Source organism: Salvelinus namaycush, chromosome 5 (genome assembly GCF_016432855.1).
Source record: "Salvelinus namaycush isolate Seneca chromosome 5, SaNama_1.0, whole genome shotgun sequence".
Classification (NCBI taxonomy): domain Eukaryota; kingdom Metazoa; phylum Chordata; class Actinopteri; order Salmoniformes; family Salmonidae; genus Salvelinus; species Salvelinus namaycush.
The window spans coordinates 263,171-326,161 of record NC_052311.1 but is presented as its reverse complement, the minus strand read 5'-3'; the positions used below and the strand labels follow the sequence as shown (position 1 = coordinate 326,161).

The 62,991-nt window shown below is 43.8% G+C and overlaps 2 protein-coding genes across 5 annotated transcripts; one reads left to right on the top strand and one right to left on the bottom strand.

The window, feature by feature from the left end:
* Nucleotides 1-4,720: 4,720 nt before the first annotated feature.
* LOC120047832 (transcription termination factor 1-like) lies at nucleotides 4,721-18,485 on the top strand. Of its 2 annotated transcripts, XM_038993375.1 has the most exons (12): nucleotides 4,721-4,854; nucleotides 6,521-6,703; nucleotides 6,833-7,169; nucleotides 7,449-7,576; nucleotides 9,724-9,909; nucleotides 10,042-10,123; nucleotides 10,302-10,432; nucleotides 12,427-12,622; nucleotides 16,314-16,406; nucleotides 16,556-16,621; nucleotides 16,947-17,032; nucleotides 17,587-18,485. In XM_038993375.1, the coding sequence occupies exons 2-12, from the start codon at nucleotides 6,553-6,555 to the stop codon at nucleotides 17,823-17,825; spliced, it is 1,695 nt and encodes a 564-aa protein (XP_038849303.1). In that variant the 5' UTR covers nucleotides 4,721-4,854; nucleotides 6,521-6,552; the 3' UTR covers nucleotides 17,826-18,485. The 2 variants fall into 2 exon arrangements, with proteins under 2 accessions (XP_038849303.1, XP_038849302.1); XM_038993374.1 differs by having other exon boundaries at nucleotides 6,521-7,169.
* Nucleotides 18,486-31,219: 12,734 nt separating this feature from the next.
* LOC120047830 (transcription termination factor 1-like) lies at nucleotides 31,220-57,275 on the bottom strand. Of its 3 annotated transcripts, XM_038993373.1 has the most exons (12): nucleotides 56,444-57,275; nucleotides 56,064-56,358; nucleotides 55,660-55,787; nucleotides 41,326-41,511; nucleotides 41,112-41,193; nucleotides 40,807-40,937; nucleotides 38,698-38,893; nucleotides 34,909-35,001; nucleotides 34,694-34,759; nucleotides 34,283-34,368; nucleotides 31,755-31,847; nucleotides 31,220-31,709 (listed from the first exon to the last, which is right to left on the bottom strand). In XM_038993373.1, the coding sequence occupies exons 1-12, from the start codon at nucleotides 56,940-56,942 to the stop codon at nucleotides 31,564-31,566; spliced, it is 2,001 nt and encodes a 666-aa protein (XP_038849301.1). In that variant the 5' UTR covers nucleotides 56,943-57,275; the 3' UTR covers nucleotides 31,220-31,563. The 3 variants fall into 3 exon arrangements, with proteins under 3 accessions (XP_038849301.1, XP_038849300.1, XP_038849299.1); XM_038993372.1 differs by having other exon boundaries at nucleotides 31,220-31,847; nucleotides 56,064-56,341; nucleotides 56,427-57,275; XM_038993371.1 differs by having other exon boundaries at nucleotides 31,220-31,847.
* Nucleotides 57,276-62,991: the final 5,716 nt, after the last annotated feature.

The window sequence follows — 62,991 nt, the reverse complement described above, 5'->3', positions numbered from 1 at the left end:
ACTATTCCTGAGGAAAAACAATACTGCGTAGATGTTTTGGAGTCTGATAACTCTGAGGACGTTGGGAACAAATATCTTGGGTATTGAGTAGACTGATACCCCATTTCATCGATCCCCAATCCTTAGGTAAAGCTGTACAGTGCAATATGAATGTCAATACACACAATAGGCTGACTGGGGAGGTGATTTCACACAGTCACAGTCCCGCGATAAGAGCTACAACGCTAATATTTGCGTAAACTCTTCACGGTTGTGTTCTGTGGGTGTCACTGAGTAGACTGGTACCCCATTTCATTGCCTCACATTCCAACCTTGTTTAACATTATCTAGTCTAAATATGGCATGATGCCACCAATTGTAACCTTCTGCATCACCTTCAAAGCGGTACTTTTATTTTAAAGGCAAAACGCAAATTCCACTATTGTGTCTAGCTTCACAACCCGGTCCGGTCGAGCATCATGAAGCTGCCTGGCTGCTTATAACGTTAGCTATAGACAACAGGGTTATGGAGCCGGATAGCTAGTTATTTTCATAAACTGAAGTTCAATGTCAATAGGTGAACAAAAAAGTGGCTACCTAGCTAATACTTACTCACAAGGATTCCTAAATCTTTGTTAAGAATAATGAAAATGTCTGCAGTTTCTACTGGTCATTGTTTTCAGTGTGGTTGTATTGGTGCTAGCTAGGTACCAAGCTAAAGCTAGCTAACTACCTCAGAAGTTGCGGTCCAACACAATTAAACTGTTATTTGACGTTATCATTTTTTGACACGCAAATACCTAAACGGCTTTTCCATTCTCTAGAAGGGTTGCAGAGTCGTCTCCCGTCTCTGAATATCAATGGTAATAACACGACATCCTCTGCTTTGTCTGAAAGCATTGAGAAGACTCAACACATCAAAAAACAACGTAGAGGTCCTCATGAGCATCATCAGTTGTTCTCCTTTGACAGAACTTGACGTGAGAGATAAAGGTCTAACGTCTATGAATGAATCTTTGGTTGATCGTTTGTCTCTATATCTACTGTGACACCAAATGGCTCCAAGCCCTAAACAGAGAGAAAGTTAAGATTCCGGACCTTCACCATGCTGTTGACTGGCTTGCTGCGTAACCATTCACTGCGCTGTTCATTAGAACTTAGCCCAAAGATACTAACACTGGACCTTGGGCAAATAATAATCATTTAGTTTGTGTCGACAGTATTGATGACATTAGTTGTATTTGTGAAGAAGGTTTGTTGCAACACAGGGTCATTCATTGTGTAATGACTATGCATGTAAAACCAAGGTGTGGGTCATCAGCTGTTTTGTTGTTGGAGGCTACCTGCAGCTATTCGACTTACTATCAGGCTTACTATCAGGCTTACTATCAGACTTACTATCAGGCTTACTATCAGGCTTACTATTAGGCTTACTATTAGGCTTACTATTAGACTTACTATCAGGCTTACTATTAGACTTACTATTAGACTTACTATCAGGCTTACTATCAGGCTTACTATCGGACTTACTATCAGGCTTACTATTAGGCTTACTATTAGACTTACTATCAGGCTTACTATTAGGCTTACTATCAGACTTACTATCAGGCTTACTATCAGGCTTACTATTAGGCTTACTATTAGGCTTACTATTATACTTACTATCAGGCTTACTATCAGACTTACTATCAGGCTTACTATCAGGCTTACTATTAGGCTTACTATTAGGCTTACTATCAGGCTTACTATTATACTTACTATCAGGCTTACTATCAGGCTTACTATTAGGCTTACTATTAGATTTACTATCAGGCTTACTATTAGACTTACTTTCAGGCTTACTATTAGATTTACTATCAGGCTTACTATTAGACTTACTATTATACTTACTATCAGGCTTACTATCAGGCTTACTATCAGGCTTACTATCAGGCTTACTATCAGACTTACTATCAGGCTTACTATTAGATTTACTATCAGACTTACTATCAGGCTTACTATCAGACTTACTATCAGGCTTACTATCAGGCTTACTCCATGTTATTACATCAATATATTCAACTAATGCCCACATTTCAGAGGTTGTTGTGACTAAATATGCTACGCCAACATGTGTCCACTGATAGCCTCGGCCTACATTCTGATCCATAGTCACCATACTTCCTGAATGTCAGGGGAAAGTCGCTGCTTCGACTAAGGTGAAAAATCTGTCTGTGCCTTGAGCAAGGCCCTGGTTCCTCCTGGAAGTCTCTGGATAAGAGCGTCTTCAGCCTATGGGCCTCCAGGTGAGAGAGACGGCTGGTAGACCAGGTCACTAACAGTCTTCAGCCTATGGGCCTCCAGGTGAGAGAGACGGCTGGTAGACCAGGTCACTAACAGTCTTTAGCCTATGGGCCTCCAGGTGAGAGAGACGTCTGGTAGACCAGGTCACTAACAGTCTTCAGCCTATGGGCCTCCAGGTGAGAGAGACGGCTGGTAGACCAGGTCACTAACAGTCTTTAGCCCATGGGCCTCCAGGTGAGAGAGACGGCTGGTAGACCAGGTCACTAACAGTCTTCAGCCCATGGGCCTCCAGGTGAGAGAGACGGCTGGTAGACCAGGTCACTAACAGTCTTTAGCCCATGGGCCTCCAGGTGAGAGAGACGGCTGGTAGACCAGGTCACTAACAGTCTTCAGCCCATGGGCCTCCAGGTGAGAGAGACGGCTGGTAGACCAGGTCACTAACAGTCTTCAGCCCATGGGCCTCCAGGTGAGAGAGACGGCTGGTAGACCAGGTCACTAACAGTCTTTAGCCTATGGGCCTCCAGGTGAGGGAGACGGCTGGTAGACCAGGTCACTAACAGTCTTCAGCCCATGAGCCTCCAGGTGAGAGGGGAGATCCATGATGTGTCTCAGTTCCATTCTTCACAAAATGTGGATAAATCCAGGAACTCAGTTGTTTGTCTCTCTCCACATGTGAATAAAATGAACGCTTCATGAAAATGTTTTTGTTTGTGTGAGTTATTGATTATATTAGCCTATTGATACAATCGAATATTTCCCCGTCAGCTGATCCTGCTGCTGGAGAGAGTAGAGAGCTTCGTGTTTGCTGGGAAAGTCAGCATCTTGCAACAGGATTTTCCCTTTCACCGTTTAATTACGCACTTGTCTTGTATAAATGTGGACTGTGTTGCTGAGTGAGCAGAAAGTTGAAGATGAGAAGCTGAAGTTCCACATGTTGGGAAGACCTTTTCGATGTGCATTTCTCCTGTCTGTTGGTTTTTAGTGATGAGGCCACAAAATGTCACACAAAAACATCCATTGATTTGCTCAAGGACTGGTGGATTCTGAAAAAGGTGGATGTTTTCGAGGTAAAAACATCCATTGATTTGCTCAAGGACTGGTGGATTCTGAAAAAGGTGGATGTTTGAGGTAAAAACATCCATTGATTTACTCAAGGACTGGTGGATTCTGAAAAAGGTGGATGTTTGAGGTAAAAACATCCATTGATTTACTCAAGGACTGGTGGATTCTGAAAAAGGTGGATGTTTTCGAGGTAAGAACATCCGTGCTCGTGGGGCCACCATCATAAAATGTCACATAGAAGCTGAAGAAGGAGCAAAAACACCATTTTGAAAAATAGTGACTGCACCACTAAATACACAATATTTTATTATTTTATTTAGCAAAAAGCATTCTCTGAATTTGAGGCACGCCAACATTAACAACATGTATTGGAAACGCGCAGATATGCATCTGTTGGTCACAAAAATGGGTCTCGTCATGTTATTTCTGTGCATTCAAATTGCCATCGATAAAATGCAATTGTGTTCGTTGTCCTTTGCTTATGCCTGCCCATACCATAACCCCACCATGGGGCACTCTGTTCACAACGTTGACATCAGCAAACCGCTAGCCCACACAACTCCATACACGTGGTCTGCGGTTGTGAGGCCGGTTGGACGTACTATTAAATTCCCTAAAAACAACGTTGGATGCAGCTTATGGTAGAGAAATTAACATTAAATTCTCTGGTAACAGTTCTGGTGGACATTCCTGCAGTCAGCATGCCAATTGCACTCTCCCTCAACTTGAGACATCTGTGGCATTGTGTTGTGTGACCAAACGGCACATTTTAGAGTGGCCTTTTATTGCCCCCAGCACAAGGTGCACCTGTGTAATGATCATGCTGTTTAATCAGCTTCTTGATATGCCACACCTGTCAGTGGATGGATTATCTTGGTAAAGGAGAAACGCTCACTAACAGAAATGTAAACACATTTGTGCACACACTTTACATTTCAATATTTTTTTAATCTAACCAGGCAAGTCAGTTAAGAACAAATTCTTATTTACAATGACGGCCTACCCCGACCAAACCCGGACGACGCTGGGCCAATTGTGCACCGCCCTATGGGACTCCCAATCACGGCCGGATGAGGGACTGCAGTGACTGCATTCTCTGGTTTCAGTGCATGCTGTCACATCAGTCCCAAGCCGCTGCAGTTGTCAGGAGTCGCCTGTGTTATAATTTGTTGTCTATCAATTCAGTTCATTTAATACATGATCATACTGGATCACACTGTTTCTTTCCTCACATTGTAGTCATGTATTTATATTATTACTGGTGGGTCTGACTGTGTCCGTTATAGTAACACTCCGTCCACCTGGGGGCGCTGTGGCCTGTTGATGGGCTCGCCAGCCGCTGACGCGTCAAACAGAAGAAGGAAGCTATGGAGCGGAACTGAGGTCAGTTTTCCGTGTGTTCGGTCAGGTCAGTGCTTGTTTGTTTTTCTTTACGAGTTTTATCTCGGATTTGCTTATTTAGCTACCAAGCTACAGTCTTCGGATGAACGAGCACGTGTAGTTAACCAGGCCAGCTAACTAGCTAACTAGGTAGTTATGCTGATCAAACGTGGATGTGTGTTTGTGCATGTGTGAACAAATGTTTTTTAACGTGTGTACCTGGGCGACAGAATTTGTCTGAAAATCGGGGTGCAAGAAAATACATTTATAATTCTTAAATATACATGTTTATCATAACCATTACAGATAACAAGTCCTAATTGCTAATATATATTATTCCGTCAAAAAGTACCATTTAATATTGATTTATTGAAACCTTATCGGTCTGGAAAAAGGCAGTAACCTCAGCAACGTGGGGCTTGTTTGTAGAAGTTTATGGCTGTGCAATGATATAACCTTGTTTTGTTCCTTTAGCAGACAACACGCTCTTATTTCCAGAGTCCATATCTCAGTCAAGACACCTGTTTTATAGTAAAACCCATGATGTAATATAACAGAATAGAAAGAAGCCATTGTGAAGTGATCCGCGTCTTGTGTGTGGAAGTTATTCTCAGCGATCACTTGAAACGGGACTCAATTTGGCGAGTTGAAAGACCAATTTTTTCAGTGTTGCAATCAAAAATCTATCTTTACAATATACAGATGTTAGATTTAGTTTATTCTACCTGTTATTTGGACTTTTCTAAATGAACAATTCCACATTGAACACAGCATGGTGATGAATTACAGACACAACATCTGTTTGGTGTGTAGGACTAGGCTTAATGATTCTGATTAAAATATGCTCCTTGTCTTTATCTAATCTGTTTTTGCATATTTCCAGAACCTGTCTATGTTTAGGCAGGTTACAGCCAAGCCCTGGGCTAACCAATTCTAAATGGCGCCAGCAGTTCGCAAAGTAGCCAAAGCGCAAAAATAGTCGACATGCAATTATTCCGAAACTGCAGCTCGTTGTTGGAATACACCAGTCCATTTTGTTATGTTGGTGTTGAAAACCGTTGTCATTTGGCAAGGAATGTAGCTTGTGTCTCCCATCAGTTAGATACAGAGCCTTCTGAAAGTATTCAGACCCCTTGAATTTTTCCACATTTTGTTACATTACAGCCTTATTCTAAAATGGATGGGGAAAAATCCATCAATCTACACACACTACCCCATAATGACATCACACTACCCCATAATGACATCACACTACCCCATAATGACATCACAATACCCCATAACGACAAAGCTAAAAAAATATAAAATGTTTATGTTCTAAATAGTATATTGTAAGATGTTCAAAACAGTGGTGGGCGGGAGGGTAGCAAAACTTTCCAGTGGGCATAACCATTCATCTTGAGGGGAGGGGGTGCAAAATGTAATCTGTTAATTATTATATCATATATAAAATGGACAGTATCTATTTTAATAGACTTGCTCAAAACATGACTAATTATTTGAAAATGACAAATTACCAAATGGATTATGATAATTTTCTCCTAGAAAAGTGGGGGTACAAAAACATTTGTATGCACCCCTATTTAGAAAGTGAGGATGCAGCTGCTCCATTGCTCAGGCGCCTGTGTGTGTGTTTTCAAATACAATATTGTGTGTAATCACGGGCTATTCTTTGGGTGCTGAAATCAATCGTTTTTGGTTACTTCATTTTATTTGACATCGAAGCTCCAGTCTGCCTGCACTAGTCGCCTATCAACTCCATGGTAAATCGTAGAGTTCAGTTTAATCGGTTTAATATTGTCTTTGTGTTTTATAGATGGTGCAAATCGGTTAAAAACAGCTGCCACCATGCTGGGGACGACAACAGGAAGGAAACGAAAGAAGGAAATAGTTGGAGAGATTCAACTGAACATTTGTCCAGATGAAACAGAGCTCCCAGGTATTCTAGAACAAACTGGGAGAAAATGGAAAACAACATTGAGGCTGAGAACACAACCGGATGGAGGGGCTGTAGAGGGCAGCAGGAGAAGAAAGAGACAACCAGATGGAGGGGCTGTAGAGGGCAGCAGGAGAAAGAGACAACCAGATGGAGGGGCTGTAGAGGGCAGCAGGAGAAAGAGACAACCAGATGGAGGGGCTGTAGAGGGCAGCAGGAGAAGAAAGAGACAACCAGATGGAGGGGCTGTAGAGGGCAGCAGGAGAAAGAGACAACCAGATGGAGGGGCTGTAGAGGGCAGCAGGAGAAAGAGACAACCAGATGGAGGGGCTGTAGAGGGCAGCAGGAGAAGGAAGAGACAACGCTGCAGAGAGTCCGACACGGGAATGGACAGTGTCCCCTCTAAGTCTGATAACAGGACTCTTGATGCTGCACCAGAATCTGAGACAGGGGAAGATGGCCCCCATGCAACCACGGTTGAGACAAGCACCCAACACCGCAGACGCATCCAAAACGATAAAGCTCTCAGGTCAGTAGAAAGGAACCTCGTACACTTGTTTTAAGAGTGAATCTAGCATCTACTGAAGAGTGATTTCCCTTATTGGTGGTAGTGAACATAACCATTGACAGTAGGATTTGCTGGTGAAAACCAGACCTCTGTGAATCATTGTGCTGTGTACCAGAGTTTCATCTGAAACCTCTTCCTGTGCAGAGAGGAGGCATTTCTGTCCTGCCCTGTCAACTCAGAGGTTTCAAAAACAGATGTTTTAGATGTTATTTAGATATTTCTCCCCTCTCTATGTTACAGTGAAAACGAATGGAGGGCTATGATTGAGCTCACAGAGTTTGTTCCCAATATTGCATCTCGTCCTGTTAATAAGATCAGAGCGATGATCAAGTATGATCTTTATCGATTCAAGGAATTCCGAAGACAAGGTAGGTTTATTCTTTAAACCCTCGTGGTGTTTATCGTAGGATGATGTAGCTAACTTGTCCACATGTAAGCTATGTTATGTAACATGTTACTGTGTTGAGAGATGTTTGAGACATTTATTGACTTCTGGGGAAAAAAAAAAAAAATCTCCCTTAACACATGAATCCACATTCAGTGTTTGGCCCGCTGACTAAATGTGTCATCATTTAGACCCAGTAGGTTAAACCAGGGCTCCAGACTGACATCATTTAGACCCAGTAGGTTAAACCAGGGCTCCAGACTGACATCATTTAGACCCAGTAGGTTAAACCAGGGCTCCAGACTGACATCATTTAGACCCAGTAGGTTAAACCAGGGCTCCAGACTGACATCATTTAGACCCAGTAGGTTAAACCAGGGCTCCAGACTGACATCATTTAGACCCAGTAGGTTAAACCAGGGCTCCAGACTGACATAATTTAGACCCAGTAGGTTAAACCAGGGCTCCAGACTGACATCATTTAGACCCAGTAGGTTAAACCAGGGCTCCAGACTGACATCATTTAGACCCAGTGGGTTAAACCAGGGCTCCAGACTGACATCATTTAGACCCAGTAGGTTAATCCAGGGCTCCAGACTGACATCATTTAGACCCAGTAGGTTAAACCAGGGCTCCAGACTGACATCATTTAGACCCAGTAGGTTAAACCAGGGCTCCAGACTGACATCATTTAGACCCAGTAGGTTAAACCAGGGCTCCAGACTGACATCATTTAGACCCAGTGGGTTAAACCAGGGCTTCAGACTGACATCATTTAGACCCAGTAGGTTAAACCAGGGCTTCAGACTGACATCATTTAGACCCAGTAGGTTAAACCAGGGCTCCAGACTGACATCATTTAGACCCAGTGGGTTAAACCAGGGCTCCAGACTGACATCATTTAGACCCAGTAGGTTAAACCAGGGCTCCAGACTGACATCATTTAGACCCAGTGGGTTAAACCAGGGCTCCAGACTGACATCATTTAGACCCAGTGGGTTAAACCAGGGCTCCAGACTGACATCATTTAGACCCAGTGAGTTAAACCAGGGCTCCAGACTGACATCATTTAGACCCAGTAGGTTAAACCAGGGCTCCAGACTGACATCATTTAGACCCAGTAGGTTAAACCAGGGCTCCAGACTGACATCATTTAGACCCAGTAGGTTAAACCAGGGCTCCAGACTGACATCATTTAGACCCAGTAGGTTAAACCAGGGCTCCAGACTGACATCATTTAGACCCAGTGGGTTAAACCAGGGCTCCAGACTGACATCATTTAGACCCAGTGGGTTAAACCAGGGCTCCAGACTGACATCATTTAGACCCAGTGGGTTAAACCAGGGCTCCAGACTGACATCATTTAGACCCAGTAGGTTAAACCAGGGCTCCAGACTGACATCATTTAGACCCAGTAGGTTAAACCAGGGCTCCAGACTGACATCATTTAGACCCAGTAGGTTAAACCAGGGCTCCAGACTGACATCATTTAGACCCAGTAGGTTAAACCAGGGCTCCAGACTGACATCATCACGTTTTGACACCCTAAAGCCGTCGGTATACGGTAAGATTTAGACTTTGATGTGACAGTTACATCTTTTTATTTATTTGTCTCATTGGTGTGAGCTGCACAATCTACATCACCTGACTCAAACTGTCCTATTTGTGTGTGAGCCCTAGGTTACCGCGCTAGTCTGGCGCCCTAGGTTACCGCGCTAGTCTGGCGCCCTAGGTTACAGCGCTAGCCTGGAGCCCTAGGTTACCGCGCTAGTCTGGAGCCCTAGGTTACCGCGCTAGTCTGGCGCCCTAGGTTACAGCGCTAGCCTGGAGCCCTAGGTTACCGCGCTAGCCTGGAGCCCTAGGTTACCGCGCTAGCCTGGAGTCCTAGGTTACCGCGCTAGCCTGGAGTCCTAGGTTACCGCGCTAGCCTGGAGCCCTAGGTTACCGCGCTAGCCTGGAGCCCTAGGTTACCGCGCTAGCCTGGAGCCCTAGGTTACCGCTCTAGCCTGGAGCCCTAGGTTACCGCTCTAGCCTGGAGCCCTAGGTTACCGCGCTAGTCTGGAGCCCTAGGTTACCGCGCTAGCCTGGCGCCCTAGGTTAAGCCTCTGTGGAATCTTCTGTCTTTTCCAGGCATTTCCCTGCGAACTGGACGATACAGCGCACAGGAGAACAAACAACTCATGAGTAACATAAACGAATTCCTGGCTCTCACAGGGATTGAGAATGCTGCTAAACTCTTCCATACAAAGCGCTTCAAAGACGAACTGACACAAATCCAGAGGTTGAAGAGTCATCACAGGTTCCCTGAAAGAATAGGTGCGGTGTATTCTAGCCAGCTTCATAACGATAACAGATAAAGTTTCATCCCCACATTTATATCCCTGTCTTTAGCATAAATAAGTATGCTAAGGGATCTTCCAGAAAACTGATCTCCTCTCCCTGTTGCAGCTGAAGGAATCCCAAGGCCTTGGCATAAGATCTATAGTCGTGGTGGGAGGAAAATGTTTGATGGTAGCAGCTACAAGGGCAGGTAAGACTGGGCTAGTTACTTTAAGGATCTGACAACGCTAATAATGGGCTTTGACTGTGTACAAAAGTATAGTGATATTGAATTGGAACTAACAACTGTGCTGTTTTTCCTGACACGAAGGTCGTTATACTGTGGCTTTTTACAGACTTATTACTTGAATGTTTCTATGAATTTTTAGACGAAGGTTCAGCGAAGATGAACTTTACTCTTTGAAAAAACTGCAGACGTTGCACGGCAACAATTGGGTGAAGATCTCGCAGTTGACTGGCCGGAGTGAAACGCCGCTCAGGAAGCGTTTTTCTCAGATGTGTAAGTTATTAGGAACTTGAATCAAATATAATGACTAGAGGTCGACCGATTATGATTTTTCAACTCCGATTCCGATACCGATTATTGGAGGACCAAAAAAGCCGATACCGATTAATCGGCTGATTTAAAAAAAAAAAAAAAAAAAAAAACGTTATTTATTTGTAATAATGACATCTACAACAATACTGAATGAACACTTATTTTAACTTAATACATCAATAAAATCAATTTAGCCTCAAATAAATAATGAAACATGTTCACTTTGGTTTAAATAATGGAAAAGCAAAGTGTTGGAGAAGAAAGTAAAAGTGCAATATGTGCCATGTAAGAAAGCTAACGTTTAAGTTCCTTGCTCAGAACATGAGAACATATGAAAGCTGGTGGTTCCTTTTAACATGAGTCTTCAATATTCCCAGGTAAGAAGTTTTAGGTTGTAGTTAATATAGGAATTATTGGACTATTTCTCTCTATACGATTTGTATTTCATATACCTTTGACTATTGGATGTTCTTATAGGCACTTTAGTATTGCCAGTGTAACAGTATAGCTTCCGTCCCTCTCCTCGCTCCTACCTGGGCTCGAACCAGGAACACAACGACAACAGCCACCCTCGAAGCAGCGTTGCCCATGCAGAGCACAGAGCGAGTGACGTTTGAAACGCTATTAGCGCGCACCCCGCTAACTAGCTAGCCATTTCACATTGGTTACACCAGCCTCATCTCGGGAGTTGATAGGCTTGAAGTCATAAACAGCGCAATGCTTGAAGCACAACGAAGAGCTGCTGGCAAAACGCACGAAAGTGCTGTTTGAATGAATGCTTACGAGCCTGCTGCTGCCCACCATCGCTCAGTCAGACTGCTCTATCAAATCATCGACTTAATTATAACATAATAACACACAGAAGTACGAGCCTTAGGTCATTAATATGGTCGAATCCGGAAACTATCATCTCGAAAACAAAAGGTTTATTCTTTCAGTGAAATATGGAACCGTTCCGTATTTTATCAAACGGGTGGCATCCATCAGTCGAAATATTCCTGTTACATTGCACAACCTTCAATGTTATGTCATAATTACGTATAATTCTGGCAAATTAGGCGGCCCAAACTGTTGCATATACACTGACTCTGTGTGCAATGAACGCAAGAGAAGTGACACAATTTCACCTGGTTAATATTGCCTGCTAACCTGGATTTCTTTTAGCTAAATATGCAGTTTTAAAAATATATACTTCTGTGTATTGATTTTAAGAAAGGCATTGATGTTTATGGTTAGGTACACGTTGGAGCTACGATACGCACTGCATCGATTATATGCAACGCAGGACACTCGAGATAAACTAGTAATATCATCAACCATGTGTAGTTATAACTAGTGATTATGATTGATTGATTGTTTTTTATAAGTTTAATGCTAGCTAGCAACTTAACTTGGCTTCTTACTGCATTCGTGTAACAGGCAGGCTCCTCGTGGAGTGCAATGTAATCAGGTGGTTAGAGCATTGGACTAGTTATACTATACCTCTAGTATAGACTCGTCCTATGTGTTTTAGTCAAGTACAGTATATCAATCAAATGTATTTATAAAGCCCTTCTTACATCAGCTGATATCTCAAAACTGTAAGGTTGCAAGATTGAATCCCCTGAGCTGACAAGGCGAAAATCTGTCGTTCTGCCCCTGAATGAGGCAGTTAACCCACCGTTCCTAGGCCATCATTGAAAATAAGAATGTGTTCTTGACTGACTTGCCTAGTTAAATAAAGATTAAATAAAGGTATTTAAAAAACGGCCAAATCGGTGTCCAAAAATACCGATTTCCGATTGTTATGAAAACTTGAAATCGGCCCTAATTAATCGCCCGTTCCGATTAATGGGTCGACCTCTAATAATGACTCTTGATCCTTACCTGACATCCTGCTTCACTTCTTTTTGGGACATTTTGTTACCAGCGTTGTCTGAACAACGGTCCCGCTTTGTTTGGTGTGTATTTTTCAGTCGCAAACTTAGGTTCTTGGAGCGAGGAAGAACTGAAGAGACTAATGGAAGCTGTGAGAGACCACCTGCTGGGACAGGTGGAGCCTGGCAGAGGACATGCCACCATCAGGAAAGACAAGCTGTACAACAACATCCCCTGGACAGATGTATGCCGGAGGGTTAAGACACGCCACCGGGACCAGTGTAGAATGAAATGGTCGGTACTACAGAGTTTCATGGTTAACTGCTGCAAAAAATAAAATAAAAATGGCTGACATTTTCACAGTGAAAAATAATTATGCATAGTGCAGAAATTACCGTAAAATACATTATGATCTTCCAGGGTGATTTAATTTGAAACTTTTCTTCAACAATGTGCTTTATAAAGAAATTGGTATTCATGTATCGCTCACTAATCTTTCATGGACAGACTGGAAACATAAATTGTACCGTAGAATCTGTCAAGAGACTATTGGATGTGTCAGACTAACAGTGAAATGCTGACTGAGGGGTTCTTATCCAACCATGCAGAGTTAAAGATAAAATAGACATTGTGACACAAGGAGTAAATACTCAGTGAATAACTATAATGAGTAAAAATAACATGGCTATATACAGGAAGTAGAAAATAACATGGCTATATACAGGAAGTAGAAAATAACATGGCTATATACAGGAAGTAGAAAATAACACGGATATATACAGGGAGTAGAAAATAACACGGCTATATATAGGAAGTAGAAAATAACATGGCTATATACAGGAAGTAGAAAATAACATGGCTATATATAGGAAGTAGAAAATAACACGGCTATATACAGGAAGTAGAAAATAACACGGCTATATACAGGAAGTAGAAAATAACACGGCTATATATTGGAAGTAGAAAATAACATGGCTATATACAGGAAGTAGAAAATAACACGGATATATACAGGAAGTAGAAAATAACACGGCTATATACAGGAAGTAGAAAATAACATGGCTATATACAGGAAGTAGAAAATAACATGGCTATATACAGGAAGTAGAAAATAACATGGCTATATACAGGAAGTAGAAAATAACACGGCTATATACAGGAAGTAGAAAATAACATGGCTATATATAGGAAGTAGAAAATAACATGGCTATATACAGGAAGTAGAAAATAACATGGCTATATACAGGAAGTAGAAAATAACACGGCTATATACAGGAAGTAGAAAATAACATGGCTATATACAGGAAGTAGAAAATAACACGGCTATATACAGGAAGTAGAAAATAACATGGCTATATACAGGAAGTAGAAAATAACACGGCTATACAGTCCACTGGGAAAATATTCAGACTTTTCCCACTTTCTTATTCTAAAATGGATTAAATAAATAAAAATATCAATCTATATACAATAAAATTCAGACATTTTTGCAAAAATAATGAAAACCTTTTTTACATAAGAATTCAGACCCTTTGCTATGAGACTCAAAATTGAGCTCAGGTGCATCCTGTTTCCATTGATCATCCTTGAGATGTTTCTATAACTTGATTGTGCAACAACACATCTGCCACGCTGATCCTCAACACGGGGGCCCCTCAGGGGTGTGTACTTAGTTCCCTCCTGTACTCCCTGTTCACCCACGACTGCGTGGCCAAACACGACTCCAACACCATCATTAAGTTTGCCGATGACAACAGTGGTAGGCCTGATCACCTACAATGACGAGACAGCCTATAGGGATGAGGTTAGAGACCTGGCAGTGTGGTGCCAGGACAACAACCTCTCCCTCAACGTGATCAAGACAAAGGAGATGATCGTGGACTACGGGAAAAGGAGGGCCGAACACGCCCCCATTCACATCGACGGTGCTGTAATGTAGCGGGTCGAGAGTTTCAAGTTCCTTGGTGTCCACATCACCAATGAACTATCATGGTCCAAACACACCAAGACAGTTGTGAAGAGGGCACGACAACGCCTATTCCCTCTCAGGAAACTGAAAGGATTTGGCATGGGTCCCCAGATCCTCAAAAGGTTCTACAGCTGCACCATCGAGAGCATCCTGACCGGTTGCATCACCGCCTAGTATGGCAACTGCTCGGCCTCCAATCGCAATTCGCTACAGAGGGTAGTGTGTACGGCCCAGTACATCACTGGGGCCAAGCTTCCTGCCATCCAGGACCTCTATACCAGGCGGTGTCAGAGGAAGGCCTAAAACATTGTCAAACTCCAGTCACCCAAGTCATAGACTGTTCTCTCTGCTACCGCACGGCAATTGGTACCAGAGCACCAAATCTAGGACCAAAAGGCTCCTTAACAGCTTCTGCCATGAGACTGCTGAACAATTAGTCAAATGGCCACCTGGACTATTTACATTGACCCCCCCCTTTCTTGAACTGCATTGTTGGTTAAGGGCTTGTAAGTAAGCAATTGTTGAATTCGGCGCATGTGACAAATAAAGTTTGATTATAAATGATTTGGAAAGGCATACACCTGTCTATATATAAGGTCCCACAGTTGACAGTGCATGTCAGAGCAAAAATCAAGCCATGAGGTCGAAGGAATTGTCCGTAGAGCTCCGAGACAGGATTGTTTTGAGGTACAAATCTGGGGAAGGGTACCAAAAAATGTATGCAGCATTGAAGGTCCCCAAGAACACAGTGGCCTCCATCATTCTTAAATGGAAGAAGTTTGGAACCACCAAGACTCTTCCTTGAGCTGACCGCCCAGCCAAACTGAGCAATCGGGGGAGAAGGGCCTTGGTCAGAGAGGTGACCAATAACCCGATGGTCCCTCTGTCAGAGCTCCAGAGTTCCTCTGTGGAGAAGGGAGAACCTTCCAGAAGGACAACCATCTCTGCAGCACTCCACCAATCAGGCCTTTATGGTAGAGTGGCCAGACAGAAGCCTCTCCTCAGTAAAAGGCACATGACAGCCTGCTTGGAGTTTGACAAAAGGCACCTAAAGGACACTCAGACCATGAGAAACAAGATTCTCTGGTCTGATGAAACCAAGATTGAACTCTTTGGCCTGAATGCCAAGTGTCACATCTGGAGGAGACCTGGCACCATCCCTACGGTGAAGCATGGTGTTGGCAGCATCATGCTGTGGGGATGTTTTTCAGCGGCAGGGACTGGAAAACTTGTCGGGATCGAGGGAAAGATGAACAGAGAGATCCTTGATGAAAACCTGCTCCAGAGCGCTCAGGACCTCAGACTCGGGCAAAGGTTCGCCTTCCAACAGGACAACGACCTTAAGCACACAGCCAAGACAACGAAGGAGTGGCTTCGGGACAAGTCTGAATGTCCTTGAGTGGCCCAGCCAGAGCCCGGATTTGATCCCAATCTAACATCTCTGGAGAGACCTGAAAATAGCTGTGCAGAGACGCTCCCCATCCAACCTGACAGAGCTTGAGAGGATCTGCAGAGAAGAATGGGATACATTTCTAAAAAAGCTATTTTTGCTTTGTCATTATGGGATATTATGTGTAGTCTGAGGGGGGGGGGGAGATTTTAAAGTAATTTTAGAATAAGGCTGTAAGGTAACAATGTGGAAAAAGTCAAGGGGTCTGAATACTTTCCGTATACCCTGTACGTCAAACTTCTGCCATAGCCAGTTGGCAAGTATGCCAATATTTCTCTTTTGCCAGTCAACCTTATGGAAATGGCACTGTTAAGAATCTATGTGACTTATGTTATACAGGGAAATTAGCAGAAATTATTAATATATCTTACACAATGTTAGTTGTTAGTTAACCCAGATGAATTGCTCGCTAAACTCTAGTTAAATAGTCGTCTCGTTAATAACTCAAATTGTTATTTTGCACGTTGCACAATTCTTGCACTATGACAATGTCCCCCTTGTTTTGTTTCCACAAGCGTTCAGATTCAGAACATTGTCTTTTGAGACGTCTCTTCTCCTGTTTCCAGGTTGGGTGTTATGGCACACAAAATGACATATGGACAACCAGTATTCAGCGGAGGTGTGAAAACCGTAAAGGCTAAAGTGGAATTGATCAAAGCGTGAGTCATGTGAAGATTTTTTATTCAATATATGCTATTGTACAATTGTTTAGTTTATTTTCTTTGGAAGATTTATTAGCCCAGTGTAGTGACTTACTAATGTGGTGTACTTTTGCCAATGTTGATTCAATGTCATTTTGACCTTTCAGGTTGAACGCAATGCAGGTGGAAGATGCAACAGATATTGACTGGGAAGAAATTGCTCACACAATTGGGTAAGTGGGTTTTATTATACACAGATTCTACTTTGTTTTAGACAATGTTGTATTTTTATTATCAATGACATTTTCAGTGACAGAGGTTTGTATTATGTTAGTATTTACGTTTCGATTCTCAAATCTCTTAACACAACGCAGATGTTTTAATTGTCTACGAACTCGGTCGATAACCGTCAAAGAAAGGGGGATCTGTACAGTACAAGCACAGCCTTTGTTTCCTATCTTCTAGAAGTGAGGAGTACAACCGCACATGGCAGGGTCATTGTGGTTTATGTGTGTGGGAATGCAGTGTTATGTGCTAACATTTCTTTCATGTCCAAAGGGGTGTGACTCCTTGCTACGTGCAGATGCACTACCACAAGCTGAAAGTATCCAAAGTGCCATTGAGACAGAGCATGTCTTTCTGTGGTAGGTACAAGCTGAAAGTAGCCAAAGTGCCATTGTGACAGAGCATGTCTTTCTGTGGTAGGTACAAGCTGAAAGTAGCCAAAGTGCCATTGTGACAGAGCATGTCTTTCTGTGGTAGGTACAAGCTGAAAGTAGCCAAAGTGCCATTGTGACAGAGCATGTCTTTCTGTGGTAGGTACAAGCTGCTGTCATAAACACAGTTTGTTTACAATCCCTATGTGTTTTAGGTTGGAGGTTTTTAGAATAGTTGAGTCCAAGTCACTATGATCAGTGTTCCGGTGACATCACTTCCAAGGGACAGGAAGTATAAGCTAGCTCCATTTTGACTGCATGTTTTTAAACCTCCTATTCATCTCCAGCACTATACAAGTCTACATATGTGTAAATGACGTGTTTCTACATTCGGAAAGAGATGAAAACCTACAAAGAAAATGCCACGTGTCGTCACATGTAAAAACACTGATTACCCCCCTTCAAATATAATGATGCTTTGAGGAAGAATCTTGTTTTCTGGACACGTTTACTGATTTAATGTATATGTGTTTTACTTTCAGAGATCATTGATTTCCTGTACAGTAGTGTTCTGCCCAAGTTTGAAGAGCTCCTCCGACACAGTCAGACTGAGCCAGGAGAGACCGAGTCCAGAGATCTCCACCAGGTTCAGACTGAGTCAGGGGAGACCGAGTCCAGAGATCTCCACCAGGTTCAGACTGAGTCAGGGGAGACTGAGTCCAGAGACGATCCACAAGAGCTCTTCCTGCTCTCAGAGATCTTTGAAAATGAGGACGACTGAGATTATTACAGCGAGGTTCAGAACAGTTGATTATCAATCATTTTTATCTCTGCAAGCTTTATTTTTTGAATGTTATTTCAAAGGCAGCTTTTGAAAAGAGTCGTTTGGATGTAGATGGTGAAAATCTATTGAATGATCCTGAACATGCTGGTTAGGAGTTTTCCTTTTCTGAAATTCCCTGATACAGAAGTCCTGGATGTTTTGTTAACATTAGACATGATTACACCCCCAGGGGCTGAGCATTTGGAGCCTGGTCTGCTTATGTGTGCAGCCACCCCTTATTCCTGCATCAGTAGCCCATATTTTTAATGTAACATTGTTATCAGGAAGTATTAAAAGAACATGGACATATGTGCCGACACTTCATAAGGACGGTAGTGACTTACTCACTTTTCAACACTTCCTTGTTTAGCTGAGATTCTTGAATCCTTGATCAATGTACAACTTTGTTCTTTTTTTAATCTGATAATTGTATTCTTATTATAAACCAATCAGGGTTTTAGCCCTGGGTATAATACTACCACAGCAACCACGCTAGTTGTTAATTATCTTGTCAATGCCTGGGATGCTAAAAAGATCTGTGCTGCCTTGTTCATTGACCTGTCAAAGACGTTCGATACTGTTGATCATTCTGTTTTACTGAAGAAATTATCAAGAATAGACCTGGGATATACAGCCTGTTCATGGTTTCAGAATTATCTGAGTGACAGAACTCAGGCCATCTGGATAGATGGGGTTAAATCAGAATTATTTTAGTGACAGAACTCAGGCCATCTTGATAGATGGGGTTAAATCAGAATTATCTGAGTGACAGAACTCATGCCATCTGGATAGATGGGGTTAAATCTGAATTTCTTGAGATTCAAAAAGGTGTTCCTCAAGGTTTGATTTTGGGTCCATTATTGTTCACCTTGTATATTAATGACATAGGAAACACTGTTAATACTTGTAACATTCATCTCTATGCAGATGACACAGTTATGTATTCCTGTGCCACCTCAGGGTTAGGGCTGACCCTCGGTGCCACCTCAGGGTTAGGGCTGACCCTCGGTGCCACCTCAGGGTTAGGGCTGACCCTCGGTGCCACCTCAGGGTTAGGGCTGACCCTCGGTGCCACCTCAGGGTTAGGGCTGACCCTCGGTGCCACCTCAGGGTTAGGGCTGACCCTCGGTGCCACCTCAGGGTTAGGGCTGACCCTCGGTGCCACCTCAGGGTTAGGGCTGACCCTCGGTGCCACCTCAGGGTTAGGGCTGACCCTCGGTGCCACCTCAGGGTTAGGGCTGACCCTCGGTGCAGCAGGCCATTCATGAACTTCAGTATGACTTTGATCCAATTCAGAAATCACTTACAGATCTTAAATTAGTGTTAAATACAAGTAAAACCAAGCTCATGCTGTTCTCTAGGTCACAAAATGTTGACCCTGAGGACCTGCATATCTGCGCTATAAATGGAGCCTAAACTGAGCTTGTTTCTCAATATAAGTACCTGGGTGTCTGGATTGATGACAAGTTGTCCTTCGTAACTCATATAGAAAATTTGATTTAGAAGCTAAGATCTAAGATAGTTTTTTTATATCTAAATAAATGAGGCCTCAGTATTAAAAACAGGAGAAAGATTGTTCAAACAACGCTTCTCCCAGTATTGGATTTTGGTGATATTTTTTACAGGCAACCTCTGTTTAAAACCCTTGGCCGCCGTCTACCAATCAGCAATACATTTTATCACGGGACAATTTTAGGACTCATCCTTGTAGTCTGTATAAAATGTGAGATGGACCTCTCTGTCAGAAGAGAGCTGCATTCTCATTTATTTACAAAGCAATCTGACAAACTCTCTATATGTAACTTTATTAATTAAGTTACCAAACCCGTTCACAGGAATGGGTAACACTGGAGATCCCTTCAGTCTCCACAGATTTGGGGAAAAGCGGCGTTGTTTTTTTGCCCCTAATTTGTGGAACAATCTGCAGAGTTCACTGCAGTTAGATGTGCTGGTGTCACTCAGGCAGTTCACATTACTGGTTGAGGACCTCTATGTAGTTGAATGGGATTGATTGAGGACCTCTATGTAGTTGACTGGGATTGATTTAGGACCTCTATGTAGTTGAATGGGATTGATTGAGGACCTCTATGTAGTTGACTGGGATTGATTTAGGACCTCTATGTAGTTGAATGGGATTGATTGAGGACCTCTATGTAGTTGAATGGGATTGCTTTTATACATGTTTATTTTGTGCTGAATTATATTTTATACACGTATGTTTTAATATTCTTTTTTTGATTGTAATGTGTACAGGGCTCTCTTGTAAATAGATTTTTTTTTTTATCTCAATCTGTTTTGAAGGTTAAATAAAAATACTGTGGATTTATTTTTAGAGGTCCTGTGTTAAATCTGTTGGTCGGACTGTGGTCAGTTCATAGAGCGACACAGATCCTATAATTTGGATAAGAGTTGTGTAATGATTAGATTAAATAATACGTGTGGTGTTTTATGCCTTTTTGATTTGTTTTGGCTAACTAAGCAAAGTGACGTTAATTAGACGATGGCGGTTATTGAGATCCGTTGTAGTTAATACCTACATATTTAGTATCTTCTGCTCTTGTGATAGTTTCTGGTAGGCTATGCTTTATTCACACAGCATTCTTGCGCATGCTTCCCATCCAAAACAGTTCGTAAAAGTTTTTTGCTTTTAGTAGTTTGATGAAATGTTGACTTTTTGGTTCAGCAAGGTTCGTGCACACCAGCAATTTTCTTGAGGCAAGTCGAAGTTCGGTATCGGAAGTCTATGCCCCTTCGTCTGTGATTGGTCAACTGTAGGGGTGATGTAAGTTTCTTCTCGGTTCAGCCCAAAACTGTGCATTCAACATGACGGACGACAACTCGGAGAATGGCTTGGACGAGGAGGTAACATGCCCTCTTCACCAGAGGATGATGTATTTTCTATTGTAGTCGAGGAAAAGACTAGCCATGTTTGCTAACAATAGCAAGCCAACCAACTAAACTCAAGATCTTTACAACTTTTGATCAAACATAATTTTGTCATAGAAAGAAAATCATAAGTTTCCCACATTGGTAACACCTACAGCGCCTTGCAAAAGTATTCATCCCCTTGGAGTTTTTCCTATTTTGTTGCTTTACAACCTGTAATTTAAATTGATTTTTATTTGGATTTCATGCAATTGACAAACACAAAATAGTCCAAATTGGTGAAGTGAAATTACATTTTTTTACTTGTTTCAAAAAATGTGAAGAAAAAAATTATGGAAAAGTGTTGGGTGTACAAATGTATTCACCCCCTTTGCTATGAAGCCCCTAAATAAGATCTGGTGCAACCAATTACTTTCAGAAGTTACATAATTAGTTAAATAAAGTCCACCTGTGTGCAATCTAAGTGTCACATGATCTCAGTATATATATATATATATATATATATATATATATATATTTCTGTTCTGAAAGGCTCCAGAGTCTGCAACACCACTAAGCAAGGGGCACCACCAAGCAAGCGGTACTGTGAAGATCAAAGAGCTCTCTAAACGGGTCAGGGACAAAGTTGTGGAGAAGTACAGATCAGGGTTGTGTTAGAAAAAAATATCTGAAACTTTGAACATCCCACGGAGCACCATTAAATCCATTATTAAAAAATGGAAGGAATATGGCACCACAACAAACCTGCCAAGAGAGGGCCACCCACCAAAATTCTCGCACCAGGCAAGGAGGGCATTCATCAGAGAGGCAACAAAGAGACCAAAGAGAACCCTGAAGGAGCTGCAAAGCTCCACAGCGGAGATTGGAGTATCTGTCCATAGGACCACTTTAAGCCGTACACTCCACAGTGCTGGGCTTTACGGAAGAGTGGCCAGAAAAAAAGCCATTGCTTAGTCGCTCTGGATAAGAGCGTCTGCTAAATGACTTAAATGTAAATGTTAAAGACAAAAATAAAGGCATCTGGGAGGCCAAAAGGCATGTGGGAGACTCCCTAAACATATGGAAGAAGCTACTTTGGTCAGATGAGACTAAAATGTAGCTTTTTGGCCATCAAGGAAAATGCTATGTCTGGTGCAAACCCAACATCTCTCATCACCCCGAGAACACCCTCCCCACAGTGAAGCATGGTGGTGGCAGCATCATGATGTTTTTAATCAGCAGGGACTCAGAAACAAGTCAAAATTGAAGGAATAATGGATGGCGCTAAATATAGGGAATTCTTGAGGGAAACCTGTTTGTCTTCCAGAGATTTGAGACTGGGACGGAGGTTCACCTTCCAGCAGGACAATGCCCCTGAGCATACTGCTAAAGCAATACTCAAGTGGTTTAAGGGGAAACATTTAACTGTCTTGGAATAGCCTGGTCAAAGCCCAGACCTCAATCCATGTGGTATGACTTAAAGATTGCTGTATACCAGCGGAACCCATCCAACTTGAAGGAGCTGGAGCAGTTTTGCCTTGAAGAATGGGCAATAATCCCAGATGTACCAAGCTTATAGAGACATACCCCAAGAGACTTGCAGCTGTAATTGCTGCAAAAGGTGGCTCTACAAACTATTGACTTTGGGGGGGGGTGAATAGTTATGCACGCTCAAGTTTTCTGTTTTTTTTGTCTTATTTCTTGTTTGTTTCACAATAAATAAAAAAATTGCATCTTCAAAGTGGTAGGCATGTTGTGTAAATCAAATGATACAAACCCCCCCAAAAATCACTTTATTTCAGGCTGTCAGGCAACAAAATAGGAAAAATGCCAAGGGTGGTGAATACTTTCGCAAGCCACTGTACACAGGGTACTAGTATTGAGTCAATGAGTAATGATAACATTGCTATATACACAGGGTACCAGTACTGAGTAATGATAACTAGGCTATATACACAGGGTACCAGTACTGAGTCAATGAGTAACTATAACTAAAAATCAAATCAAATTTTATTGGTCACATACACATGGTTTGCAGATGTTAATGTGAGTGTAGCGAAATGATTGTGCTTCTAGTTCCGGCCGTGCAGTAATATCTAACAATTCCATAACAACTACCTAATACACACAAGTGTAAAGGAATGAATAAAAATATGTACATTTAAATATATGGATGAGCGAGGGCAGTGCGGCATAGGCAAGATGCAGTAGATGGTATAGAGTACAGTATATAGTGGGGAGAACATTTGTATTTAAAAGTATTTGATACACTGCCGATTTTGCAGGTTTTCCTACTTACAAAGCATGTAAGTCTGTAATTTCTATCATAGGTACACTTCAACTGTGAGAGATGGAATCTAAAACAAAAATCCATAAAATCACATTGTATGATTTTTAAGTAATTAATTTGCATTTTATTGCATGACATAAGTATTTGATCACCTACCAACCAGTAAGAAATGCGGCTCTCACAGACCTGTTAGTTTTTCTTTAAAACCTGTTGGACAGAGGGCGCTGTTTTCACTTTGGGGGAAAATCGTGCCCAATTTAAACGGCCTCGTACTCAATTCTTGCTCGTACAATATGCATATTATTATTACTATTGGATAGAAAACACTCTCTAGTTTCTAAAACCGTTTGAATTATATCTGTGAGTAAAACAGAACTCCTTTTGCAGCAAACTTCCTGACAGGAAGTGGAAAATCTGAAATTGATGCACTCTTCTAGGGGCTGCCTATTAAAGTCCTTGTTATTTATTAGTTTAGATTCACTATATACGTCTTCCACTAGATGTCGACAAGGAGTGAGAGAAGAAATGGAGTGTGTAACTTGATCTGGACTCGAATTATAGCTCTTGGCATGACGTGTCACCAGTTTCCTGTTTTCTGGAGAGCGCGAGCAGGGACCTGGATTTGCCTTCTGATAAGCTGCCGTTATGGACGACTAATATCTCCGGCTTGGATTTTATTTGATACATGTGACAATATCATCGTAAAGTATGTTTTTTCAATATAGTTTAATCAGATTATTGAAATTTTTTCTGGAGTTTTGCCGTGTTCCGTTCTCTTCCGTTTGTTGACATGGAGAGATTCGCGCCACTTGGCAAGTGTGCTTGCTAAATCGAGAGGGAAAAAGGCCGTTCTAAATCCAAACAACGATTGTTCCCGACAAAGGACCCCTTGTACAACATTCTGATGAAAGATCAGCAAAAGTAGGACCCATTTTATGTTGCTATTTCATATATCTGTCGAACATGTTGTGCTAGTCGTTTGCGCCCAGCTTTTGGGTACTCTCTCGCTATAACTAAGCTGGATGTCGTAATGAAGTTATTTTTAGAATTCTAACACGGCGATTGCATTAAGAACTAGTGTATCTATCATTTCCTATACAACATGTATTTTTTAGTTATGTTTATGAATAGTCATTTGGTCAGAATATGTGTGTCAGAAAAAGTGTCAGAAAAATATCCGGACGTTGTGGGAAAAAGATGCTACCTTAGCACAATGTATAACCACTGATTTCAGCTCTAAATATGCACATTTTCGAACAAAACATAAGTGTATGTATAACCTGATGTTATAGGACTGTCATCTGATGAAGCTTATCAAGGTTAGTCAAAAATTATATATCTTTTGCTGGTTTGTCACGATCGCTAACTTTTACTACTGGGGAATGGCTTGTGTTTCTGGCTATTGTGGTAAGCTAATATAACGCTATATTGTGTTTTCGCTGTAAAACACTTAAGAAATCGGAAATATTGGCTGGAATCACAAGATGCCTGTCTTTCATTTGCTGTACACCATGTATTTTTCAGAAATGTTTTATGATGAGTATTTAGGTATTTGACGTTGGTGTCTGTAATTATTATGGCAGCTTTCGGTGCAATTTCTGATTGTAGCTGCAATGTAAACTATGATTTATACCTGAAATATGCAAATTTTTCGAACAAAACATAGATTTATTGAATAACATGTTATATGACTGTCATCTGATGAAGTTGTTTCTTGGTTAGTTTGGTTGGTTCTTGGTTAGTTAGGTTGGCTTTGTGCATGCTACCTGTGCTGTGAAAAATGTCTGTCCTTTTTTGTATTTGGTGGTGAGCTAACATAAATATACGTGCTGTTTTCGCTGTAAAACATTTAAAAAATCGGACATGTTGGCTGGATTCACAAGATGTGTACCTTTCATTTGCTGTATTGGACTTGTTAATGTGTGAAAGTTAAATATTTCAAAAAAATATATTTTGAATTTCGCGCTCTGCCTTTTCAGTGGAATGTGGGAGGAGTTCCGCTGGCGGAACGCCAGAGCAGTACAGGTTAAGAAGCCCTCCTGTTCTCCACTCATTACCTGTATTAACTGCACCTGTTTGAACTCGTTACCTGTATAAAAGACACCTGTCCACACACTCAATCAAACAGACTCCAACCTCTCCACAATGGCCAAGACCAGAGAGCTGTGTAAGGACATCAGGGATAAAATTGTAGACCTGCACAAGGCTGGGATGGGCTACAGGACAATTGGCAAGCAGCTTGGTAAGAAGGCTACAACTGTTGGCACAATTATTAGAAAATGGAAGAAGTTCAAGATGACGGTCAATCACCCTCGGTCTGGGGCTCCATGCAAGATCTCACCTCGTGGGGCATCAATGATCATGAGGAAGGTGAGGGATCAGCCCAGAACTACATGGCAGGACCTGGTCAATGACCTGAAGAGAGCTGGGACCACAGTCTCAAAGAAAACCATTAGTAACACACTACGCCGTCATGGATTAAAATCCTGCAGCGCATGCAAGGTCCCCCTGCTCAAGCCAGCGCATGTCCAGGCCCGTCTGAAGTTTGCCAATGACCATCTGGATGATCCAGAGGAGGAATGGGAGAAGGTCATGTGGTCTGATGAGACAAAAATAGAGCTTTTTGGTCTAAACTCCACTCACCTTGTTTGGAGGAAGAAGAAGGATGAGTACAACCCCAAGAACACCATCCCAACCGTGAAGCATGGAGGTGGAAACATCATTTTTGGGGATGCTTTTCTGCAAAGGGGACAGGACGACTGCACCGTATTGAGGGGAGGATGGATGGGGCCATGTATCACGAGATCTTGGCCAACAACCTCCTTCCCTCAGTAAGAGCATTGAAGATGGGTCGTGGCTGGGTCTTCCAGCATGACAACGACCCGAAACACAGAGCCAGGGCAACTAAGGAGTGGCTCCGTAAGAAGCATCTCAAGGTCCTGGAGTGGCCTAGCCAGTCTCCAGACCTGAACCCAATAGAACATCTTTGGAGGGAGCTGAAAGTCCGTATTGCCCAGCGACAGCCTCGAAACCTGAAGGATGCGGAGAAGGTCTGTATGGAGGAGTGGGCCAAAATCCCTGCTGCAGTGTGTGCAAACCTGGTCAAGAACTACAGGAAACGTATGATCTCTGTAATTGCAAACAAAGGTTTCTGTACCAAATATTAAGTTATGCTTTTCTGATGTATCAAATACTTATGTCATGCAATAAAATGCAAATTAATTACTTAAAAATCATACAATGTGATTTTCTGGATTTTTGTTTTAGATTCCGTCTCACAGTTGAAGTGTACCTATGATAAAAATTACAAATTACAAAAATTATGCTTTGTAAGTAGGAAAACCTGCCAAATCGGCAGTGTATCAAATACTTGTTCTCCCCACTGTACATATGAGATGAGTAATGTAGGGTATGTAAGCATTGTTTAAAGTGACTAGTGATACATTTATTACATCCCATTTTTTATTATTAAAGTGGCTAGAGATTTGAGTTAGTATGTTGGCAGCAGCCACTCAATGTTAGTGATGGCTGTTTAACAGTCTGATGGCCTTGAGATAGAAGCTGTTTTTCAGTCTCTCAGTCCCAGCTTTGATGCACCTGTACTGACCTCGCCTTCTGGATGATAGCAGGGTGAACAGGCAGTGGCTCGGGTGGTTGTTGTCCTTGATTATCTTTATGGCCTTCCTGTGACATCAGGTGCTGTAGGTGTCCTGGAGGGCAGGTAGTTAGCCCCCGGTGATGCGTTGTGCAGACCTCACTACCCTCTGGAGAGCCTTACGGTTGAGGACGGTGCAGTTGCCGTACCAGGCGGTGATACAGCCCGACAGGATGCTCTCGATTGTGCACCTGAGTGTTTTTGGTGACAAGCTGAATTTCTACAGTGTCCTGAGGTTGAAGAGGCGCTGCTGCACTTTTATTGTGAAACAAACAAGAAATAAGACAAAAAAACAGAAAACTTGAGCGTGCATAACTATTCACCCCCCCCCCCCCCCCCCCCCCAAAGTCAATAGTTTGTAGAGCCACCTTTTGCAGCAATTACAGCTGCAAGTCTCTTGGGGTATGTCTCTATAAGCTTGGCACATCTAGCCACTGGGATTTCTTCCCATTCTTCAAAGCAAAACTGCTCCAGCTCCTTCAAGTTGGATGGGTTCCGCTGGTATACAGCAATCTTTAAGTCATACCACATGGATTGAGGTCTGGGCTTTGACCAGGCTATTCCAAGACAGTTAAATGTTTCCCCTTAAACCACTTGAGTATTGCTTTAGCAGTATGCTCAGGGGCATTGTCCTGCTGGAAGGTGAACCTCCGTCCCAGTCTCAAATCTCTGGAAGACAAACAGGTTTCCCTCAAGAATTCCCTATATTTAGCGCCATCCATTATTCCCTCAATTTTGACTTGTTTCTGAGTCCCTGCTGATTAAAAACATCATGATGCTGCCACCACCATGCTTCACTGTGGGGAGGGTGTTCTCGGGATGATGAGAGATGTTGGGTTTGCGCCAGACATAGCATTTTCCTTGATGGCCAAAAAGCTACATTTTAGTCTCATCTGACCAAAGTAGCTTCTTCCATATGTTTAGGGAGTCTCCCACAAGCCTTTTGGCCTCCCAGATGCCTTTATTTTTTTCTTTAAGCAATGGCTTTTTTTCTGGCCACTCTTCCGTAAAGCCCAGCTCTGTGGAGTGTACAGCTTAAAGTGGTCCTATGGACAGATACTCCAATCTCCGCTGTGGAGCTTTGCAGCTCCTTCAGGGTTATCTTTGGTCTCTTTGTTGCCTCTCTGATGAATGCCCTCCTTGCCTGGTGCGAGAATTTTGGTGGGTGGCCCGCTCTTGGCAGGTTTGTTGTGGTGCCATATTCTTTCCATTTTTTAATAATGGATTCAATGGTGCTCCGTTCAAAGTTTCAGATATTTTTTTCTAACCCAACCCTGATCTGTACTTCTCCACAACTTTGTCCCTGACCCGGACCCGTTTAGAGAGCTCTTTGATCTTCATGGTGCCCCTTGCTTAGTGGTGTTGCAGACTCTGCGGCCTTTCAGAACAGAAATATATATATATATATATATATATACTGAGATCATGTGACACTTAGATTGCACACAGGTGGACTTTATTTAACTAATTATGTAACTTCTGAAGGTAATTGGTTGCACCAGATCTTATTTAGGGGCTTCATAGCAAAGGGGGTGAATACATTTGCACCCAACACTTTTCCATAATTTTTTGAAACAAGTAAAAAAAATGTCATTTCACTTCACCAATTTGGACTATTTTGTGTTTGTCAATTGCATGAAATCCAAATAAAAATCAATTTAAATTACAGGTTGTAAAGCAACAAAATAGGAAAAACTCCAAGGGGATGAATACTTTTGCAAGGCGCTGTAGGTGTTACCAATGTGGGAAACTTATGATTTTCTTTCTATGACAAAATTATGTTTGATCAAAAGTTGTAAAGATCTTGAGTTTAGTTGGTTGGCTTGCTATTGTTAGCAAACATGGCTAGTCTTTTCCTCGACTACAATAGAAAATACATCATCCTCTGGTGAAGAGGGCATGTTACCTCCTCGTCCAAGCCATTCTCCGAGTTGTCGTCCGTCATGTTGAATGCACAGTTTTGGGCTGAACCGAGAAGAAACTTACATCACCCCTACAGTTGACCAATCACAGACGAAGGGGCATAGACTTCCGATACCGAACTTCAAAACAAATCATAAACACCACACGTATTATTTAATCGTTACACAACTCTTATCCAAATTATAGGATCTGTGTCGCTCTATGAACTGACCACAGTCCGACCAACAGATTAACACAGGACCTCTAAAAATAAATCCACTGTATTTTTATTTAACCTTCAAAACAGATTGAGATAAAAAAAAAAGATATTTACAAGAGAGCCCTGTACACATTACAATAAAAAAAAGAATATTAAAACATACGTGTATAAAATATAATTCAGCACAAAATAAACATGAATAAAAGCAATCCCATTCAACTACATAGAGGTCCTAAATCAATCCCATTCAACTACATAGAGGTCCTCAATCAATCCCATTCAACTACATAGAGGTCCTACATCAATCCCATTCAACTACATAGAGGTCCTAAATCAAACCCAGTCAACTACATAGAGGTCCTACATCAATCCCAGTCAACTACATAGAGGTCCTAAATCAATCCCAGTCAACTACATAGAGGTCCTAAATCAATCCCAGTCAACTACATAGAGGTCCTACATCAATCCCAGTCAACTACATAGAGGTCCTAAATCAATCCCATTCAACTACATAGAGGTCCTACATCAATCCCAGTCAACTACATAGAGGTCCTACATCAATCCCAGTCAACTACATAGAGGTCCTAAATCAATCCCAGTCAACTACATAGAGGTCCTACATCAATCCCATCCAACTACATAGAGGTCCTAAATCAAACCCATTCAACTACATAGAGGTCCTCAACCAGTAATGTGAACTGCCTGAGTGACACCAGCACATCTAACTGCAGTGAACTCTGCAGATTGTTCCACAAATTAGGGGCAAAAAAACAACGCCGCTTTTCCCCAAATCTGTGGAGACTGAAGGGATCTCCAGTGTTACCCATTCCTGTGAACGGGTTTGGTAACTTGTGACACTTAATTAATAAAGTTACATATAGAGAGAGTTTGTCAGATTGCTTTGTAAATAAATGAGAATGCAGCTCTCTTCTGACAGAGAGGTCCATCTCACATTTTATACAGACTACAAGGATGAGTCCTAAAATTGTCCCGTGATAAAACGTATTGCTGATTGGTAGACGGCGGCCAAGGGTTTTAAACAGAGGTTGCCTGTAAAAAATATCACCAAAATCCAATACAGGGAGAAGTGGTGTTTGAACAATCTTTCTCCTGTTTAATACTGAGGCCTCATTTATTTAGATATAAAAAAACTATCTTAGATCTTAGCTTCTAAATCAAATTTTCTATATGAGTTACGAAGGACAACTTGTCATCAATCCAGACACCCAGGTACTTATATTGAGAAACAAGCTCAGTTTAGGCTCCATTTATAGCGCAGATATGCAGGTCCTCAGGGTCAACATTTTGTGACCTAGAGAACAGCATGAGCTTGGTTTTACTTGTATTTAACACTAATTTAAGATCTGTAAGTGATTTCTGAATTGGATCAAAGTCATACTGAAGTTCATGAATGGCCTGCTGCACCGAGGGTCAGCCCTAACCCTGAGGTGGCACCGAGGGTCAGCCCTAACCCTGAGGTGGCACCGAGGGTCAGCCCTAACCCTGAGGTGGCACCGAGGGTCAGCCCTAACCCTGAGGTGGCACCGAGGGTCAGCCCTAACCCTGAGGTGGCACAGGAATACAAAACTGTGTCATCTGCATAGAGATGAATGTTACAAGTATTAACAGTGTTTCCTATGTCATTAATATACAAGGTGAACAATAATGGACCCAAAATCAAACCTTGAGGAACACCTTTTTGAATCTCAAGAAATTCAGATTTAACCCCATCTATCAAGATGGCATGAGTTCTGTCACTCAGATAATTCTGATTTAACCCCATCTATCAAGATAGCCTGAGTTCTGTCACTAAGATAATTCTGATTTAACCCCATCTATCAAGATGGCATGAGTTCTGTCACTCAGATAATTCTGATTTAACCCCATCTATCAAGATGGCCTGAGTTCTGCCACTCAGATAATTCTGATTTAACCCCATCTATCAAGATAGCCTGAGTTCTGTCACTAAGATAATTCTGATTTAACCCCATCTATCAAGATGGCCTGAGTTCTGTCGCTTAGATAATTCTGATTTAACCCCATCTATCAAGATGGCCTGAGTTCTGTCACTCAGATAATTCTGAAACCATGAACAGGCTGTATATCCCAGGACGACTCGATCATTTCTTCAGTAAAACAAAATGTTTAACAGTATCGAACGTCTTTGACAGGTCAATGAACAAGGCAGCACAGATCTTTTTAGCATCCCAGGTATCGACAAGATCATTAACAACTAGCGGGGTTGCTGTGGTAGTATTATACCCAGGGCTAAAACCCTGATTGGTTTATAATAAGAATACAATTATCAGATTAAAAAAAGAACAAAGTTGTACATTGATCAAGGATTCAAGAATCTCAGCTAAACAAGGAAGTGTTGAAAAGTGAGTAAGTCACTACCGTCCTTATGAAGTGCCGGCACATATGTCCATGTTCTTTTAATACTTCCTGATAACAATGTTACATAAATATATGGGCTACTGATGCAGGAATAAGGGGTTGCTGCACACATAAGCAGACCAGGCTCCAGATGCTCAGCCCCTGGGGGTGTAATCATGTCTAATGTTAACAAAGCATCCAGGATATCAGGGAATTTCAGAAAAGGAAAACTCCTAACCAGCATGTTCAGGATCATTCAATAGATTTTCACCATCTACATCCAAACGACTCTTTTCAAAAGCTGCCTTTGAAATAACATTAAAAAAATAAAGCTTGCAGAGATAAAAATGATTGATAATCAACTGTTCTGAACCTCGCTGTAATAATCTCAGTCGTCCTCATTTTCAAAGATCTCTGAGAGCAGGAAGAGCTCTTGTGGATCGTCTCTGGACTCAGTCTCCCCTGACTCAGTCTGAACCTGGTGGAGATCTCTGGACTCGGTCTCCCCTGACTCAGTCTGAACCTGGTGGAGATCTCTGGACTCGGTCTCCCCTGACTCAGTCTGAACCTGGTGGAGATCTCTGGACTCGGTCTCTCCTGGCTCAGTCTGACTGTGTCGGAGGAGCTCTTCAAACTTGGGCAGAACACTACTGTACAGGAAATCAATGATCTCTGAAAGTAAAACACATATACATTAAATCAGTAAACGTGTCCAGAAAACAAGATTCTTCCTCAAAGCATCATTATATTTGAAGGGGGGTAATCAGTGTTGTTACATGTGATGACACGTGGCATTTTCTTTGTAGGTTTTCATCTCTTTCCGAATGTAGAAACACGTCATTTACACATATGTGGACTTGTATAGTGCTGGAGATGAACAGGAGGTTTAAAAACATGCAGTCAAAATGGAGCTAGCTTATCTTCTTGTGAATAGGGGGGCGCTGTTTTCACTTTGGAAAAAATCGTGCCCAATTTAAACGGCCTCGTACTCTATTCTAGATCATACAATATGCATATTATCATTACTATTGGATAGAAAACACTCTGAAGTTTCTAAAACTGTTTGAATTATATCTGTGAGTAAAACAGAACTCATTTGGCAGCAAACTTCCATATAGGAAGTGAAAAATCTGAAAACGAGGCTCTGTGTCAGGGCCTGCCTATTCAACTGGCTTATATTTATCGATCTATATGCACTTCATACGCCTTCCACTAGATGTCAACAGGCAGTAGAAGGTTGAATGGGGTGTCTAGCTTGATGTGAGGTCGAATGAGAGCTTTTGGAGTGACAAGTCTGCTCTTTTGTCAGTTTTCATCTGCGCGCCGGGGAACCTCACATTGTCTTCTGAAAAGCGTTCGGTATACACTACGAATTGCTCCGGCTCTCATTTTATTGGATACATATGAGAAGAACATCATAAAGTAGGATTTTCAACCGAGTTTGACCAGTTTATTTGGAATTTTTCGTTCCATGCGTCAAGAGATGATGGACACGTGAGCTCGACATGGCTAGCCAAAGTTGCTAATTCGACAGAAGAAATGGACATTCTAAAACCAAACAACGATTTATTCTGGACCTAGGACTCCTTGCACAACATTCTGATGGAAGATCAGCAAAAGTAAGACAACATTTATGATGTTATTTCGTATTTCTGTGTAATATGTTGACTCCAACACGGCGGAGAATAGGTGAGCGCTGTCTCACAATAATGCATTTTGTATGTTGTAGTAAAGTTACTTTTTAAAATCTAACACAGCGGTTGCATTAAGAACCAGTGTATCTTTCATTTGCTGTACAACAAGTATTTTTATGTAAAGTTTATGATGAGTTCTTTGGTTAGATTAGGTGACTGTCCAAAATATCTCCGGACATTTTGACGTATTGTGGCTACGTATTCACAATGTAAAACCAGGATTTGTACCTCTAAATATGCACATTTTCTAACAAAACATGAATGTATTGTATAACATGATGTTATAAGACTGTCATCTGATGAAGTTGTCCAAAGGTTAGTGATTAATTTTATATCTATTGCTGGTTTTTGCAAAAGCTATGTTGGCGGTGAATAAATGCCTTTGTGTGTTTGGCTATTGTGGTAAGCTAATATAATTCTATATTGTGTTTTCGGTGTAAAACACTTAAAAAAAATCGGAAATATTGGCTGGATTCACAAGATGTTTATCTTTCATTTGCTGTACACCATGTATTTTTCATAAATGTTTTATGATGAGTATTTATGTATTTCACGTTGCTCTCTGTAATTATTCTGGCTGCTTGGTGCTATTTGTGATGGTGGCTGCAATGTAAAACCAGGATTTGTACCTCTAAATATGCACATTTTCGAACAAAACATAAATGTATTGTATAACATGATGTTATAAGACTGTCATCTGATGAAGTTGTTCAAGGTTAGTGATTCATTTTATCTCTATTTGTGGGTTTTGTGAAAGCTACCTATGCGGTGGAAACATGGTGAAAATATGCAGTTGTGTGTTTGGCTATTGTGGTTAGCTAATATAAATACATAGTGTTTTCGCTGTAAAACATTTAAAAAATCGGAAATGATGGCTGGATTCACAAGATGTTTATCTTTCATTTGCTGTATTGGACTTGTGATTTCATGAAATTATATTATATGATATCCCTGTCCCGTTAGGCTATGCTATGCTAGTCAGCTTTTTTGATGAGGATGCTCCCGGATCCGGGATGGGTATCACTATGACTATCACTGAAAGGTTAAACTTCCTGTCCCTTGGAAGTGATGTCACCGGAACACTGATCATAGTGACTTGGACTCAACTATTCTAAAAACCTCCAACCTAAAACACATAGGGATTGTAAACAAACAACTGTGTGTATGACAGCAGCTTGTACCTACCACAGAAAGACATGCTCTGTCTCAATGGCACTTTGGCTACTTTCAGCTTGTACCTACCACAGAAAGACATGCTCTGTCTCAATGGCACTTTGGCTACTTTCAGCTTGTACCTACCACAGAAAGACATGCTCTGTCTCAATGGCACTTTGGCTACTTTCAGCTTGTACCTACCACAGAAAGACATGCTCTGTCTCAATGGCACTTTGGCTACTTTCAGCTTGTACCTACCACAGAAAGACATGCTCTGTCTCAATGGCACTTTGGCTACTTTCAGCTTGTGGTAGTGCATCTGCACGTAGCAAGGAGTCACACCCCTTTGGACATGAAAGAAATGTTAGCACATAACACTGCATTCCCACACACATAAACCACAATGACCCTGCCATGTGCGGTTGTACTCCTCACTTCTAGAAGATAGGAAACAAAGGCTGTGCTTGTACTGTACAGATCCCCCTTTCTTTGACGGTTATCGACCGAGTTCGTAGACAATTAAAACATCTGCGTTGTGTTAAGAGATTTGAGAATCGAAACGTAAATACTAACATAATACAAACCTCTGTCACTGAAAATGTCATTGATAATAAAAATACAACATTGTCTAAAACAAAGTAGAATCTGTGTATAATAAAACCCACTTACCCAATTGTGTGAGCAATTTCTTCCCAGTCAATATCTGTTGCATCTTCCACCTGCATTGCGTTCAACCTGAAAGGTCAAAATGACATTGAATCAACATTGGCAAAAGTACACCACATTAGTAAGTCACTACACTGGGCTAATAAATCTTCCAAAGAAAATAAACTAAACAATTGTACAATAGCATATATTGAATAAAAAATCTTCACATGACTCACGCTTTGATCAAATCCACTTTAGCCTTTACGGTTTTCACACCTCCGCTGAATACTGGTTGTCCATATGTCATTTTGTGTGCCATAACACCCAACCTGGAAACAGGAGAAGAGACGTCTCAAAAGACAATGTTCTGAATCTGAACGCTTGTGGAAACAAAACAAGGGGGACATTGTCATAGTGCAAGAATTGTGCAACGTGCAAAAGAACAATTTGAGTTATTAACGAGACGACTATTTAACTAGAGTTTAGCGAGCAATTCATCTGGGTTAACTAACAACTAACATTGTGTAAGATATATTAATAATTTCTGCTAATTTCCCTGTATAACATAAGTCACATAGAATCTTAACAGTGCCATTTCCATAAGGTTGACTGGCAAAAGAGAAATATTGGCATACTTGCCAACTGGCTATGGCAGAAGTTTGACGTACAGGGTATACGGAAAGTATTCAGACCCCTTGACTTTTTCCACATTGTTACCTTACAGCCTTATTCTAAAATTACTTTAAAATCTCCCCCCCCCCCCTCAGACTACACATAATATCCCATAATGACAAAGCAAAAATAGCTTTTTTAGAAATGTATCCCATTCTTCTCTGCAGATCCTCTCAAGCTCTGTCAGGTTGGATGGGGAGCGTCTCTGCACAGCTATTTTCAGGTCTCTCCAGAGATGTTAGATTGGGATCAAATCCGGGCTCTGGCTGGGCCACTCAAGGACATTCAGACTTGTCCCGAAGCCACTCCTTCGTTGTCTTGGCTGTGTGCTTAAGGTCGTTGTCCTGTTGGAAGGCGAACCTTCACCCCAGTCTGAGGTCCTGAGCGCTCTGGAGCAGGTTTTCATCAAGGATCTCTCTGTTCATCTTTCCCTCGATCCCGACAAGTTTTCCAGTCCCTGCCGCTGAAAAATATCCCCACAGCATGATGCTGCCACCACCATGCTTCACCGTAGGGATGGTGCCAGGTCTCCTCCAGATGTGACACTTGGCATTCAGGCCAAAGAGTTCAATCTTGGTTTCATCAGACCAGAGAATCTTGTTTCTCATGGTCTGAGTGTCCTTTAGGTGCCTTTTGTCAAACTCCAAGCAGGCTGTCATGTGCCTTTTACTGAGGAGAGGCTTCTGTCTGGCCACTCTACCATAAAGGCCTGATTGGTGGAGTGCTGCAGAGATGGTTGTCCTTCTGGAAGGTTCTCCCTTCTCCACAGAGGAACTCTGGAGCTCTGACAGAGGGACCATCGGGTTATTGGTCACCTCTCTGACCAAGGCCCTTCTCCCCAGATTGCTTAGTTTGGCCGGGCGGTCAGCTCTAGGAAGAGTCTTGGTGGTTCCAAACTTCTTCCATTTAAGAATGATGGAGGCCACTGTGTTCTTGGGGACCTTCAATGCTGCACACATTTTTTGGTACCCTTCCCCCAGATTTATGCCTCAAAACGATCCTGTCTCGGAGCTCTACGGACAATTCCTTCGACCTCATGGCTTGATTTTTGCTCTGACATGCATTGTCAACTGTGGGACCTTATATATAGACAGGTGTATGCCTTTCCAAATCATTTATAATCAAACTTTATTTGTCACATGCGCCGAATTCAACAATTGCTTACTTACAAGCCCTTAACCAACAATGCAGTTCAAGAAAGGGGGGAGTCAATGTAAATAGTCCATAGTCCAGGTGGCCATTTGACTAATTGTTCAGCAGTCTCATGGCAGTTAAGGAGCCTTTTGGTCCTAGATTTGGTGCTCTGGTACCAATTGCCGCGCGGTAGCAGAGAGAACAGTCTATGACTTGGGTGACTGGAGTCTGACAATGTTTTAGGCCTTCCTCTGACACCGCCTGGTATAGAGGTCCTGGATGGCAGGAAGCTTGGCCCCAGTGATGTACTGGGCCGTACACACTACCCTCTGTAGCGAATTGCGATTGGAAGCCGAGCAGTTGCCATACTAGGCAGTGATGCAACCGGTCAGGATGCTCTCGATGGTGCAGCTGTAGAACCTTTTGAGGATCTGGGGACCCATGCCAAATCCTTTCAGTCTCCTGAGGGGGAATAGGCATTGTCGTGCCCTCTTCACAACTGTCTTGGTGTGTTTGGACCATGATAGTTCATTGGTGATGTGGACACTAAGGAACTTGAAACTCTCGACCTGCTCCACTACAGCCCCCGTCAATGTGAATGGGGGCGTGTTCGGTCCTCCTTTTCCTGTAGTCCACGATCAGCTCCTTTGTCTTGCTCACGTTGAGGGAGAGGTTGTTGTCCTGGCACCACACTGCCAGGTCTCTAACCTCATCCCTATAGGCTGTCTCGTCATTGTAGGTGATCATTATTTTTGCAAAAATGTCTGAATTTTATTGTATATAGATTGATATTTTTATTTATTTAATCCATTTTAGAATAAGAAAGTGGAAAAAGTCTGAATATTTTCCCAGTGGACTGTATAGCCGTGTTATTTTCTACTTCCTGTATATAGCCATGTTATTTTCTACTTCCTGTATATAGCCGTGTTATTTTCTACTTCCTGTATATAGCCGTGTTATTTTCTACTTCCTGTATATAGCCATGTTATTTTCTACTTCCTATATATAGCCATGTTATTTTCTACTTCCTGTATATATGTAACAGTATAACTTTAAACCGTCCCCTCGCCCCGACACGGGCGCGAACCAGGGACCCTCTGCACACATCAACAACTGACACCCACGAAGCGTCGTTACCCATCGCTCCACAAAAGCCGCGGCCCTTGCAGAGCAAGGGGAAACCCTACTTAAGTCTCAGAGCAAGCGACGTAACTGATTGAAATGCTAGTAGCGCGTACCCGCTAACTAGCTAGCCATTTCACATCCGTTACATATAGCCATGTTATTTTCTACTTCCTGTATATAGCCATGTTATTTTCTACTTCCTGTATATAGCCATGTTATTTTCTACTTCCTATATATAGCCATGTTATTTTCTACTTCCTGTATATAGCCATGTTATTTTCTACTTCCTATATATAGCCGTGTTATTTTCTACTTCCTGTATATAGCCGTGTTATTTTCTACTTCCTGTATATAGCCATGTTATTTTCTACTTCCTGTATATAGCCATGTTATTTTCTACTTCCTGTATATAGCCATGTTATTTTCTACTTCCTATATACAGCCATGTTATTTTCTACTTCCTGTATATATCCATGTTATTTTCTACTTCCTGTATATAGCCATGTTATTTTCTACTTCCTGTATATAGCCATGTTATTTTCTACTTCCTATATATAGCCGTGTTATTTTCTACTTCCTATATACAGCCATGTTATTTTCTACTTCCTGTATATAGCCGTGTTATTTTCTACTTCCTGTATATAGCCATGTTATTTTCTACTTCCTGTATATAGCCATGTTATTTTCTACTTCCTGTATATAGCCATGTTATTTTTACTCATTATAGTTATTCACTGAGTATTTACTCCTTGTGTCACTATGTCTATTTTATCTTTAACTCTGCATGGTTGGATAAGAACCCCTCAGTCAGCATTTCACTGTTAGTCTGACACATCCAATAGTCTCTAGACAGATTCTACGGTACAATTTATGTTTCCAGTCTGTCCATGAAAGATTAGTGAGCGATACATGAATACCAATTTCTTTATAAAGCACATTGTTGAAGAAAAGTTTCAAATTAAATCACCCTGGAAGATCATAATGTATTTTACAGTAATTTCTGCACTATGCATAATTATTTTTCACTGTGAAAATGTCAGCCATTTTTATTTTATTTTTTGCAACAGTTAACCATGAAACTCTGTACTACCGACCATTTCATTCTACACTGGTCCCGGTGGCGTGTCTTAACCCTCCGGCATACATCTGTCCAGGGGATGTTGTTGTACAGCTTGTCTTTCCTGATGGTGGCATGTCCTCTGCCAGGCTCCACCTGTCCCAGCAGGTGGTCTCTCACAGCTTCCATTAGTCTCTTCAGTTCTTCCTCGCTCCAAGAACCTAAGTTTGCGACTGAAAAACACACACCAAACAAAGAGGGACCGTTGTTCAGACAACGCTGGTAACAAAATGTCCCAAAAAGAAGTGAAGCAGGATGTCAGGTAAGGATCAAGAGTCATTATTAGAGGTCGACCCATTAATCGGAACGGCCGATTAATTAGGGCCGACTTCAAGTTTTCATAACAATCGGAAATCGGTATTTTTGGACACCGATTTGGCCGATTTTTTTTTTTACACCTTTTATTTAATCTTTATTTAACTATGCAAGTCAGTCAAGAACACATTCTTATTTTCAATGACGGTCTAGGAACGGTGGGTTAACTGCCTCATTCAGGGGCAGAACGACAGATTTTTACCTTGTCAGCTCAGGGATTCGATCTTGCAACCTTACGGTTAACTAGTCCAACACTCTAACCACCTGATTACATTGCACTCCACGAGGAGCCTGCCTGTTACGCGAATGCAGTAAGAAGCCAAGGTAAGTTGCTAGCTAGCATTAAACTTATCTTATAAAAAAACAATCAATCAATCATAATCACTAGTTAACTACACATGGTTGATGATATTACTAGTTTATCTAGTGTCCTGTGTTGCATATAATCGATGCAGTGTGCATTCGCAAAAAAGGACTGTCGTTGCTCCAATGTGTACCTAACCATAAACATCAATGCCTTTCTACACAGAAGTATATATTTTTAAACCTGCATATTTAGCTAAAAGAAATCCAGGTTAGCAGGCAATATTAACCAGGTGAAATTGTGTCACTTCTCTTGCGTTCATTGCACACACAGTCAGTGTATATACAACAGTTTGGGCCGACTAATTTGCCAGAATTTTACGTAATTATGACATAACATTGAAGGTTGTACAATGTAACAGTAATATTTAGACTCATGGATGCCACCCGTTCGATAAAATACGGAACGGTTCCGTATTTCACTGAAAGAATAAACGTCTTGTTTTCGAGATGATAGTTTCCGGATTCGACCATATTAATGACCTAAGGCTCGTATTTCTGTGTGTTATTATGTTATAACTAAGTCTATGATTTGATAGAGCAGTCTGACTGAGCGGTGGTAGGCAGCAGCAGGCTCGTAAGCATTCATTCAAACAGTCCTTTCGTGCGTTTTGCCAGCAGCTCTTCGTTGTGCTTCAAGCATTGCGCTGTTTATGACTTCAAGCCTATCAACTCCCGAGATTAGGCTGGTGTAACCAATGTGAAATGGCTAGCTAGTTAGCGGGGTGCGCGCTAATAGCGTTTCAAACGTCACTCGCTCTGAGACTTGGAGTAGTTGTTCCCCTTGCTCTGCATGGGTAACGCTGCTTCGAGGGTGGCTGTTGTCGATGTGTTCCTGGTTCGAGCCCAGGTAGGAGCGAGGAGAGGGACGGAAGCTATACTGTTACACTGGCAATACTAAAGTGCCTATAAGAACATCCAATAGTCAAAGGTATATGAAATACAAATCGTATAGAGAGAAATAGTCCAATAATTCCTATAATAACTACAACCTAAAACTTCTTACCTGGGAATATTGAAGATTCATGTTAAAAGGAACCACCAGCTTTCATATGTTCTCATGTTCTGAGCAAGGAACTTAAACGTTAGCTTTCTTACATGGCACATATTGCACTTTTACTTTCTTCTCCAACACTTTGTTTTTGCATTATTTAAACCAAATTGAACATGTTTCATTATTTATTTGAGACTAGATTGATTTTATTGATGTATTATATTAAGTTAAAATAAGTGTTCATTCAGTATTGTTGCAATTGTCATTATTACAATTTTTTTTAAATTAAATCGGCCGATTAATAGGTATCGGCTTTTTTTGATCCTCCAATAATCGGTATCGGAATCGGCGTTGAAAAATCATAATGGGTCGACCTCTAGTCATTATATTTAATTAAAGTTCCTAATGACTTACACATCTGAGAAAAACGCTTCCTGAGCGGCGTTTCACTCCGGCCAGTCAACTGCGAGATCTTCACCCAATTGTTGCCGTGCAACGTCTGCAGTTTTTTCAAAGAGTAAAGTTCATCTTCGCTGAACCTTCGTCTAAAAATTCATAGAAACATTCAAGTAATAAGTCTGTAAAAAAGCACAGTATAACGACCTTCGTGTCAGGAAAAACAGCACAGTTGTTAGTTCCAATTCAATATCACTATACTTTTGTACACAAAGCCCATTATTAGCGTTGTCAGATCCTTAAAGTAACTAGCCCAGTCTTACCTGCCCTTGTAGCTGCTGCCATCAAACATTTTCCTCCCACCACGACTATAGATCTTATGCCAAGGCCTTGGGATTCCTTCAGCTGCAACGGGGAGAGGAGATCAGTTTTCTGGGAGATCCCTTAGCATACTTATTTATGCTAAAGACAGGGATATAAATGTGGGGATGAAACTTTATCTGTTATCGTTATGAAGCTGGCTAGAATACACCGCACCTATTCTTTCAGGGAACCTGTGATGACTCTTCAACCTCTGGATTTGTGTCAGTTCGTCTTTGAAGCGCTTTGTATGGAAGAGTTTAGCAGCATTCTCAATCCCTGTGAGAGCCAGGAATTCGTTTATGTTACTCATGAGTTGTTTGTTCTCCTGTGCGCTGTATCGTCCAGTTCGCAGGGAAATGCCTGGAAAAGACAGAAGATTCCACAGAGGCTTAACCTAGGGCTCCAGGCTAGCACAGTAACCTAGGGCTCCAGACTAGCATGGTAACCTAGGGCTCCAGGCTAGCGCGGTAACCTAGGGCTCCAGGCTAGCGCGGTAACCTAGGGCTCCAGGCTAGCGCGGTAACCTAGGGCTCCAGGCTAGCGCGGTAACCTAGGGCTCCAGGCTAGCGCGGTAACCTAGGGCTCCAGGCTAGCGCGGTAACCTAGGGCTCCAGGCTAGCGCGGTAACCTAGGGCTCCAGGCTAGCGCGGTAACCTAGGGCTCCAGGCTAGCGCGGTAACCTAGGGCTCCAGACTAGCGCGTTACCCTAGGGCTCCAGACTAGCGCGTTACCCTAGGGCTCCAGACTAGCGCGTTACCCTAGGGCTCCAGACTAGCGCGTTACCCTAGGGCTCCAGACTAGCGCGTTATCCTAGGGCTCCAGACTAGCGCGTTAACCTAGGGCTCCAGGCTAGCGCGGTAACCTAGGGCTCCAGACTAGCGCGTTATCCTAGGGCTCCAGACTAGCGCGTTATCCTAGGGCTCCAGACTAGCACGTTATCCTAGGGCTCCAGACTAGCACGTTATCCTAGGGCTCCAGACTAGCACGTTATCCTAGGGCTCCAGACTAGCACGTTACCCTAGGGCTCCAGACTAGCGCGGTAACCTAGGGCTCCAGACTAGCGCGGTAACCTAGGGCTCCAGGCTAGCGAAGTAACCTAGGGCTCCAGGCTAGCGCGGTAACCTAGGGCTCCAGGCTAGCGCGGTAACCTAGGGCTCCAGGCTAGCGCGGTAACCTAGGGCTCCAGACTAGCGCGGTAACCTAGGGCTCCAGGCTAGCGCGGTAACCTAGGGCTCCAGACTAGCGCGGTAACCTAGGGCTCCAGGCTAGCGCGGTAACCTAGGGCTCCAGGCTAGCGTGGTAACCTAGGGCTCCAGACTAGCGCGTTACCCTAGGGCTCCAGACTAGCGCGTTACCCTAGGGCTCCAGACTAGCGCGTTACCCTAGGGCTCCAGACTAGCGCGTTATCCTAGGGCTCCAGACTAGCGCGTTACCCTAGGGCTCCAGACTAGCGCGTTATCCTAGGGCTCCAGACTAGCGCGGTAACCTAGGGCTCCAGGCTAGCGCGGTAACCTAGGGCTCCAGACTAGCGCGGTAACCTAGGGCTCCAGACTAGCGCGGTAACCTAGGGCTCCAGGCTAGCACGGTAACCTAGGGCTCCAGACTAGCACGGTAACCTAGGGCTCCAGACTAGCACGGTAACCTAGGGCTCCAGGCTAGCACGGTAAACTAGGGCTCCAGACTAGCGCGTTACCCTAGGGCTCCAGACTAGCGCGTTACCCTAGGGCTCCAGACTAGCGCGGTAACCTAGGGCTCCAGGCTAGCGAAGTAACCTAGGGCTCCAGGCTAGCGCGGTAACCTAGGGCTCCAGGCTAGCGCGGTAACCTAGGGCTCCAGGCTAGCGCGGTAACCTAGGGCTCCAGACTAGCGCGGTAACCTAGGGCTCCAGGCTAGCACGGTAACCTAGGGCACCAGACTAGCGCGGTAACCTAGGGCTCCAGGCTAGCGCGGTAACCTAGGGCTCCAGGCTAGCGTGGTAACCTAGGGCTCCAGGCTAGCGCGGTAACCTAGGGCTCCAGGCTAGCACGGTAACCTAGGGCTCCAGACTAGCACGGTAACCTAGGGCTCCAGGCTAGCGCTGTAACCTAGGGCGCCAGACTAGCGCGGTAACCTAGGGCTCACACACAAATAGGACAGTTTGAGTCAGGTGATGTAGATTGTGCAGCTCACACCAATGAGACAAATAAAATAAAAAATGTAACTGTCACATCAAAGTCTAAATCTTACCGTATACAGACGGCTTTAGTGTCAAAACGTGATGATGTCAGTCTGCAGCCCTGGTTTAACCTACTGGGTCTAAATGATGTCAGTCTGGAGCCCTGGTTTAACCCACTGGGTCTAAATGATGTCAGTCTGGAGCCCTGGTTTAACCTACTGGGTCTAAATGATATCAGTCTGGAGCCCTGGTTTAACCTACTGGGTCTAAATGATGTCAGTCTGGAGCCCTGGTTTAACCTACTGGGTCTAAATTATGTCAGTCTGGAGCCCTGGTTTAACCTACTGGGTCTAAATGATGTCAGTCTGGAGCACTGGTTTAACCTACTGGGTCTAAATGATGTCAGTCTGGAGCCCTGGTTTAACCTACTGGGTCTAAATGATGTCAGTCTGGCGCCCTGGTTTAACACACTGGGTCTAAATGATGTCAGTCTGGAGCCCTGGTTTAACCCACTGGGTCTAAATGATGTCAGTCTGGAGCCCTGGTTTAACCTACTGGGTCTAAATGTCAGTCTGGAGCCCTGGTTTAACCTACTGGGTCTAAATGATGTCAGTCTGGAGCCCTGGTTTAACCTACTGGGTCTAAATGATGTCAGTCTGGAGCCCTGGTTTAACCTACTGGGTCTAAATGATGTCAATCTGGAGCCCTGGTTTAACCCACTGGGTCTAAATGATGTCAGTCTGTAGCCCTGGTTTAACCCACTGGGTCTAAATGATGTCAGTCTGGAGTCCTGGTTTAACCTACTGGGTCTAAATGATGTCAGTCTGGAGTCCTGGTTTAACCTACTGGGTCTAAATGATGTCAGTCTGGAGCCCTGGTTTAACCTACTGGGTCTAAATGATGTCAGTCTGGAGTCCTGGTTTAACCTACTGGGTCTAAATGATGTCAGTCTGGAGTCCTGGTTTAACATACTGGGTCTAAATGATGTCAGTCTGGAGCCCTGGTTTAACCTACTGGGTCTAAATGATGTCAGTCTGGAGCCCTGGTTTAACCTACTGGGTCTTAATGATGTCAGTCTGGAGCCCTGGTTTAACCTACTGGGTCTAAATGATGTCAGTCTTGAGTCCTGGTTTAACCTACTGGGTCTAAATGATGTCAGTCTGGAGCCCTGGTTTAACCTACTGGGTCTAAATGATGTCAGTCTGGAGCCCTGGTTTAACCCACTGGGTCTAAATGATGTCAGTCTGGAGCCCTGGTTTAACCTACTGGGTCTAAATGATGTCAATCTGGAGCCCTGGTTTAACCTACTGGGTCTAAATTATGTCAGTCTGGAGCCCTGGTTTAACCCACTGGGTCTAAATGATGTCAGTCTGGAGCCCTGGTTTAACCCACTGGGTCTAAATGATGTCAGTCTGGAGCCCTGGTTTAACCCACTGGGTCTAAATGATGTCAGTCTGGAGCCCTGGTTTTACCCACTGGGTCTAAATGATGTCAGTCTGGAGCCCTGGTTTAACACACTGGGTCTAAATGATGTCAGTCTGGAGCCCTGGTTTAACCTACTGGGTCTAAATGATGTCAGTCTGGAGCCCTGGTTTAACCCACTGGGTCTAAATGATGTCAGTCTGGAGCCCTGGTTTAACCTACTGGGTCTAAATGATGTCAGTCAGGAGTCCTGGTTTAACCTACTGGGTCTAAATGATGTCAGTCTGGAGCCCTGGTTTAACCTACTGGGTCTAAATGATGTCAGTCTGGAGTCCTGGTTTAACCTACTGGGTCTAAATGATGTCAGTCTGGAGTCCTGGTTTAACCTACTGGGTCTAAATGATGTCAGTCTGGAGCCCTGGTTTAACCTACTGGGTCTAAATGATGTCAGTCTGGAGCCCTGGTTTAACCTACTGGGTCTTAATGATGTCAGTCTGGAGCCCTGGTTTAACCTACTGGGTCTAAATGATGTCAGTCTGGAGCCCTGGTTTAACCTACTGGGTCTAAATGATGTCAGTCTGGAGCCCTGGTTTAACCTACTGGGTCTAAATGATGTCAGTCTGGAGCACTGGTTTAACCCACTGGGTCTAAATGATGTCAGTCTGGAGCCCTGGTTTAACCTACTGGGTCTAAATGTCAGTCTGGAGCCCTGGTTTAACCTACTGGGTCTAAATGATGTCAGTCTGGAGCCCTGGTTTAACACACTGGGTCTAAATGATGTCAGTCTGTAGCCCTGGTTTAACCCACTGGGTCTAAATGATGTCAGTCTGTAGCCCTGGTTTAACCCACTGGGTCTAAATGATGTCAGTCTGGAGCCCTGGTTTAACCTACTGGGTCTAAATGATGTCAGTCTGGAGTCCTGGTTTAACCTACTGGGTCTAAATGATGTCAGTCTGGAGTCCTGGTTTAACCTACTGGGTCTAAATGATGTCAGTTTGGAGCCCTGGTTTAACCTACTGGGTCTAAATGATGTCAGTCTGGAGTCCTGGTTTAACCTACTGGGTCTAAATGATGTCAGTCTGGAGCCCTGGTTTAACCTACTGGGTCTAAATGATGTCAGTCTGGAGCCCTGGTTTAACCTACTGGGTCTTAATGATGTCAGTCTGGAGCCCTGGTTTAACCTACTGGATCTAAATGATGTCAGTCTGGAGCCCTGGTTTAACCTACTGGGTCTAAATGAGGTCAGTCTGGAGCCCTGGTTTAACCTACTGGGTCTAAATGATGTCAGTCTGGAGCCCTGGTTTAACCTACTGGATCTAAATGATATCAGTCTGGAGCCCTGGTTTAACCTACTGGGTCTAAATGATGTCAGTCTGGAGCCCTGGTTTAACCTACTGGATCTAAATGATATCAGTCTGGAGCCCTGGTTTAACCTACTGGGTCTAAATGATGTCAGTCTGGAGCCCTGGTTTAACCCACTGGGTCTAAATGATGTCAGTCTGGAGCCCTGGTTTAACCCACTGGGTCTAAATGATGTCAGTCTGTAGCCCTGGTTTAACCCACTGGGTCTAAATGATGTCAGTCTGGAGCCCTGGTTTAACCTACTGGGTCTAAATGATGTCAGTCTGGAGTCCTGGTTTAACCTACTGGGTCTAAATGATGTCAGTCTGGAGCCCTGGTTTAACCTACTGGGTCTAAATGATGTCAGTCTGGAGTCCTGGTTTAACCTACTGGGTCTAAATGATGTCAGTCTGGAGTCCTGGTTTAACCTACTGGGTCTAAATGATGTCAGTCTGGAGCCCTGGTTTAACCTACTGGGTCTAAATGATGTCAGTCTGGAGCCCTGGTTTAACCTACTGGGTCTAAATTATGTCAGTCTGGAGCCCTGGTTTAACCTACTGGGTCTAAATGATGTCAGTCTGGAGTCCTGGTTTAACCTACTGGGTCTAAATGATGTCAGTCTGGAGCCCTGGTTTAACCTACTGGGTCTAAATGATGTCAGTCTGGAGCCCTGGTTTAACCCACTGGGTCTAAATGATGTCAGTCTGGAGCCCTGGTTTAACCCACTGGGTCTAAATGATGTCAGTCTGGAGCCCTGGTTTAACCTACTGGGTCTAAATGATGTCAGTCTGGAGCCCTGGTTTAACCCACTGGGTCTAAATGATGTCAGTCTGGAGCCCTGGTTTAACACACTGGGTCTAAATGATGTCAGTCTGGAGCCCTGGTTTAACCTACTGGGTCTAAATGATGTCAGTCTGGAGCCCTGGTTTAACCTACTGGGTCTAAATGATGTCAGTCTGGAGCCCTGGTTTAACCTACTGGATCTAAATGATGTCAGTCTGGAGCCCTGGTTTAACCTACTGGGTCTAAATGAGGTCAGTCTGGGGCCCTGGTTTAACCTACTGGGTCTAAATGATGTCAGTCTGAAGCCCTGGTTTAACCTACTGGGTCTAAATGATGTCAGTCTGGAGCCCTGGTTTAACCTACTGGATCTAAATCATATCAGTCTGGAGCCCTGGTTTAACCTACTGGGTCTAAATGATGTCAGTCTGGAGCCCTGGTTTAACCTACTGGGTCTAAATGATGTCAGTCTGGAGCCCTGGTTTAACCCACTGGGTCTAAATGATGTCAGTCTGTAGCCCTGGTTTAACCCACTGGGTCTAAATGATGTCAGTCTGGAGCCCTGGTTTAACCTACTGGGTCTAAATGATGTCAGTCTGGAGTCCTGGTTTAACCTACTGGGTCTAAATGATGTCAGTCTGGGGCCCTGGTTTAACCTACTGGGTCTAAATGATGTCAGTCTGGAGCCCTGGTTTAACCTACTGGGTCTAAATTATGTCAGTCTGGAGCCCTGGTTTAACCTACTGGGTCTAAATGATGTCAGTCTGGAGCCCTGGTTTAACCTACTGGGTCTAAATGATGTCAGTCTGGAGCCCTGGTTTAACCCACTGGGTCTAAATGATGTCAGTCTGGAGCCCTGGTTTAACCTACTGGGTCTAAATGATGTCAGTCTGGAGCCCTGGTTTAACCTACTGGGTCTAAATGATGTCAGTCTGGAGCCCTGGTTTAACCTACTGGGTCTAAATGATGTCAGTCTGGAGCCCTGCTTTAACCCACTGGGTCTAAATGATGTCAGTCTGGAGCCCTGGTTTAACCCACTGGGTCTAAATGATGTCAGTCTGGAGCCCTGGTTTAACCTACTGGGTCTAAATGATGTCAGTCTGGAGCCCTGGTTTAACCTACTGGGTCTAAATGATGTCAGTCTGGAGCCCTGGTTTAACCTACTGGGTCTAAATGACGTCAGTCTGGAGCCCTGGTTTAACCCACTGGGTCTAAATGATGTCAGTCTGGAGCCCTGGTTTAACCTACTGGGTCTAAATGATGTCAGTCTGGAGCCCTGGTTTAACCTACTGGGTCTAAATGATGTCAGTCTGGAGCCCTGGTTTAACCTACTGGGTCTAAATGACGTCAGTCTGGAGCCCTGGTTTAACCTACTGGGTCTAAATGACGTCAGTCTGGAGCCCTGGTTTAACCTACTGGGTCTAAATGACGTCAGTCTGGAGCCCTGGTTTAACCCACTGGGTCTAAATGATGTCAGTCTGGAGCCCTGGTTTAACCTACTGGGTCTAAATGATGTCAGTCTGGAGCCCTGGTTTAACCTACTGGGTCTAAATGATGTCAGTCTGGAGCCCTGGTTTAACCTACTGGGTCTAAATGATGTCAGTCTGGAGTCCTGGTTTAACCTACTGGGTCTAAATGATGTCAGTCTGGAGCCCTGGTTTAACCTACTGGGTCTAAATGATGTCAGTCTGGAGCCCTGGTTTAACCCACTGGGTCTAAATGATGTCAGTCTGGAGCCCTGGTTTAACCCACTGGGTCTAAATGATGTCAGTCTGGAGCCCTGGTTTAACCTACTGGGTCTAAATGATGTCAGTCTGGAGCCCTGGTTTAACCCACTGGGTCTAAATGATGTCAGTCTGGAGCCCTGGTTTAACCTACTGGGTCTAAATGATGTCAGTCTGGAGCCCTGGTTTAACCTACTGGATCTAAATGATATCAGTCTGGAGCCCTGGTTTAACCTACTGGGTCTAAATGATGTCAGTCTGGAGCCCTGGTTTAACCTACTGGGTCTAAATGATGTCAGTCTGGAGCCCTGGTTTAACCTACTGGGTCTAAATGATGTCAGTCTGGAGTCCTGGTTTAACCTACTGGGTCTAAATGATGTCAGTCTGGAGTCCCGGTTTAACCTACTGGGTCTAAATGATGTCAGTCTGGAGCCCCGGTTTAACCTACTGGGTCTAAATGATGTCAGTCTGGAGCCCTGGTTTAACCCACTGGGTCTAAATGATGTCAGTCTGGAGCCCTGGTTTAACCCACTGGGTCTAAATGATGTCAGTCTGGAGCCCTGGTTTAACCTACTGGGTCTTAATGATGTCAGTCTGGAGCCCTGGTTTAACCTACTGGGTCTAAATGATGTCAGTCTTGAGTCCTGGTTTAACCTACTGGGTCTAAATGATGTCAGTCTGGAGCCCTGGTTTAACCTACTGGGTCTAAATGATGTCAGTCTGGAGCCCTGGTTTAACCCACTGGGTCTAAATGATGTCAGTCTGGAGCCCTGGTTTAACCTACTGGGTCTAAATGATGTCAGTCTGGAGCCCTGGTTTAACCTACTGGGTCTAAATTATGTCAGTCTGGAGCCCTGGTTTAACCTACTGGGTCTAAATGATGTCAGTCTGGAGCCCTGGTTTAACCCACTGGGTCTAAATGATGTCAGTCTGGAGCCCTGGTTTAACCTACTGGGTCTAAATGATGTCAGTCTGGAGCCCTGGTTTTACCCACTGGGTCTAAATGATGTCAGTCTGGAGCCCTGGTTTAACACACTGGGTCTAAATGATGTCAGTCTGGAGCCCTGGTTTAACCTACTGGGTCTAAATGATGTCAGTCTGGAGCCCTGGTTTAACCTACTGGATCTAAATGAGGTCAGTCTGGAGCCCTGGTTTAACCTACTGGGTCTAAATGAGGTCAGTCTGGAGCCCTGGTTTAACCTACTGGGTCTAAATGATGTCAGTCTGGAGCCCTGGTTTAACCTACTGGATCTAAATGATATCAGTCTGGAGCCCTGGTTTAACCTACTGGGTCTAAATGATGTCAGTCTGGAGCCCTGGTTTAACCTACTGGGTCTAAATGATGTCAGTCTGGAGCCCTGGTTTAACCCACTGGGTCTAAATGATGTCAGTCTGGAGCCCTGGTTTAACCCACTGGGTCTAAATGATGTCAGTCTGGAGCCCTGGTTTAACCTACTGGGTCTAAATGATGTCAGTCTGGAGCCCTGGTTTAACCCACTGGGTCTAAATGATGTCAGTCTGGAGCCCTGGTTTAACACACTGGGTCTAAATGATGTCAGTCTGGAGCCCTGGTTTAACCTACTGGGTCTAAATGATGTCAGTCTGGAGCCCTGGTTTAACCTACTGGATCTAAATGATATCAGTCTGGAGCCCTGGTTTAACCTACTGGGTCTAAATGATGTCAGTCTGGAGCCCCGGTTTAACCTACTGGGTCTAAATGATGTCAGTCTGGAGTCCTGGTTTAACCTACTGGGTCTAAATGATGTCAGTCTGGAGTCCCGGTTTAACCTACTGGGTCTAAATGATGTCAGTCTGGAGCCCTGGTTTAACCCACTGGGTCTAAATGATGTCAGTCTGGAGCCCTGGTTTAACCTACTGGGTCTAAATGATGTCAGTCTGGAGCCCTGGTTTAACCTACTGGGTCTAAATTATGTCAGTCTGGAGCCCTGGTTTAACCTACTGGGTCTAAATGATGTCAGTCTGGAGCCCTGGTTTAACCCACTGGGTCTAAATGATGTCAGTCTGGAGCCCTGGTTTAACCTACTGGGTCTAAATGATGTCAGTCTGGAGCCCTGGTTTTACCCACTGGGTCTAAATGATGTCAGTCTGGAGCCCTGGTTTAACACACTGGGTCTAAATGATGTCAGTCTGGAGCCCTGGTTTAACCTACTGGGTCTAAATGATGTCAGTCTGGAGCCCTGGTTTAACCTACTGGGTCTTAATGATGTCAGTCTGGAGCCATGGTTTAACCTACTGGATCTAAATGAGGTCAGTCTGGAGCCCTGGTTTAACCTACTGGGTCTAAATGAGGTCAGTCTGGAGCCCTGGTTTAACCTACTGGGTCTAAATGATGTCAGTCTGGAGCCCTGGTTTAACCTACTGGATCTAAATGATATCAGTCTGGAGCCCTGGTTTAACCTACTGGGTCTAAATGATGTCAGTCTGGAGCCCTGGTTTAACCTACTGGGTCTAAATGATGTCCGTTTGGAGCCCTGGTTTAACCCACTGGGTCTAAATGATGTCAGTCTGTAGCCCTGGTTTAACCCACTGGGTCTAAATGATGTCAGTCTGGAGCCCTGGTTTAACCTACTGGGTCTAAATGATGTCAGTCTGGAGTCCTGGTTTAACCTACTGGGTCTAAATGATGTCAGTCTGGAGCCCTGGTTTAACCTACTGGGTCTAAATGATGTCAGTCTGGAGTCCTGGTTTAACCTACTGGGTCTAAATGATGTCAGTCTGGAGTCCTGGTTTAACCTACTGGGTCTAAATGATGTCAGTCTGGAGCCCTGGTTTAACCTACTGGGTCTAAATGATGTCAGTCTGGAGCCCTGGTTTAACCTACTGGGTCTTAATGATGTCAGTCTGGAGCCCTGGTTTAACCTACTGGGTCTAAATGATGTCAGTCTGGAGCCTGGTTTAACCTACTGGGTCTAAATGATGTCAGTCTGGAGCCCTGGTTTAACCCACTGGGTCTAAATGATGTCAGTCTGGAGCCCTGGTTTAACCCACTGGGTCTAAATGATGTCAGTCTGGAGCCCTGGTTTAACCTACTGGTCTAAATGATGTCAGTCTGGAGCCCTGGTTTAACCTACTGGGTCTAAATTATGTCAGTCTGGAGCCCTGGTTTAACCCACTGGGTCTAAATGATGTCAGTCTGGAGTCCTGGTTTAACCTACTGGGTCTAAATGATGTCAGTCTGGAGCCCTGGTTTAACCTACTGGGTCTAAATGATGTCAGTCTGGAGCCCTGGTTTAACCCACTGGGTCTAAATGATGTCAGTCTGGAGCCCTGGTTTAACACACTGGGTCTAAATGATGTCAGTCTGGAGCCCTGGTTTAACCTACTGGGTCTAAATGATGTCAGTCTGGAGCCCTGGTTTAACCTACTGGATCTAAATGATGTCAGTCTGGAGCCCTGGTTTAACCTACTGGGTCTAAATGTGTCAGTCGGGAGCCCTGGTTTAACCTACTGGGTCTAAATGATGTCAGTCTGGAGCCCTGGTTTTACCCTACTGGGTCTAATGATGTCAGTCTGGAGTCCCGGTTTAACCTACTGGGTCTAAATGATGTCAGTCTGGAGCCCGGTTTAACCTACTGGGTCTAAATGATGTCAGTCTGGAGCCCTGGTTTAACCTACTGGGTCTAATGTAGGTCAGTCTGGAGCCTGGTTTAACCCCTGGGTCTAAATGATGTCAGTCTGGAGCCCTGGTTTAACCTACTGGGTCTAAATGATGTCAGTCTGGAGCCCTGGTTTAACCTCTGGGTCTAAATGTGTCAGTCTGGAGCCTGGTTTAACCTACTGGGTCTAAATGATGTCAGTCTGGAGTCCTGGTTTAACCACTGGTCTAAATGATGTCAGTCTGGAGCCCTGGTTTAACCTACTGGGTCTAAATGATGTCAGTCTGGAGCCTGGTTTAACCTACTGGGTTCTAATGATGTCAGTCTGGAGCCCTGGTTTAACCTACTGGATCTAAATGATGTCAGTCTGGAGCCCTGGTTTAACCTACTGGGTCTAAATGATGTCAGTCTGGGGCCCTGGTTTAACCTACTGGGTCTAAATGATGTCAGTCTGAGCCCTGGTTTAACCTATGGGTCTAAATGATGTCTCTGGAGCCCTGGTTTAACTACTGGTCTAAATCATATCAGTCTGGAGCCCTGGTTTAACCTACTGGGTCTAAATGAGTCAGTCTGGAGCCTGGTTTAACCTACTGGGTCTAAATGATGTCAGTCTGGAGCCCTGGTTTAACCACTGGGTCTAAATGATGTCAGTCTGGAGCCCTGGTTTAACCCACTGGGTCTAAATGATGTCAGTCTGAGCCCTGTTTAACCCACTGGGTCTAAATGATGTCAGTCTGGCCCTGGTTTAACCTACTGGTCTAAATGTGTCAGTCTGGAGCCTGGTTTACCTACTGGGTCTAAATGATGTCAGTCTGGAGCCCTGGTTTAACCTACTGGGTCTAAATGATGTCAGTCTGAGCCTGGTTTAACCTACTGGGTCTAAATATGTCAGTCTGGAGCCCTGGTTTAACCTACTGGGTCTAAATGATGTCAGTCTGGAGCCCTGGTTTAACTACTGGGTCTAAATGATGTCATTCTGGAGCCCTGGTTTAACCACTGGGTCTAAATGATGTCAGTCTGGAGCCCTGGTTTAACCTACTGGGTCTAAATGATGTCAGTCTGGAGCCCTGGTTTAACCTCTGGGTCAAATGATGTCAGTCTGGAGCCTGGTTTAACCTACTGGGTCTAATGATGTCAGTGTCGGAGCCCTGTTTAACCACTGGGTCTAAATGTCAGTCTGGAGCCCTGGTTTAACCCACTGGGTCTAATGAGGTCAGTCTGAGCCCTGGTTTAACCTACTGGTCTAAATGATGTCTCTGGAGCCCTGGTTTAACCTACTACTGGGTCTAAATGATGTCGTCTGGAGCCCTGGTTTAACCTACTGGGTCTAAATGAGTCAGTCTGGAGCCCTGGTTTAACCTACTGGTCTAAATGACGTCAGTCTGGAGCCCTGGTTTAACCTACTGGGTCTAAATGAGTCATTCTGGAGCCCTGGTTTAACCACATGGGTCTAAATGATGTCAGTCTGGAGCCCTGGTTTAACCCTGGGTCTAAATGATGTCAGTCTGGAGCCCTGGTTTAACCTACTGGGTCTAAATATGTCAGTCTGGAGCCCTGGTTTAACCTACTGGGTCTAATGATGTCATGTCTGGAGTCCTGGTTTAACCTACTGGGTCTAAATGATGTCAGTCTGGAGCCCTGGTTTAACCTACTGGGTCTAAATGATGTCAGTCTGGAGCCCTGGTTTAACCACTGGGTCTAAATGATGTAGTCTGGAGCCTGGTTTAACCCACTGGGTCTAAATGATGTCAGTCTGGCCCTGGTTTAACCTACTGGGTCTAAATGATGTCAGTCTGGAGCCCTGGTTTAACCACTGGTTAAATGATGTCAGTCTGGAGCCCTGGTTTAACACACTGGGTCTAAATGATGTCAGTCTGGAGCCTGGTTTAACCTACTGGGTCTAAATGATGTCCAGTCTGGAGCCCTGTTTTAACCTACTGTCTCTAATGAGTCAGTCTGGAGCCCTGGTTTAACCTACTGGGTCTAAATGATGTCAGTCTGGAGCCCTGGTTTAACCACTGGGTCTAAATGATGTCAGTCTGGAGCCTGGTTTAACCTACTGGGTCTAAATGATGTCAGTCTGGAGCCCTGGTTTAACCTACTGGGTCTAAAGATGTCAGTCTGGAGCCCTGGTTTAACCTACTGGTTCTAAATGATGTCAGTCTGGAGCCTGGTTTAACTACTGGGTCTAAATGATGTCAGTCTGGAGCCCTGGTTTAACCTACTGGGTCTAAATGATGTCAGTCTGGAGCCCTGGTTTAACCTACTGGGTCTAAATGATGTCAGTCTGGAGCCCTGGTTTAACCTACTGGTCTAAATTATGTCAGTCTGGAGCCGGGTTTACCTACTGGGTCAATTGATGTCAGTCTGGAGCCCTGGTTTAACCCATGGTTCTAAGATGTCATTCTGGAGCCCTGGTTTAACCTACTGGGTCTAAATGATGTCAGTCTGGAGCCCTGGTTTAACCTACTGGGTCTAAATGATGTCAGTCTGGAGCCCTGGTTTAACCTACTGGTCTAAATGATGTCAGTCTGGACCCTGGTTTAACCTACTGGGTCAAATGAGTCTCTGGAGCCCTGGTTAACCTACTGGGTCTAAATGAGTCAGTCGGGAGCCCTGGTTTAACCACTGGGTCTAAATGAGTCAGTCTGGAGCCCTGGTTTAACCTACTGGGTCTAAATGAGTCAGTCTGGAGCCCTGGTTTAACCTACTGGTCTAAATGATGTCAGTCTGGAGCCCTGGTTTAACCTACTGGGTCTAATATGATGTCAGTCTGGAGCCCTGGTTTAACCTACTGGGTCTTGAGTCAGTCTGGAGCCCTGGTTTAACCTACTGGTCTAAATGTCAGTCTGGAGCCCTGGTTTAACCTCCTGGGTCTAAATGATGTCAGTCTGGAGCCCTGGTTTTAACCTACTGGGTCTAAATGATGTCAGTTCTGGAGCCCTGGTTTAACCTACTGGGTCTAAATGAGTCAGTCTGAGCCCTGGTTTAACCACACTGGGTCTAAATGATGTCAGTCTGGAGCCCTGGTTTAACCCTTGGGTCTAAATGATGTCAGTCTGGAGCCCTGGTTTAAACTACTGGGTCTAAATATGATGTCAGTCTGGAGCCCTGGTTTAACCTACTGGGTCTAAATGATGTCATTCTGGAGCCCGTGTTTAACCCACTGGGTCTAAATGATGTCAGTCTGGAGCCCTGGTTTAACCTACTGGGTCTAAATGATGTCAGTCTGGAGCCCTGGTTTAACCTACTGGGTCTAAATGATGACACATTTAGTCAGCGGGCCAAACACTGAATGTGGATTCATGTGTTGAGGGAGAAAATATCACAATTTTTCTTTTTTCCCCAGAAGTCAATCAATTTCTCAAACATCAACACAGTAAGATGTTACATAACATAGCTTACATGTGGACAAGTTAGCTACATCATCCTACGATAAACACCACGAGGGTTTAAAGAATAAACCTACCTTGTCTTCGGAATTCCTTGAATCGATCAAGATCATACTTGATCATTACTCTGATCCTCAAAACAGACAGAGACTCAACATTGGGAACAAACTCTTTGAGCTCAATCACAGCCCTCCATTCTTTTTCACTGTAACATAGAGAGGGGAGAAATATCTAAATAACATCTAAAACATCTGTTTTTGAAACCTCTGAGTTGACAGGGCAGGACAGAAATGCCTCCTCTCTGCACAGGAAGAGGTTTCAGATGAAACTCTGGTACACAGCACAATGATTCACAGAGGTCTGGTTTTCACCAGCAAATCCTACTGTCAATGGTTATGTTCACTACCACCATAAGGGAAATCACTCTCAGTAGATGCTAGATTCACTCTTAAACAAGTGTACGAGGTTCCTTTCTACTGACCTGAGAGCTTTATCGTTTTGGATGCGTCTGCGGTGTTGGGTGCTTGTCTCAACCGTGGTTGCATGGGGGCCATCTTCCCCTGTCTCAGATTCTGGTGCAGCATCAGGAGTCCTGTTGTCAGACTTAGAGGGGACACTGTCCATTCCCGTGTCGGACTCTCTGCAGCGTTGTCTCTTCCTTCTCCTGCTGCCCTCTACAGCCCCTCCATCTGGTTGTCTCTTTCTCCTGCTGCCCTCTACAGCCCCTCCATCTGGTTGTCTCTTTCTTCTCCTGCTGCCCTCTACAGCCCCTCCATCTGGTTGTCTCTCTTTCTGCCTGCTCCTCTACAGCCCCTCCATCTGGTTCTCTTTCTTCTCCTGCTGCCTCTACAGCCCCTCCATCCGGTTGTGTTCTCAGCCTCGATGTTGTTTTCCATTTTCTCCCAGTTTGTTCTAGAATACCTGGGAGCTCTGTTTCATCTGGACAAATGTTCAGTTGAATCTCTCCAACTATTTCCTTTCGTTTCCTCTTCTCCTTTACCTTCTTCTGTACCTCCGTTACCACATTTTCCCCTCCCTCAACCGCTTCAGTGTATAGTTCTATGATTTCAGGATCATCTAATCTTAAAACTGTCTGACGGCTTTCCGCTCCCTCTTCAAGCTTCGTTTGTTTGTTCTTGTGCTTCTTCTTACTCTTTCTGGCCTCCTCTGGCACCCTTACATCTGAGACATCTACTGCAGACGCTGAGAGGCCACTGTCCATCCCCTCTTCTGTCTCTGTGTCATTACGGGTTTTATTTTTCTTCCAGCTACTCATCGCCTCGTCACGTTGTGTGTGAATCTTGTTTGACTTTTTCTTAGTTCTCTCTTCAGTTCGTTCGTCAGGATCTGGTACCTCCATTCACTTCTCTTTCTTCTTTTGCTTTTTACGTTTCTTCCTCTCTTTCTCTCTTTCTCCAACTCTGTCACTGTTTGCTCTTTATGTTCAGGAAGTTGTTCCTTTTCTCTCCCGTCAATTGGTGGCCGTCCATTTGATCCTCCTTACTGGCAGGCTCTTCCTGTTCCTGTTCAGAGGCTCTTCTTCTTCTTCAGGACGTTTTGCATCCTTCGACTGTGTCAGGTACCACCGATGAGAATAATCCAGGAACGTCTTCAAATAAAAAGACGGGATGTTGGAAACATCTGAAGCGATAAGGGAATCTCCGTCTCCCCGTGTTGTCGCCCCAGCATTGGTGAAGCGACGAGATAAAAGGCCTGGGATTTAACGATATCTGTCTACCATGGTGCTGCGTACGGTGGCAGCAGAGCGGGGTTACCGTGTGTACAAGCATCAAAACACAAAGGAGATCCGATTGTTTACGAACCAGATTGTGAGTAGCCACGTAGTCGATTTGCGAGATAATGGATAGTGCAGGCAACGATAGCATTGACCAAAGAACCAGGATTCGCACGAAATATCAATTTGAAAGAGTAATGGAGCAGCTGCATCCTCACTTTCTAAATAGGGGTGCATACAAATGTTTTGTGTACCCCACTTTTTATAGGAGATAATTATCATAATCCATCTTGGGTAATTGTCATTTTCAAAAATTAGTCATGTTTTGAGCTAGTCTGTATTTAAATAGATACTGTCCATTTTATATATGATACAATAATTAACAGATTGCATTTCCCCCTCCCCTCAAGATGAATGGTTATGCCCACTGGAAAGTTTTGCTACCCTCCCGCCCACCACTGTTTTGAACATCTTACAATATACTATTTAGAACGTAAAAAATGTTTAATACAGTTGCAAAAAAAAGTTTTAGCTTTGTCATTATGGGGTATTGTGATGTCATTATGGGGTAGTGTGATGTCATTATGGGGGATGGTGATGTGAGATTGATGGATTTTTCTCCCCATCCATTTTAGAATAAGGCGTGTAATGTAAAAAATGTGGAAAAATGCAAGGGGTCCTGAATACTTTCAGAAGGCTCTGTATCTAACTGATGGGAGACACAAGCTACATTCCTTGCCAAATGACAACGGTTTTCAACACCAACATAACAAATATGGACTGGTGATTCCAACAACGAGCTGCAGTTTCGGAATAATGCATGTCGACTATTTTGCGCTTTGGCTACTTTGCGAACTGGGGCTGGCGTCATTAGAATTAGTTAGCCCAGGCTTGGCTGTAACCTGCCTAAACATAGACAGGTTCTGGGACAATATATTAAACAGATTGATAAAGACAAGAGCATATTTTATCAGAATCATTAAGCCTAGTCCTACACACCAAACAGATGTTTGTCCGTAATTCTCACCATGCTGTGTTCAATGTGGAATTGTTCATTTAGAAAAAGTCCAAATAACAGGTAGAATAAACTAAATCTAACATCTGTATATTGTAAAGATAGATTTTTGATTGCAACACTGAAAAAAAAATGGTCTTTCAACTCAATGAGTCCGTTTCCAGTGATCGCTGAGAATAACTTCCACACACAAGACGCGGGATCACTTCACAATGGCTTTTTCTATTCTGTTATATTACATCATGGGTTTTAACTATAAACAGGTGTCTTGACTGAGATCATGGAACTCGTGAATAAGAGCGTGTTGTCTGCTAAAGGAACAAACCAAGGTATACATTGCACAGGCCTAAACTTCTACAACAGCCCCACGTTGCTGAGGTTCCTGCCTTTTCCCAGACCGGTAAGTTTCCAATAAATCAATATTAAATGGTACTCTTTTGACTGGATAATATATATGAGCAATTAGGACTTGTTATCTGTAATTGGTATGATAACCATTATTTTTAGAATTATAAATGTATTTTCTTTGCACCCTCCGATTTTCAGACAAATTCTGTCGTCCATTACAAACGTTTAAAAACATTTGTTCACACATGCAAACACAATCCACTTTTGTCCGCATAACTACTAGTTAGCTAGTTTCTGGCCTGGTTAACTACACGTGCATCGTTCATCATCCGATAGACGTAGCTGGTAGCTAAATAAGCAATCCGAGATAAAACTCGTAATGAAACAAACAATCACTGACCTGACCGAAACACAACGGAAAACTGACCTCAAGCTTCCGCTCCATAGCTTTCCTTCCGTCTGTTTGACGCGCTCAGCGGCTGGCGGAAGCCCATCAACAGGCCACAGCGCCCCAGTGACGGGGTGTTACGAACGGACACAGTCAGCAGACCCACCAGTAATAATATAAATACATGACTACAATGTGAGGAAAGAAACAGTGTGCTCCCAGTATGCTCATGTTTGAATGAAATGAATTGATAGACAAACAAATTTAACTGCAGGCGACTCCGTGACAACTGGCAGCGGCTGGGACTGTGAATGTGACAGCATGCACTGAACCAAGAATGCAGCACTGCGTGTCCCTCATCCGGCCGTATTGGGGAGTCCCTAGGGGGCGGCGCCAATTCTCGGACCAGCCGTCTCCCGGGTTTGTGGTCGGGGGTATGCGGTCTGTGTTAAATAAGAAATTTGTTCTTAACTTACCTTGCCTGGTTTAGATTACAAAAAATATTGAAATGTAAAGTGTTTGCACAAATGTGTTTTTACGGTGGTGTGTGTGTATGAGCTCGTGCTCTTCTCCTTTATCAACGATAATCCATTCCACTGACAGGTTGTGGCATATAAGAAGCTGATTAAACGCATGATCATTACACAGGTGCACCTTGTGCTGGGGAAAATAAAAGGCCACTCTAAATGTGCATTTTGTCACACCTTGACACATGCCACAGATCCTCAAGTTTTTGAGTAAGTCTGAATAGTAAGCCTGGATAGTAAGTCTGATATGTAAGGCTATAGTGCAGCCTGATAGTAAGTCTGATCGAAGCCTGATAGTAAGGTCTAATAGTATTTCCCCCCATGGGACCAATAAATGCCCCCCCCCCCCTGGAAAATCAAATGCCCCCCCCCCCATGGAATCAAATGCACCCCCCCTGCCCCCCATGGAAATCAAATGCCCCCCCCTACCTCCCCCACCTGGAAAATCAAGCCCCCCCTACCCTCCCCCCCATGGAAATCAATGCCCCCCCCCCCCCCATGGAAACAAATGCCCCCCCCTACCTCCCCCATGGAATCAATGCCACCCCCTACCTCCCCACCATGGAAATTCAAAATCCGCCCCTACCTCCCCCATTGAAATCAAATGCCCGCCCTCGCTCCCCCCATGGAAATCAATAGCCCCACCCTCCCCCATGGAAATCAAATGCCCCCCCCTCCCCCCCATGAAATCAATGCCCCCTCACCCTCCCCCCATGGAAATCAAATGCCCCCCCCCCCCCCCTCCCCCATGGAAATCAAATGCCGTCCCTCCCCCTCCCCCCATGACAATCAATGCCCCCCCCCCTCCCCATAGGAAATCAAATGCCCCCCCCCCTCCCCTGAAATCAAAAATGCCTCCCAGGAATCAAATGCCCCCCCACTCCCCCATGGAATCAAATGCCCCCATCCCCTCCCATGGAAATCACATGCCCTCTCCCCTCTATGGTCCCTAGTCCAAGGTAGTGTACTCTATGGTCCCTAGTCCAAGGTAGTGTAACTCTATGGTCCCTAGTCAAGGTAGTGTACTCTATGGTCCCTAGTCCAAGGTAGTGTACCTCTATGGTCCCTAGTCAAGGTAGTGTACTCTATGGTCCCTAGTCCAAGGTAGTGTACTCTATGGTCCCTAGTCCAAGGTAGTGTACTCTATGGTTCCCTAGCCCAAGGTAGTGTACTCTATGGTCCCTAGTCCCAAGGTAGTGTACTCTATGGTCCCTAGTCCAAGGTAGTGTACTCTATGGTCCCTAGTCCAAGGTAGTGTACTCTATGGTCCCTAGTCCAAGGTAGTGTACTCTATGGTTCCCTAGTCCAAGGTAGTGTTACCTCTATGGTCCCTAGTCCAAGGTAGTGTACTCCTATGGTCCCTAGTCCAAGGTAGTGTACTCTATAGTCCCTAGTCCAAGGTAGTGTACTCTATGGTCCATAGTCCAAGGTAGTGTACTCTATGGTCCCTAGTCCAAGGTAGTGTACTCTATGGTTCTTAGTCCAAGGTAGTGTACTCTATGGTCCCTAGTCCAAGGTAGTGTACTCTATGGTCCTAGTCCAAGGTAGTGTACTCTATGGTCCTAGTCCAAGGTAGTGTACTCTATGGTCCCTAGTCCAAGGTAGTGTACTCTATGGTCCCTAGTCCAAGGTAGTGTACTCTATGGTCCCTAGTCCAAGGTAGTGTACTCTATGGTCCCTAGTCCAAGGTAGTGTACTCTATGGTCCCTAGTCCAAGGTAGTGTACTCTATGGTCCCTAGTCCAAGGTAGTGTACTCTATGGTCCCTAGTCCAAGGTAGTGTACTCTATGGTCCCTAGTCCAAGGTAGTGTACTCTATGGTCCTTAGTCCAAGGTAGTGTACTCTATGGTCCCCTAGTCCAAGGTAGTGTACTCTATGGTTCCTAGTCCAAGGTAGTGTACTCTATGGTTCCCTAGTCCAAGGTAGTGTCCTCTAGTCTAGTCCAAGGTAGTGTACTCTATGGTCCCTAGTCCAAGGTAGTGTACTCTATGGTCCCTAGTCCAAGGTAGTGTACTCTATGGTCCCTAGTCCAAGGTAGTGTACTCTATGGTCCCTAGTCCAAGGTAGTGTACTCTATGGTCCCTAGTCCAAGGTAGTGTACTCTATGGTCCCTAGTCCAAGGTAGTGTACTCTATGGTCCCTAGTCCAAGGTAGTGTACTCTATGGTCCCTAGTCCAAGGTAGTGTACTCTATGGTCCCTAGTCCAAGGTAGTGTACTCTATGGTCCCTAGTCCAAGGTAGTGTACTCTATGGTCCCTAGTCCAAGGTAGTGTACTCTATGGTCCCTAGTCCAAGGTAGTGTACTCTATGGTCCCTAGTCCAAGGTAGTGTACTCTATGGTCCCTAGTCCAAGGTAGTGTACTCTATGGTCCCTAGTCCAAGGTAGTGTACTCTATGGTCCCTAGTCCAAGGTAGTGTACTCTATGGTCCCTAGTCCAAGGTAGTGTACTCTATGGTCCCTAGTCCAAGGTAGTGTACTCTATGGTCCCTAGTCCAAGGTAGTGTACTCTATGGTCCCTAGTCCAAGGTAGTGTACTCTATGGTCCCTAGTCCAAGGTAGTGTACTCTATGGTCCTAGTCCAAGGTAGTGTACTCTATGGTCCTAGTCCAAGGTAGTGTACTCTATGGTCCCTAGTCCAAGGTAGTGTACTCTATGGTCCCTAGTCCAAGGTAGTGTACTCTATGGTCCCTAGTCCAAGGTAGTGTACTCTATGGTCCTAGTCCAAGGTAGTGTACTCTATGGTCCCTAGTCCAAGGTAGTGTACTCTATGGTCCCTAGTCCAAGGTAGTGTACTCTATGGTCCCTAGTCCAAGGTAGTGTACTCTATGGTCCCTAGTCCAAGGTAGTGTACTCTATGGTCCTAGTCCAAGGTAGTGTACTCTATGGTCCCTAGTCCAAGGTAGTGTACTCTATGGTCCCTAGTCCAAGGTAGTGTACTCTATGGTCCCTAGTCCAAGGTAGTGTACTCTATGGTCCCTAGTCCAAGGTAGTGTACTCTATGGTCCCTAGTCCAAGGTAGTGTACTCTATGGTCCCTAGTCCAAGGTAGTGTACTCTATGGTCCCTAGTCCAAGGTAGTGTACTCTATGGTCCCTAGTCCAAGGTAGTGTACTCTATGGTCCCTAGTCCAAGGTAGTGTACTCTATGGTTCCTAGTCCAAGGTAGTGTACTCTATGGTCCCTAGTCCAAGGTAGTGTACTCTATGGTCCCTAGTCCAAGGTAGTGTACTCTATGGTCCATAGTCCAAGGTAGTGTACTCTATGGTCCCTAGTCCAAGGTAGTGTACTCTATGGTCCCTAGTCCAAGGTAGTGTACTCTATGGTCCATAGTCCAAGGTAGTGTACTCTATGGTCCCTAGTCCAAGGTAGTGTACTCTATGGTCCCTAGTCCAAGGTA

Excerpts from the sequence above, each read along its gene's own strand:
- LOC120047832 (XM_038993374.1), top strand. The coding sequence starts at position 6,553 with ATGCTGGGGACGACAACAGGAAGGAAACGAAAGAAGGAAATAGTTGGA. Across the intron at positions 10,124-10,301 it reads GGTAGCAGCTACAAGGGCAG|ACGAAGGTTCAGCGAAGATG; the intron begins GTAAGACTGGGC and ends ATGAATTTTTAG. Across the intron at positions 16,622-16,946 it reads GAAATTGCTCACACAATTGG|GGGTGTGACTCCTTGCTACG; the intron begins GTAAGTGGGTTT and ends TCATGTCCAAAG.
- LOC120047830 (XM_038993372.1), bottom strand. The coding sequence starts at position 56,942 with ATGGAGGTACCAGATCCTGACGAACGAACTGAAGAGAGAACTAAGAAA. Across the intron at positions 40,938-41,111 it reads GGCAGCAGCTACAAGGGCAG|ACGAAGGTTCAGCGAAGATG; the intron begins GTAAGACTGGGC and ends ATGAATTTTTAG. Across the intron at positions 31,848-34,282 it reads ACAGAGCATGTCTTTCTGTG|AGATCATTGATTTCCTGTAC; the intron begins GTAGGTACAAGC and ends TTTTACTTTCAG.